The following is a 60,948-nucleotide window of genomic DNA, read 5'->3' on the forward strand; positions in this document are numbered from 1 at the left end:
ACTACTGCATACTCGGAATGAGTATTGCTGATGCTCGACTGAAGAGGTCTCTACAAATATGCGTACAGTCACTGTGAAAATCTGACCGTCGTCTTTAAATTCAGCCGGATTCCAGTATCGACTTACCACGACTGCGAAATGTAAAACTAAAAATTGACAGTATGCTTTTACAGTACTATACTCGCGGCGTGTTGATTGATTCTGTTAGTCTTGCAAAGGTAAATCCGGTTGTTTCCATGATTGGATACCGTCTGAAATTTGTTAAGCTCTTTATATCAGCAATTCAGCATACGAGTATGGACGTAAGAAAAGTAGTTTTGGAGAATTGTGTAGGCAATCTTCTCTAAGATGAACATTTCAGCATCGAACTAACTAGAATACACGTATACAAGAGTTATTACAAGCTCATTCTTGTTGGTTTGTAAATATCTAGCGCATATATAGCGTGTGTTAAAATATTCAGTCGAAAAAGTGGACAAAATGCAATATCATGGCGCACATGAGTTTTTAAAAGTATTTTAAAGGTTACCAGCAGTAGAACAGTACAATAACGCGCGATTTTGGGGGATCAATTTTTCTCACTACTTGAACTTGTACTTGATATTAAAGGCTGTCTCATTTCCTTACTATTCTAGCCATGGGCCCAAAATTACGTTCACAAGCTTACTCGTATCAAGACTGAACACTGCAAAAACTTTCGACTTTACTAATGTTGTCCACTAAAGGTAATTGTGAATAAGTGCATCGACCTACAAGCATGGTACAGTATGTACTACAGTAGGCCGCTGGATTGTCGACTTGTATTTTTCAACAATACTACCGTTAGCAATGAAAACATGAGACTTTATTTGAAGTATCATCTGCCTAGTTTGTAGCCTTCAATACGCCAACATGAATTCAAGGTTCAAAACTTGGAAAGTGATTCTTCATATAAGGAGTCTCGTTTTGATGGCTATAAGTAGTCCGTCTTTCAAGGAGTCAAGTAGAGAAGGTAAATCAATATTTTCAGCGCTATTATTCCAGTGGTTGGGTCTATTGGCGGGGCTACAGTCAATTCTCTTCTTCCCCAGCCTAAAAATGAAGAAAAAACTTGGACATTGAGCAGACTTTTAGTGCAATGGGGAGGCTGATTGCACAGCACGTTTTCTGCTCCATTAACGATGGAGGGAGATTGGGAGGATCGTATTTGGATGTGAGAGACGTTCCGGCCGGATCTTCTACAGTACAGTACAGTACCGTCTACAGTATGTACAGTAATGTACAGTATAGTACAGTACAGTATGTACTGTAGTGTGAAGTGACGTCACGTGTTGGTTGAGACTGCGCACTGCATAGCCTAAAACCGTCCAATTGACTATACTGTACACTGTCCAGTCCAGTCAATAAAGAGACTGCTCGTATACTGACTGGTGATTGACTTTGGTCGCAAGTCGTTGTTCCTCTTTGCCAACTCGTCTTAACCCAATCACCTTCACGTGGATTCTAGAATTGATATAGTGACTTGCAATCATCTTGGTGTTTCTTATTTCGGACAAGCCAATTACAACCTATGCGATAGAAAATGTCTCTTTCCAGGCCCAGAAAAAGGTAACATTTGCCCATGTTGAACTGTATGATTTTGAAAAACTTGGATGGGATTTCTTCAGTTATTCCATTTCACTACAGTAGTTTACAGTACCATGAAACCAAGCGGACTGTACTGTATAGTTTGCTATTTGTACTGTAATAGGCAGTGATGTACAGTGTCGAGTGCAGCGACGGAAATAGGGCATGGCCGTTTTCCACACTCGCATCATGATCGAGTTCAAGTTGTAGTCGTTCTAATCCACTTGCATACATATCATGTACGAGGGAATAGATTCAAGACAATCATTAGGAATCAAAGTATGGATATCGATCGATATGGCTAAGTCAATAATGTGAAAACAAGAGCAAACTCTCCACTAAGAGGATTGTAACTCACATCTGGACAGTGGACACTATGTCAATATGCTTGCATCATGATGATGAAGAAGAAGAAGCTTAGTCTGCCAATGTTATAGTCTCCTCCAAATCATCATTACTTTCCTAAGCATTGAATCTTCAATGGGTGCCAATCATAAAATGATGACTGGGTAATATTAGTTCGGCGATTACAGTACTGTGGATTTCATTTTACACTAAACAGCAATTGAAAAATGGACAGGATTCACTGCTTTCGCTGTCGTTGAACTAGAAACTGTACAATACAACATACTGAAGTTAAATACTCGTATCTTTTGTCATCATGGAGTGCATGAGTTGAAATTGCTGTACTGTATATTGTTCATCAACCAAACTTGACAAGATAGACAGTAGTAGGTACCCTTACGGGATCTCTTGATATTTTCATCTATTAAGGCCTCTGAATAGATCAAGTTTTACCACTACTATAGTCATATCATTCATCTCCTGCTTGATTGCATCATACTAATTAATCTTCTCTCGTAATTCGTATGTCCAATGAGGAAAGTAAATGCTCATTCCGTGACCTGTGTTTTAGCGTTGCACATTAAACATACGCTTACTTTTAATAATTAATTATTTGATACTGTACTTACTGCACTACAGTACAGTATACCTATACAGCATACAACCTTTGCATACTGTATCAAATCCGATGTTGCACAACGGAATGATAAAAAACAGTACCAACTGAAATCTTCAAGTTTTAGATACATACACTTGATCAGCAAACGATCCTATCAATAGGATAGTAGTCGTCGCTAAAGCAAGCATAGCCTTTACTATACCACTAATCATCATGCTGTACAATGTACATAAATGGCCTACAATACTAAAGATCCGTCTGTTTACCAAATGATAGCCAAGTGTACGAAAATCGACAGTATGCTGATGTGCTTGTATCTACAGTACATTCATGACCGATCTACACTATAGTACAGCTTGAATATTATTAATGCACAACGGAGTAGTTATGCTGCATCAACACTAGGATAATGATCTACCGAAGATTGAGGTACTGCAATTTTTTGAATATGAACACAACTGACAGTAGTTTAGGATTACGGTCAATTTTGCAAACATCGAGTCATGATGGAATTTGCTTAACGCTGAACACTGCTTGAATAGTATCTTGCTAACGTATAGTACAAATAAAAAGTAACCAATGCTGATTTGGCGTATTCGTGTGAATAATTTGCTTGTTATATCGTACGTCAACCTACACCTACATTTTACCATGAGCAATATGGAGCAATAATTGGATGAAAAGCATCTAGCATCCATGATCATGTGTCATGGGTAGATATGTAATATCAGAGAGAGAATCGTATTCTGCTTAATCAATACCTATCATGCTCTTTTGCGTTATACTACTAGTGCTATGCTGTACGGTAGAAGGCCGTATACTGCAGCAGCCAATACAGTATAGTGGATGACTTAAACAATTTCACTCATATTGGCTCCTTTTGATCAACTTTAGTGAGATTATAAAAAGAACGTGTTGGATATGCTTCGGAGACGAAGATGATGATTTAGAAGCTGAATGGACTCATCCTTGCAATTGTAAAGGAACTTCTGCATGGGTCCATCAGGCTTGTTTGCAACGTTGGATTGACGAAAAACAAAATGGAGTTGCCGATTTTGCGGTTTCTTGCCCACAATGTGGTATTGAATACATCATCGCTTATCCACAAAGAGGATTTTTAATGAAATTACTTGATGCTGGTGAAAAAGTGACGGATGCTCTTTCACCTTACATTACCGTGACCATATTATTAGGCAGCCTCTATTGGTCTGCTGTATCTTACGGTGCTGTAACAATGGTCCAAGTTTTAGGACATAATGACGGCTGGAATTTGATAGAAAAATCGGATCGACTGCCATTGGTAATTGGACTTCCTGCTATACCACTAATTTTAGTTTTGTATAAAACCGTTGCATGGGAAGACCGATGCTTGCGCTGGATTCGACAAACATCGCATAAATATAGTGTTGCAACACCGGAAGACCGACCACAACGAGTTCCAGCGGAACCTACTCATAGCACAGATTTGTCATCGTTATCAAGGATAATATGTGGAGCATTAGCTTTACCAACTATTGCCGTCACCTGCGGTAACCTATTCTACGGAAATTATTCTCTCTCAAATTGGCAAAAAGCCTTAATGGTAAATGGAGTACAGTCGATGTAATATCATTCAATTTTCTTTTACTATACACTCAGCCACAATATTATAGCATATTCAAGTCATGATTTGATATACCGTACACTTAGTAGATAGAATAATTCCCTTTAATTCTTGCACTCAAACTGACTATAGCAATTGATAGATTGATTGATTTATCTTTTACAGGGTGGTGCAACGTACGTCATTTTACGAGGTGCCGTCAAAATGTATTATAAACAGCAGCAGTATGTTCAGCAGGCTTGTCGAAAGATTTTAAATTATCCAGTTGACTGATAGAGTACGCGTACACTCTAATAAGATGCATAAGGGAAAGGCAAAAAGTGTTTGGGTTATTTATTGGACATTTTGCTAAAATATCAACATTTATCAAAATCGATACAAAGTAGTAAGATTCGGAAATTTTATTGGAGCGAGATATTTCCAACCAAAGGATATTTCTAAAGAGCATACCAACTATTTTTGTATCACCTCTTTATCAAATTGATGATTCTGCGTAAGTAATTTAGATGATATTAAATTTTCTGTATCAATTAAAACGAATCTGCACCTAACTCTGAAATAAGATATACAGTATCTAAAATTGGAGCAGTCAATACATACTCGTATTATCACCAGCTTATGATTTTTGGATGTGTTACATGATGCTAGTTTCTATACGGCGTCAGTGATGCTCTCATATATTTTATATATATATATTTCCATAGTTTGGAACTTACAGTAAATTTCTGTTTTGCAAACCTAACTAAAAGTAATTTTACCACGTTCTTTCTAAATTGACTCACTTTACTTGCCTTGTCGCTGATTTGTTACTACAGAATAGTACAGCATAGTATATTGTAAGATATGCGACAATCACTATGTGATAATAATTTTATTTAAATAATAGAATGATGCATTTCATTATTAATGTAAATTTGATTGATGAATGATCTTGCTATCTTGAAGAAATTAAAATTTCAATTATTGCATCGAATTGACAATATATCCTGAAAATTGAATATACGTATGTAAAGTGCACTTTGCTTTATATCAAATATGAACCGTACTAAATAAAATTTGATACTTGTAGCTGTCGTTTATTATTTTTAAAGATTTTTTTCCATCAGCAATGATCTATTACAGCATTGTTCAATAGACTACTAACAGTTAAAAAGGAGTGCATTGATTTACGCCAGTACGAACGCGGGTTAAAATTTTTTAGCGGTTTAGTCACTATTATTAAAATGTCACAATAATGCTAATAAAATCGAAATCACCTTGTTGTGTAGTGTACTACTTCATCAAAGGCTGCTGATTAATTGACTATGGTACCATTATTTCATAGGCTATAATTCATACGTATATAGATGTAAATTGTTATGATATGATTGCTACTCTACCCTCAATTTATGTACTGCACACACGCCATGTAAAGTTATGGAAATTGATTCAATATAGGCAAGCTATGTTGCTAGGATAGGATTAACAATGTCTTTGCGATGTTATTGAAGTCAGGATAACTGTGGCATTATCTTACTATCAATACTATTACCAATAGCATGTAAGACTTGTTAAATCTCCGACAATGAAATAACTATTGTATTGAATGTCCGAATATTTGCAATACTGCAAGTACCGTTAATTGCTCATTCGAACAATCCATTGGAGGATAAAAGTCAACAAATGCACTGACAGAATAGGCTTGATTAAAGTTAATAGCAATTAATAATCCTTTTTACGTGACTCCATCTTATTTTAATTAATAATTAATAGCCCTTGATGATATTACTCACTTCTACAGTATATTGATCAAGATAATTAATTCAATTGATTATCGCTATCATTTAGTTCGATTTGAACGACAATCTGTGAAATCTTACTCAATAAACCGTCCTAAAATTATTCGAGAAATCATGGCCAAATTAAAATAGTTGCTTTTATTTTTTAATGCAGATATTAGCGATCTTACGTCAATTGCTTTGAAAGATCAGTCATCAATCTATGCATGATCGAATAAATAGTGAAATTAGAAGTGAATTGTATAAAAATGTTAAGTCACCTTTAATAACAAATATTAGTTATCTACTTTAATGTTCTGCATTACGCATAATTATATCCGCAGCGTAGCAACTCCCTTTTCAATGAACGTTTACTATATCGTTTACAGAAAAAAAATTCAGGAATATTGAAAATAATTACAATGTACGAATTTTATTCACATCAATTCAATCTTTATCACGTTTGCACCAGGTTTCCACACTTTAAGTGACATCATTACAGAATAATTTTGACATACTGAATAAATAAAATGCCTTTCATTGGATCTTTTGATGATAAATATGATAACGATATTGTACTTACTTAATACCATGTCAATTTTTTTCGTAGCAGTGAAAAAATGGTACATAAATGGGACAAAACAGCAGAATCTATTCGTATAATAGAATATTCTCTATGAAAGAGAATGCAATCTACAAAATAAGTAGCCTATTTTAGTTTATAAGACGTACTTACAATCTTCTGAGGTATTTTTAACACCGAACTATTTAAATATATAGGTAAGATTGTCAACTTTAACATATGGTAGATAGAGAATTGAAGTTTTAAGATTTGACAACATAACAAATAGCCCTTCTAACTTATATTCCGCATCAATTTTCATTCATGAGCATCTTAGAATGCCTATTATAGTATATTATCACTGCAATCTCAAACATTAGGGATAGAGAGCTATGCTTTCACATTAATTTCATTATTATTATGCATGGTGCCTTATTATTGATTAAATATTTTGATAAAAAAAACCTTCAGGACCTACCATACTCTAGGTTATCGACTGAAAATAGTCAAGTTAATCTTCCAAAAGGAATGGTATTTGGAGGGCAACTTAGGGTACTATGTGCCTTGGTTGCTATTGGTAGAGTATTCTTCTAATGCATTGATTGGGTCTTTGACCGTCTTACGCTGATCATACTCATATCGTATTGACATTGCAATTGAATTCCATCATTACAGCTGCTGCTTACCTTTACTTTAATAGTACTGTATGCAATTCATTATGAATTCGATGAATACAGTAGTTAGTTTAGTTTGCCAACTGATGTATACAGTAGTATTGACAATATCTGTGCTACATCGCTTTGTAAAAGACGGTATCGTGTGATGCTTGGATTTGTCACTCAATTATAGATCATTAAAGTGCCAATTGTTTATTTGGTTGATTGCATATAGGATAAGCCATTGCAGAAAGCAATATACCAGACAATTTTAGTACAGTTCATGTCATTTAAAGTTTTACGCATTGTGCACTAAATTGTTGAATAAATGGCCGTCTTGAATAGGAATACACTGCAGGCAATAATTGCGGTTGTGATTGTTGTCCCAAAATTCTTGTCCAGCACAACGGAAGGCAATAGCAAATTGTACTTGACGAATTTCTTCTTCATCAGGAACATTGAATTCAAAAGCAAAAGTATCCGCATAGCCCCGATTTGAATCCTTTAAGTGATAAGCAGGTAAATCTTGATAGGTACGCCAATCGTTCAATGTATACCGAATCAAAACTACTTTTTCATAAGCAAGATTTTTCACTTTGACCGTAGCGAAGCATTTCAAGCGATCAATAACCACATTTTCTAGCTTAACACAATTTTGGCGTAATTGATCCCAGAAATCGCGCAAATAGATGGGAGTAATAAATGTTGCCTTGAGTTGTTTATGTGAGCTTCCATCAGGCGATAGATTAAAATTGTAACCACCAGTCGGTGTCCGAGGGTTATTTCTATCGTTGGGTGATTGCATGTATGGAGACGATTACAACATCGGCCAGTTCACCTTGTACACCAAGTCACCGACACAAGATAGGAAAAACACATACAGAACAGCGTTAGTCAATTGATGCCAAAGGCAATTAGCTTACCACTGATGCTAACCTCATCCAAATTGGCCTAGATGATTGCACTTTCAACTAATTTTGCATACGCTGTGTTGAGCAATTTCAAGCCAAATCAATGCACCACAAGTCCACAATGGACCAACCTGGTTCTCTTCTTGTACTTGATTTTCCCCTTTCAGTACTTATAACGGATCTGGTACAGTCCGGATCGTAACGGAACGTACTGTTACACTCTATCGGTGACGTCAAGCGCATCAGGAATCCTCTGGTCAGATGGTTCTGGAATCAACCGGAAGATGACGGCGCACGTCTAGTGCAGTACAGTACATAGTACTGTGCACTGTAGAAAGCATCTCGGAACTTCTTTCTTTACCAAGTCAATTGAGTACAGACAGTAGAACACGCTTTTGCCCCTCCAGATTCATCCCCAGTGTAAAGACCTGCTATCAGAGGGCCTATCGAGGATATCGAGTGATATACATTTCATTGAAAATCGACAAAAATTTCAATTTTGGGTTTTTAAAATTTATCGGGAAAAAGTTCTGGGACAACTTGTACTTTATTAGAGTATCACTGAGGGTGTCTCATAAAAAATCGACGACGATTGAAGTGATATGAAAACACAATTTCAACACCAAATTAGACAAATTTGGTATCAGTCTATTGCAAAGAAGACGCTTTATGTAAATATCTAATTTAAATGTACATAAATTGATAAGATGAGCTGAAATTCTGCACACGGATGATTTTACTGTACTGTAGTTCTTTATTATTGAGCTGAACTCCAATCCTTACCATCTATTCAAATAATTTGTTCGGATTTTGCACCTGATGCGCATTGGCAAAAGATCGATTTTGATGATACTGTGCAGTGTACAGTACAGTACAGGCACTTATACTGTACAGTACAGTATATTATGCAGTACTGGATTTAATCAATCAATGATAAATGATATGGGTAAACCCCAGCACAAAGTGCAGGTGCAATCTAGTAATTATTATTATTAATTTTGAACTCCAAGAACATGCAATATGCTAAACAAGTGTACAATACAGCGTCCAGTACTGTACTGTACATTTGTAATTTACTCTTCCTTTTCCAACAAATAATAGGAATTCGTTACTTCATCGACACAATCAATATAGCAGAAGATAGTCAATAAGTTCAAGTATCTGCATTGCAAGGTGCTTTTCATTTTACTCGAGCACTTACTGTACTGTATGGGCTCGCTTCTTAGGTACAGTAAAGTACAGTACAGTACTGTGCTGGACTGTGAATCGACTGCAAAAGACGCATCAAGAAAATACTGTAAATGGCGCCTTTCTGGGGTAATAACGGTCCTACTTTGACCAGCTAGAACTTATTTCACAGCTAATTTTAGCTTCGTATATGAGTTCATGTATCTGCAATGCAAGGTGCTTTTAATTTTACTCGAGCACTTACTGCACTGCACTGTAACCCTAACTGGCTCGCTTCTTACATACAGTACTATAGTACAGTACAGTACAGTACTTGGAATCGACTGTAAAAGACGCATCAAGAAAATACTGTAAATGGCGCCTTTCTGGGGTAATAACGGTCCTACTTTGACCAGCTAGAACTTATTTCACAGCTAATTTTAGCTTCGTATATGAGTTCATGTATCTGCAATGCAAGGTGCTTTTAATTTTACTCGAGCACTTACTGCACTGCACTGTAACCCTAACTGGCTCGCTTCTTACATACAGTACTATAGTACAGTACAGTACAGTACTTGGAATCGACTGTAAAAGACGCATCAAGAAAATACTGTAAATGGCGCCTTTCTGGGGTAATAACGGTCCTACTTTGACCAGCTAGAACTTATTTCACAGCCAATTTTAGCTTAGAATTGAGAATTTGAGACCTTTATCTACCATCTGAGATGCAATTTGGCAATAGATATTTTATACTTTGAGTTCATTTTTATCTCCAAAGGAGTAAAATACAAATAGATCATGATCAGTGTGACCGGTGAAATTCTCGATTTTTGAGTACAGTACTCAGCACTGTAGGAAATCAACCTATAGGATGTATCGCTTAACCTTGCTGGCTGCCCACTTGCTTCTCTATTTCACTGCTACTGCTACTACAAATTATTATTTGAATTTGTGAAGGGTGAAATAGAATTGACTTGCTCAACGATTCCAATCATGCCTTTAACTGCTGATGAAATCATACAAACGCTACAGCTAATACCTCATCAACAAGGGTCGTTCTTCAAGGAAACTTTTCGAGACGACGGCGTCATTGATACTCAAAAAGAAGGATGTCAGAGGAGTATTTCCTCATGCGTTTACATTTTGCACACCAAGGAACGGCCTATGACTCGATTTTTAAGATTACATACTAATGCAATCCATTTCTTTCACTGCGGATCACCACTTTGTATTCTTTGCATCGATGAAAATGGCAAAATGGAAAAACACGTACTTGGAAATGATATCGCTCGTGGCCAGAGGCCGCAAGTATTGGTGAAAGCTGGATACTGGAAGGCCATGTATTTAGAAGAAGGGGACTACGATTATAGTTTCATTAGTGAAACGGTCGCGCCTGGCTTTGATATGAGGGATATGGATTCTGGAACAGCCGATGTCATTCAAAGTCAATTTCCTCATCTGTGGGAAGATATAAAACAGTATTGCTTATAAGATGTCGGTAGAAGAAGAAGAAATACTACAAGTGGCATCAAAATAAATTTATAATTTACACTAATATTTTATTGTACTGTGCACTCTACTGTATAGTGTACATTGCAATATTATTGCCTACTGATCTACTTAATCAGGTACACTAATATCAATCATGATGATAATGCTACACAACGGTAAGAATAACGCAATGCAACTAGAACCGTATCTGACGGACTTAGAGTAGTACAGTTCTCTTCTCTGAAACAGCTCTCTCTCGCGTCTCAGTCTATAAGTAGAAAGACATATTATTACATACATTTGATGCACCTTATACTTTTGCTCTTTCTCATTATGGTGAAACTTCAACTATTAATTATCGATCGCTGTTGTGCAATAAAGTGAATTATTCTAATGTTTCAGCCATGTTTGTACTAACGGTGATATACAGTATATGTACTGGAGTTTCTTTTTTATTTGTACGCGCACATGGAAACTGTATGTATGTTGTCTAGCCTCGAAACCACGAATCAAGGTTATTGTCGACAGTAAATCCCAATTTATTTCATTAAGAACTGCTTTCAGCCTTTCTACTACAAAGTGATACAAGAAAGAGCCGTAGGATTTAATTAAGAAGAGTTCTGTAGTAACGTGGATCAGAGGGGAGGAGGCTGTTACAGAACTTACAGTCTTGCACTGTTACTTTACAGTAGCACCTTCTTGGTGTTTCGTTCTGGTACAATTTTACCATAGATTGAGAACTGCATTTTGGATATCCAATTAACTATGATTCGTCATCAGTAACTAGTTTTATTCTTGTCTGTTGGAATGACTAAGAAACTGGCCTCATTAAAATTTAATTACATAAAATATATATCTTTACCGGAAATTTTAACTTTCTAATTATGCAATCAGTTTTCTAGCTCGCGTATATGCAGGCAGTTGATAAATTCATTCTCTCAGCACCATCACTGTATAAGTACGTAAATTAATTAATTATAGTTGTAATCTTTGATAATAATCACTGGCATGGCCACTGTGATGTATTTCTACTTTCCTAATGACAATGAATCACATACAGCACAATATACACTATAAATGTTCTACTGAATCACTCCAGTGCATATTAAATGAAAATTATATAAACCATCCATCGCTATAAGCTATTCCAATTTTTACTACAAAATGCCGTAAGCCCCTGCCTCTCCGGTTTTCATTTTAGATATTAAATGAATATTATATAAAACTATCCATCGCTATAAGTTATTCCAATTTTTACTACAAAATGCCGTAAACCTCTGCCTCTCCGGTTTTCATTTTAGATACAGCACTTGCATAACAGGAATTGTTTATTAGTACGTGTAGTTAAATCATTCAAAAATGTTTGTCAGATAGCCAAAATAATAATACAAAATAAATATGCCTCTCTGGTTTTCATGTTAGATACAGCACTTAAATAACACGAATTGTTTATTATACGTGTAGTTAAATCATTCAAATATATTTGTCAGATAGCCAAAAATAATAGTACAAAATAAAATACATAATTTAAATAGTACGCAGTTATCTTTACCGACCAATATCGACAATAAATTTTATTGAACGAATGATGAAATAAATACTTTACCATTGAACTTTCCGTATTTAGTAGAGATTATCTTAATAGTGATTCACTACCAATAAGAACACATTACCATCAGCGCTGATCTTAAATGGCTAACTAGCTATATTTAGCAAACTGCTTACGATCAATTGAGGTTCAATACTATCTGCACATAAGTTAAAGTTAACTACTGATAATTTCAATTTTAAATTATAGATACAATAAAATTAACGTTACGGCAATCAAGTAGCAAAAGTGTCCAAATGCGGGATAGCTTTACTGTATGTACAAGGCACTTTGATAGCCATCAAAACTTCATCGTAGCTGGAAGTTCTCAAGATTATAATATTTTTGCTTAATTTAAGAATAAATTTCACAGCAGCTGCTCTCTATGAGTACATCAATCAATATTGTGTTAAAAACACGTAGCCAGATTCACTGCATGGTTACATGAAAAATACAAAATACTACAAAATATTAATGCCAAGTGTTACACTAATTTCATAGTCTCCTATTAGCTATAGTTAGCTAAGATTTCATTTGGTTTAACTTGACATCCGTCTCGTATTAACTGGCATAATATTTTGGCAATATTTTTTGCGTCGTCTATTCCACTATGCAAACGTCCATCATGCGGGATTTTTAATGCTCCTAACATATCTTGCAAAGTTGGAAACCGCTGCCCTGATAATTTATAGAAAGCCTTGAAGGTTCGCTTTAAATTTGTCCAATTTGAAGCCCAATAAGGCATAGGAATTTTATCAACTTTACATTGTATCGTCAAGAATCGAGTTATATCAAAGGGGCTAGAAAATAATTATAAATACCAGTACTTTCAATTGAAAACGCTTACGCATTTATTTCCAGCAGCAAGAAAATGTTGAAATAATGCTGAAAATCGTCATTGTAAAAAATTATTAATAAATAAAGTCCTACCCGTCGGTTACAACCACGAAGGTACTTTCTCCTAAGACATCTTCCAACCATTTTTGAAAATTTTGGAAGACAACTTTAAAGGCATCTGCAGAGTCGATTGTTTTCTAATATTCAAGCAATACAGGCCATGGATAAAAATTTAGTTGTATTATTACGTACACTATATCATCTGTGATCAACAAAGCAATAGCAGAAAATTGCCTGATGGATAAAATATACAATATTGAATGTGAAGTCTTGGCATGATTATGGCTGAAATTGCGGTAGTACTGTACGGTCAAGAGGGTATTGTAGAGCAATAGCCAGCTTAATTTTGTTATCACTATATTAACTATTTATTATGAAGGCTAACTCTCTTCACGCACAGTATAAATGGTTCACTCTTTTGTATGTTGTGCTGTCATTTACTGTAAGTAGCACCTAAAACGACCATTTTTTCATATGGCGTACTGGCTTCGTAACACCTGTTCTAAATGTTTACAGGATTTACAAGCACAGTATATGAGAACTAATGTCGGTATATTTAAATATATAGTAGCAATTTTTCTTCAATTGACAATTAATAAGTAGCAATGCAGGGTTGCACTAGGCCTGATGATGCAATCAGCAATCAGCATAGGCGGAAAACTATCACAGGATTATATGAACTGAGTTATTCTCCCACGAGTACAAAGTATATGAGACTCTAGAGCAGGATCACGTCATCTAACCTGGTCAATTCCAGTCAGTTTTGTACAAAAGCTGCTTAACTTTGGATTCATGACAGGTCTACAATAGAAATGAAATTGGCTTTCCACGGCTAGAGTTCGAGCATTCACCATCAAGGCGGGAAATTCAATTATTTCATGCTTATACTTTCGTGGATTAACTTCCTCGCAAGTTGCTTCGAAATCAATGACACAATAATAATCAGTGCTAAATTTGCTGGATTTGATATTGCTGTTTTTGTAAACTTTTTCTCTCATGACGCCCTTTAGCCTTTGCTTCAATACATTATCTTCGCCGCTGATGTTGGTTAGGCATAGTTCGAAATAGAATAAAGCTTTTTTAATAATTTTTGCAAAAACGGTTTCAATACCTTATATCTTAGATCAGATACAAGCATTCTACAAATTCAAAATACAGATTGCAGCTACTGTGGCAGCTACTGATAGGGATAGAACATTTACAGTGTAATATATAAGTTTACGTACAGTATTTCTATGTATTGATGCGATTATAAGTATTTGCAACATAGCAAATCTTCATACAGAAAGTGATAACGCAGATTTAGAGCTTTTAACCAGATTATTTTTTCATTTATTAGAGTATCCGAAAGTTACAACTGGCTATCCATTGCCTACGATAATCTCTAGTGTTGATATGTAACTAGTGCATTACTTACTTGGTACTAACGTCAAGTTGTTTTAATTTATCAATGATTTGTTGCATAGTCATTTCGTTGACAAGTCCATTTATGCGAGAAAGGGTTCTCTTACTATTAGCTAATTGATCGTCATCATTCTGACTAGTAGTCGGTTCCATCATCAAAGTACGTTCTTATAATGGCATGAAAAGGCATCAATTTGTATGTGTCATCCTCTTGATAACTTTGTTGGCAACTCCACTCACTTAATCGCAGCAGTTCAAGTTGATCCTTGGTGTCTATTCACTTCTATCCGAAGTTCATGCACAATCAGCGCTCCCGGATTTGTCTTGCAGCGGAGGTGTGAAAATCAGTTAATAGTACTGTACTTGTGTAGGCTTCTACCAGAAATCTGAATATTGGCCAAGTGCTGTATCCTAGTCCGTATACTGTACACTAGTACTGATGCAGTATAAAGTAAATTTTACTCAACTAAAAACTTAATCGCAGCAATTTTTAAGTTGATCGTTTGTGATGTCCGTCCAAAGCGAATACCAAGTCAATACTCCTGGATTTGGCTTGCAGCAAGGTCTGTACATCAGCAACTGTAAGTGTCTGTTCCGGTCTACTATACACTACATTAATCCTTGTGCAGAAGAAAGTAAATTTGAATGATTGATTTAGCAACTCAATTAACTTAACCACAGCAATTGCAAGTTGATCCTTGATAATTTCTATCCAAAGTAGATGAATTTCAAATCAATATTATTAAATATTCGTCAAGGTTTACGTCTGAACGTCTGGTTGTCTGAACCTCAGCGGCTGCGTTCTAGCAAAGTTTTTAGGCCAATCTGCGCAGGCTTAAGAATGGATTTGGTAAGTCAATGAACTTGATGGCAGCAAATCGAGTGGATCTGCTGTCATTTCCAAAGTAAATCAACGCCAAATCATGAGTAAAAAGAATTATTTTACAGCCTAACCAACCTTGGAGGATTTGCCTTTTAGCTTTCTTCGACTTGGTAGTCAGTATACTGCTCTGTACCTAGGCCTACAGTAAATGAATATCAAATCAATATTATTAAATATGCGTCAAGGTTTACGTCTGAACGTCTGGTTGTCTGAACCTCAGCGGCTGCGCTCTAGCAAAGTTTTTAGGCCAATCTGCGCAGGCTTAAGAATGGATTTGGCAAGTCAATGAACTTGATGGCAGCAAATCGAGTTGATCTGCTGTCATTTCCAAAGTAAATCAACGCCAAATCATCAGTAAAAAGAATTATTTTACAGCCTAACCAACCTTGGAGGATTTACCTTTTAGTTCACTTCGACTTTGTAGTCAGTATACTGCTCTGCGCTAAGGCCTGCCAGAAGGTATTTGTATAGCATTACAATGGTGTTGCTGTCCACGATGAGATCAATGGACAATTTGTGCATGCAGACTAAGATGACGTCATTTTCTTGCTCAGCCGATTGGAGAAGGGGAGTGCTGTAACACTGCCTAGTAATGCAGTCTAATCCAGTCCAGAAATGATTTCATCAACTGGACGCTAGGCAGGCAAAAACTAACCTTCACCTTCAGCACGGCAATACATACTACAGCTACGCAAACGCTACTTTACACGCCTTCTTTCTATATCAATCTTGTCTCGAATATAAGATTGATACCGCAGTAACCTTTTCACACACCTTGATTTGGATGACGTATGGTTGGAATCATCATCGGCCATCTATTTATTTTTTAAACTTATTGGCGAATAGTTTGGTTAGGACAGTATTGAATTTGATCGGCTTATTGGAGCAACTTTCTCATCCTAGATTGCTGTGCTTTAACCTTGAAATATCGAGGGTTGAAACAGATAACCATGTGGATTGATATCGAGATGTGTTAAGATGGAGTTGGTGTGCGTGTAACCACAACAAATTGCTGAAATTTTGACGTACTGTAAACATCAACTGACGAATGGATGAGGTAAACTGCCATGCCAGTGGCCATGGAGCTAACGTTGTTTGTTATTTGTGTGCATGAAATGGAGGAAACAGCATGATCCTGCTACATCACAGTATAGGATTGATGATTGTAAATATCAGCTAAATTAGAGATTAATTGTACACAAGCTGCGATCATTATCCAATTTTTACATTACCCGATAGGTCAAATAATCGTAATGGATCAATGAGATCGATAGTTAGTGATGAGGGATTATCAGTACTGATAGTCTAGTGTCGTAGTTATTATTGATGGTCGTTGATCGAGGGTATCTTCCTGAACGATCAACATGATGATGTTATGAGTCATTAGGTTATTTTCCCACAATAACATTTTGAAAATTTGGTCACCATTTGCAGGTGTGGTAATACTGCATTAGTAATTGCGATAGTTTAGTTTCAACATTGTACTATGCTGTTCGCTGTTGTTGCTGTTATGATGGATGATAGCGAGTAGAAAACTGTACTCAGTGGACTGTTAGCCTAGCTTTGGATTTTGTTATCAGCCATTGATCCAGGGTATTTCCCTGAACGATCAAGATGGTAACGTGATCCATGCAGGATGTACACATCGTCCTTGATTAATGGGGATACGATCACCTTCTTGGTGCAAAATGCTTTGTTGAATCCATTTAAATTTTATTACAATTTCTCGAAGCGTGGAAATGCGGCATCAATAGTTTATTTTGAATGAAAATTGTATTATACTGTAGTTTACTATCAAGTTTATCATGTAATACTAAATCGTGTCATCAATTTAGTAATTAATCTATTATAATGTACATGTCTGCTGATCAAGGATAATTTTCGACACTAATACTGGATCAGTAGTAGTAATACACTTATAACCCCCCAAAATCACTATAGCAATGTAGTAATATCGCACGTACTGAGCTACTGCGTTGTTAATTATAATCAATGATATTTCCTAAATAACTTTGAAATCGTACAACCATCAATGATTAAATGTGATCGATTGATGCCATATATCATACAGTATCTGCTACTACAATTGACATTTTCACTTCACAGTCCTTCCATACTACTACTATATAATGATATTCTGTAATGGATTATGTTATTGATCTAGGATATTTTCATGAATAACAGTACTGGATCAAGAGTAATAGACCCTACTATAGTGTACTGCCACTTTGTTGATCGACAAAATTTCCAGAAATAAAACTAAATCGATAGTAACACTATATCTCAGCATACCGAACTGTACTGCTGCCTTGTTAATACAGGATATTTTCTTGACTCAATCGATCATTAAATTGTAATTGTTGCATCGTACAACTACTTTACTATTCCGTAATACAGTATTGGCCTAAATTCGTTCATAAATTGAAAGCCAACCAATGTGAATTGATGATCGTTGACAACCTATCTTTTGCGAACGCTCTCTTAACTATAATCATGTATAGATTAATACTGGTACAACGCTAGACAACTTTCACGCTAAATAGTCAAGCGATAATTAAACTTAACCTTTCTCTCCTTCCATTATAGTACAGCAAGGATCGAAAAAGTAATTGAGACGTGTGATATGGCCAACAATCGTGTGATTAATCTTTATATTTCAAATTTACAACAAGCTGCCGCAGTAGGAAATGACACACTTGCTGATAAAATTCTTGCTTGTTTGAGCTCTCTTCATCATATCTCGTGGCAAGTCATCGAAACTTTAGTACAAGCTACGCTCTCCAAATTCTATCATCAATTACCTGATATTTACTTGGCTAAGTTAATCAAAATTGTCCGACAATTGATAGCGAATAATGCACACTTGATGAAGTTAACAGCAAAAGATGACAGCCGAAATGTAGTCTACCAACATGTTAAAGATACTAGTGATAAAATTGGCAAACTATTACTAGACCTGGATGATAATCAATCGGATCTACCCCCTTTATTATTATATGCTGAATTGCAATTGCTTCAATTAGAGATTAACCAATATGGAGGCCACGATCAAAAATCAAGCAATACATTAGCAAAAGATGTTCATCATCTTAATAATGATTGCCGAATGATCCTTACCAATAGAGATGCTCATTTTTTCGATAAGATATGTCAATCATTATGGAATAATCCAATGAAATTAGATAATCTCATGTTTTATGTCATTATTGATAATTTCGCTCATATCATTAAATCGATCGATAATGAAGATTTTAAATCGTTAGTCTATGCTGGTAAGTGTAGCAATTTCAATCATCATACATTTGGCCTGAAATGCTATGCTGATCTTATCGTCAAACAACACAGCGATGAACAAAATTTATTACTACCATTATGTAAATTGATCTATGAATTATTAACACTTATGGCACATATTAAACCTTATGAAAAGGAATTGATTGACTATGTTACTAAACTTCAAGCATTAGCTGGTACAAAATCCATTAATGATATGGTTAAGGCAATATTAGATAGGTCATTTATTGTTAATCGTTCACTAAATTCTACCAGTATGACCGATTTGAATAATATAGATCGGTCTTGTGCTTCGTCGCCGCTACGCTTATTAAACGAAAGTAGTCATACAATTCAACTATTTCCATCGCCTCCACCTTTACTCATTGATCGTCCACAATTAATTACAGCAATATCGAAAGCGTTGCATAATACTGGTCGATGTGCAATTATCCCTCAAGATGTGGCGATACCTTACGGCATTGGTAAGTCAACACTAGCAATTCAATATGCTATGAAGTATAAGCATGACTATAACGTCATTTACTGGCTACAAGCAGACAATGAATTAACATTACAACATGATATGATTGCATTAGCTAAAAGGATTGTTTATTCACATGCTTTCAATGACAAAGCTATCACTAAACTTCGAAATTTATTAAAATCTGATTGTAATTGTATCGAGTTTATCGAAGATTTTAGAAATTGTTGCGTGTCCAAGGTCAAAGCCGATGAAGGTTATGCCTCTATTATCAAATGTTTAATTCAAGATGTTTTAGAAAAGGATATTTGTGGCTCATGGTTATTGATTTACAATCGAGTGAACGATACTGATATGATAGAAAATTACATTCCTAAAACGACTTCTCATGGCCATGCCATAATGGTTTCATGCCGACGAAATTGGAAATCTAACGTACAAGTTGGTATCTTCTCAACTGAACAAGCTGTCGATTTTCTGCAATCATCAATGCAACAAGTTGCTACGTATAGCTGCAATAAAATTGCTGAAAATTTACTTAATGTACCTATTGCGTTAACACTTACAACGGGTTATGTACAAGCCAAGAAGACAACAATGATGGATTATACCAACTCTATTTGTACATCCTTAACTAAATCATGGAATCCAGTAACAAGTATTAAAAAATTATTATTAACTAAAGCTAATAAACGATACGAGACCGTGAAATATATCGTCTTGACAGCTTGGAATTTAAATTTAGATGAGTTTATCCAAGAAGTGCCACAAGCAAGTGAAATTATTGCAGTAGTTGGATATCTATCATTGGAAAATGTTCCAATCCAACTTGTGCAAGATTATTATGAGTCCTATCTACTTGATCAAAATACCCATTGGGATGTTGTTATGATTATAATGCAACAATACAAGTTAGTGACCAGAATTAAAAATAATTGTTGGTCAATCCATCCGTGGTTTCAATTGTTTGTAAGAGAAAAAGCGCATCAAGAAAGCAAAAGTGAAACAATTTTACTACGATTATTGCAATTATTTAATCAAAAATTAAATTTTTATAGCGATAACTATGAAAAGAGTAAAGAAATTAAATCGTTCGCCAAGTATGCCATGAATTGTTTAAAGTATAGTTGCCAATATGATGCTTTAATAGATATAAGGATTGAAGTAGTTGTTAAAATATGTCGTCTATTTTATGAATTTAAAGAGTACAAAAATACAAAAATGTTCATCCATTTAGCTAATACAGCTAAATTGCTAGAATTGAAACAACTCAATAATGCATCCCATCGTAATATTTCAAATAGGTGCTTAATAGGTTATTGCAAACTATGTAGAATTGCTAGCAAGGTTGAATTTATGCTAGGTAACATGAAGGATGCTATTAATATCTTAGCCGCAGCATTAGGAATGATTAGCAAAGATAGTAATGATAACCATGATATCGATGTTCAAAACCTTCAGGTTTACTTATTTTACGACATGGGCGTTATTAACACTTTACTTGAAAATTACGACATTGCAGAAAAGAATTTCCATCAAGCTATGGAAACTGACGATTTGTTTTCAACGACACCGCTACGAGCTGCAGATATTTCTTACCAATTGGGAATTGTATATGGATTGAATAATAAATTTAAGAAGAGTGTTTCTTACCTACGGTATAGTCTCAATCTTGATGAAGAAGAATTTGGACCAATGCATTGTCATGTTGCTATGGATCATTTAGAGCTCGGTCGAAGTATGACTTTACAAGGAAAACTACAGCAAGCCTTAGATCATCATAAACAAGTGTTGCTAATAATTACCCAAGAATGGAAAGCTACTAGTAACTGCATTTTAACTTTAATTGCAGCACATGTTGAAAGCAGTCGAGTTAATAGTATGTTACATCATTATTCTAAATCATTGATACATCTTAAAGAAGCATTGAAGCTAAGTATTGATCACTTTGGTCAACGAAATTTATTTATAGCTTCTATTTATTATCATCTTGGTAAAGTATATAGACAAATGAAAGATTTACAACAATCATTACATGCTTTAGAGCTAGCTCTTGAAATACGAAGCCAAGAATTGGATTACTATAATGTTACAATGGCCGAAACTTATTATCAACTTGGTTTAACAACTTTCGATCTTGGTATGAACGAACAGGCTTTGAATTATCATCAAAAATCACTTGGTATAGCAGAGAATGCACTAAGCGATGATAATTTGTTAATATCGGATTATTGTTTAAAAATTGGTCAATTAATCATTTTAAGGGGAGAATATAAAGAAGCAATTGATATTCTGGAGCGAGCGTTGAGTATTCGACAAAATCATACTAAAGATTCTGATAAATCACACACTGCTGCAATATGTTATGAAATAGGCATAGCATTGAAGGAACAACATCAATATGAAGATGCTATGGATTATTTAAAAAAATCTTGTGATATGGATATATCAAGCCATGATTATTTCGATATAGTGAAAACTTATGAAGCTATTGCCTCAATTAATTCTCTACGACATCAATATAATGACTCAATAAGTTATCACCAAAAAAGCTTACAAATTTCTATTAAGAGATATGGTGACGATAGTCTCAATTTGTGCCCAATTTATGATAATATAGGCCATAATTATGTATGTCTAAATAATTTTTGTAATGCTATGGAAAATTATGAAATTTCACTCCAAATCAAACTAGATTGTCAGGAAGATGATCTCCTTCAAGTTGCGCAAAGCTATTATAATTGTTGGGTAGTCTCACGTAAACAGTTTAAACACGATCAAGCCGTACATTATATTGAAAGCTGTCTTAGATGTCGTTCGAAAGTATTAGATCCAGGTCATACATTATTGGCTTTGACATATCATGATATTGGGTTGACTATGAGAGATTTAAAACGTTACAAACAAGCACTACGATATTTTACGGATGCTTTGGATATATCAATAAATTGTATAGATGGTGATAGATCACAGGTTGCAATGTGTTATCGCGAAATTGGTGCGACTTGGCTCGAACAAGGTTATAATAAAATGGCTTTAGAGTACTTAGAATTAGCTATAAACATTTGGCAAGATGATGCGATTGACGATTATACGTCTAATTATATATTAACGGCAAAATTAATTGGTCAAGTGTACTTAAATATGGCAAAGAAAGCATTATTCCATCGTCAGTATTACCTTGTCACTACAAAGATTGAGTTATGCGAAAGGCAATTAGATAAAGTGCATACCTTTCTTGGTAGTAATCGTCATAAAGAAATAGAATATAGAAAAAGTATGGAAAATGTACTCCTACAATGCCAGTTCCTAAAACGAAAGATTTGGATACAATTTATTCGTGACCTTCTCATATTAGTAATCCTTGTTTACGGTATAAAAGTGATACTATATTTTAGAAATGATTATGTTGCTCATTAAATGCTGTAATTATGCGATCTCAAGGGTTGAATCGATCAAACTAAATCGATTGCGCCTTCTGAATTTAATGAAACATTAATTGTAGACATTAATGCTATAGTATTTAAAGAATAAATACCACGACTAGGGTATTTAAAAATTAATTATTAAATGTACTCTTTTTACAAAACTGAATGTCTACAGTGCTAATTAAATACCTCAAGTATACTATTTGAAGATTTAAACAAATAAGATTAAATGTCAGTTTTTGCCCTCTAGGATTCAACACGATATAACGTTATACACGTATATATAGTAGACTATCGATTTTTTTAGTTATTATTCAAAATTTTGATATGCTATGTTAATTCAAGACGTTTATTATTTTTATGCTCTCATTATTCCTAATTTTCCTTGAGAATTTATGTAGAATAGTTAATCTAGAATTCTGGTGTGATATTATAGTATTTTTTATTCTTTAATTGAATATCCACATATTTTTTAATACTTTATCTTTCTATCAGGCTGAGAATAGTGTTTATAGGAAAAGATTATATAGCGTAAAATAGTTATTCTTTAAGAGAGCGTACAAAGTACGATCAATTTATTGTAGATTTTAGTTTAGGATCTGTTCTGTTTTACCGTAACTGTTTTTATCGGTTTCCGTAATAGTTCCAGACTATTTCAACGAAATCTCAATATCCAAATAGAATATTTTTGTATTACATAAATAAAGTGTTTACAGCATAGCTGGATTACAATTATTTTATACATTGCATTCTTCTAATTTGCATACTGTATCAATTTTGGGGGGTTATTGGTTTTTGTGTGTACTAGCATTCACGAGGGAAGTCTATGAGATTGGAGCTATCATTGATGTTTTAATCATCAGTGCATTGTCTTTGAGTACATTTGCGAATCCATGTAGCCTATTGGTTTCTGATAATTAATTAGCAATGGTAATCTATCTTCCTGTGTAGACCGATTATAGTTGAATACTGCACAATCATTATTACAGTATACTGTATAATCATCTTTACTTTTGATAATGTAAAGCGTAAAGAGACATTGCTACTATAGAGGGATTTTTGATGCTCATTGCAATGCATAAAAACACTTCTATAATGTCTATCTAGATTCATAAAGTATATCAGTAATAAAAAAAAGCCTATAATGGTGGACAGGTAGGCTTGTATGGTATTCTTGTAGACTCTTATACGTATCGTTGATATTTTTTCAATTGTCTAACATACTTTACCTGGAGAACCTATGAATAGTTAAGGTTCCTGGCCATGGCGTGTAGCCTTACTCTCTTAATAGTTACTGTAGTCCTATTAGCTCTAAAGACTGCATCTTGCTAATCCTTGGAGCTAGAGCAGATACTACTAAAAAAATTATAGCATTTATAGGGACGATGTGCCATATCTTATTTTTTTATGTTACTACCAATAATATTTGAATTGAACATGATCTACGGCAAAGCTTCAATATGGCTAAAGTTCCGGGCTATTGCAGACTATTTCCAGTATTTTTGCTAGCTGTAAATGATGCATGTTGGTAGTTGTTAGCATTAAAGTAGGGGCTACTAAAATACAGCAGCATTTGTAAAAAAAAAATAGGCCAGCTAACCATTTTTAACGATCCCTGGCTAGCAAAAGCATCAATGCAATAACAAATAGATTTGTTATACTGCTGATAGTACAGATACTTAAATATGATCAACGGCATACACAGTGCTAGCAGTGGCGATAGACCTAGTCCATGCCCTCTACTTGTTACTCATAGTCCAGTATACAATATTACGACATCCTTTTCGACTACGACCATCCATTTGCAAAGCTGGAGCTGCTAAAGCCTTCTTCTTTTCCCATTAGCATTGCTGTCTGAGAGCTGGCACTTACGATTAAGCCTCTATATCGAATAAGGTAAAGTAGACAAGACCTTAGAACCTTGCTAATCATTTTACTTAGTCATCTACCTAAATAAATCGCTGTTGATATTGTTGCATTTTCATCACTATGACGCAAGCAACTGATTTCTAGATGTGCATATATCGTAGTTTAAGCTTGCACCTTGTCTACTGTTCAATATTGAACAACATCGATGAGGCAAAGCTATCATTTTAAATTAGCCATCTACTGCATAGGAACAAAATATTTATTGGCTGACTTTACCTACATATCCTATGGCTCATTGGTGTAGAATACAGAGTGTGTTGTTTACGATTGTATCTTGTCGATCATTAAGTTGGATAACTTCAAGATCCAATGATGTTGTCATCATTGGACTTGGCTATTTATGTAAACAAATTGTTGATTGCGTTACTTTTCATCAGATTTGGATATTGGGTAGGCTTAGATCTTCATTTTAATCAAATTGTTGATTGGGGGGTTACTTTTCATCAGAATTAGATACTGGCTAGGCTTAGATCTTGATTTAAATCAAGTTGTTGATTGGGTTACTTTCCATCAGAATTAGATCTTCATCTAAATCAAGTTGTTGATTGGGTTACTTGCTATCAGAATTAGATATTGGGAAGGCTTCGATCTTCACCTAAATCAAGTTGTTGATTGGGTTACTTGCTATCAGAATTAGATATTGGGTAGGCTTCGATCTTCATCTAAATCATGTTGTTGATTGCTTTACTTTCCGTCAGAATTAAATATTGGGCAGGCTTACATCTTCATTTCAATCAAGTTGTTGATTGGGTTACTTGCTATCAGAATTAGATATTGGGTAGGCTTAGATCTTCATTTCAATCAAGTTGTTGATTGGGTTACTTTCTACCAGAATTAGATATTGGGAAGCCTTCGATTTTTATTTCAATCAAGCTGTTGATTGGGTTACTTTCTACCAGAATTGGATATTGGATAGGCTTAGGTCTTTATTTCAATCTACTCTACACTCTGTACTTTACACTTAGGTCTTTTTCATCATTATGTTGGATCAGTTCAGCAGCACAAGCTCGGACCGTTTCGTTTGATTTGACCTTCTAAGTAAACAAGTTGTTGTTTTATTCCATCAGGATAGTTTTTACTCTCAGATCATCCTTGAAGTTGGATTGGTACTCTTTATTTTACACTTGTGCCTTCTTTATCATCATGTTGGATGAGTTCATCCACATAAGATCGGATCATGTCGTTTGATTTTGCTTCTATGTAAACAAGTTGTTGTTACTTTATAAACACTTGCATACGGTACATCAAATTGTTAATTTTGATCATCATTCATCTGCGTAGAATAACTGATAGTCTGCATTTTCCACTGGCGAACATGCAAAACTAGGGAAGACGACTTTCTTCAGCGTTTAACTTTGTGATCGATGCTAATATACGGGTATAGATCATCAATAAATTGTCGTTACTTTTCATCAGCATTCGAGCTCTTACGCCGACTTTCTTCACGTAAATATAATGTACAGTAGATAATTATAATTAATCAATTGATTATCGTTACTTTTCATCGTCTTTCGAGCTACTACGCCAATTTTCTTCATGTGTGTATAATGTACGATCGATAATTAATCAATTAATTGTCGTTACTTTTCATCAGCATTTCGAGCTATTACGCCAACTTTCTTCATGTGAGTATACTGTAACGTATAGTAAATAATTAATTAATCAATCAATTGCCGTTACTTTTTATCAGCATTCGAGCTCTTACGTAAATTTATTCATGTAAATATAATGAACAGTAGGATCTTTCTAACTTTCTCGCCAAATAGATACTGTATGAAAACAGATTGAAATAAAGGCACAGATACTCTATTCTTTATTTCCCTGAAAATTGTAAACTCTTTACTGTCCCTTACTTTGTATCAGATCCACCTAAACAGTATAAGAACCTCAATTTTATGTCGTGAAGTTCAATCCAAGAAACAGCATAAGTCTGAACAAGTTATCCATCTGTACTTCTGGCCATTTTATGTATCCATTTATCAAAAATGATTGATTCCCGTAACACTTCTATTAATGGAGGTGCTCTGAACTTTACTACTGCAATTACTTTTTCCTTTTAATAAACTGTATGAACTTTTTTATACCTGTGCTGTACCTCCAATTATTTTTCTTCATTGAATAAACTATCCAAGCATATTTCACGCTAGTACCTCTAATTGTATATTGTTAAAGTAGACTAGATAGATTGGATAATGTTTTCAATGCCCTATGCAGTTTATCCACAAATTCGATTAATCTAATGGTATTTTCATTCGTATTTCACAGTTACTACGATTATTTACATTTGTACCTTGTACGCATATATCATTTAATTACGGAAGCAGTACCAGATCAAGCAATATTATCCATCATCTTTTTACTTAGCCAAAGAGTTGTCTATCGACTATAGACTTGATTAAAAGTATTTGATTCATTTCGTTACCTTTCTATCCATATGTAATTGCTAATTGGCATATATTTTTCCATTTAAATAGAACTTGTGGTGGTCATTTGTTATTCTTGAATACTCTAAACGACTCGACTCGTCATCAATATGAGCCAAATGCATCAGGAACGGCAGAAGGATCTGCCATGGATTATTTCTTTGCCTCCTAAGGTATCATTTTTCACCGGCCGACGTGATTTAATACAACGTATTGACGAACAATTGCATTCTCCCGATGTTATAAATCAAGGGATGGCAGCCCTTGTTGGTATTGGAGGTGTTGGCAAATCTTGCTTAGCTTTACATTATGCCCATAGCAATATTCAGCAGTATAATATTGTCGCATGGCTTAATGCTGAAAATGAAATCTCATTACAAAATGACATGGTCAAGTTAGGCCAACGAATTGTTGATTCTATGTCTGATGGTTCACATCGTATTCCACCAACACTGCATACATTGCAAACGTTAATGGAACAATATCAAAAGACACCAGCAATTCGCCATGATTTAACATCAGATTCCCTTAAACGCCAATCTAGAGATACACAATTATTAGAGCGTATTATTGAAGTTAGCAAAGATGCTTTAGATCAACAATTAATAGGTCCATGGCTGTTAATTTATGATAATGTTCATCGTGTTAAAATGGTTAACAAGTATATTCCAACGATGCGCACTGGCCATATCATCTTAACATCTCGTCATCGTAGCTGGGATGATATGATTGAAATAGATATATTCAATCGGAAAACATCGATTGAATTTTTACATCGAGTGGTAGAACCACATGGTCATTCCCATCAACCGATAGAGAATGATGACGCTTGGGATAATATTGCCGATATCTTGGGTGATTTACCATTAGCACTTGCACAAGCTGCTCAATATATTAGAAGGAAAAAAATTAGCATTACAACTTATGTGGATCAATTTAAAAGTTTATATCAAAATTTATGGCAACAGGAAGCGCCATCGTCATCCTATAAGCAATACTTGAGTGAAAATGATGATCAATGTGTTGTTGTAGAGCACACTGTGGAGACAACATGGCAAATTGCCATCTCACAAGTTAGTTGTATCAATCCTACTGCTTGTGATTTAAGCACGATTGCTGCTTACTTATCACCTAATAATATTAGCCGTGAATTATTAGTTCAATTAGGTGTTCGAATACTCCATGTAACTGAGAACGACGTTGAAATTGCTCTCGATTTATTACATGATTACTGCTTGATGAGTTGGAATGGGAACTGTTATAATATCCATCGTTTGTTACAATTAGTTATACGCCATAAGTATCAAGATTCAGGTGTTGATCAAGTGGTGGTCGAGAAATTATTCCAGTATTATAGCGAAAGGCTTTACTATGATCGTCGTAATATTCAACAAACTCTTGCTAATATTGCTTTAATTGAACATTTTGAAATGGCTCGAAACTACCTCAATGTATATACACTCCATGATGGAAAAGAAGACAATTATCGCCATCGACAATTAGTTAATTCTGTCATTTTAAATGTAAGTCACATTTATTATAATTTAGCTAATATGGTTAGAGCTAAAGACTACGTCGATGAAGTCTTAACCTCGATACCATCATCAACGACAGAAAAATTTATCAATGAAGGTATCCATGAAAACCAGCGGCATCAATTTAGTCGAGCCATTAAATTAAAAGGCAAAATCATTATGGAAATGAATGATTATGATAGCGCTCTTAATAATTTTCATCAAGCACTGGAATTAGAACGACAACATCAAAACACTTTACAAGAAGATATTGGTAAGACATTACAGCTTATCGGTCAAGCCAATTGTCGAATTGGGAAATTTGATATTAGTCGTCAATACTTACAGCAAGCAATTGAATTGCAAAGGCAACATCTAGGTGAAAATCATCTAGATGTAGCTAAAACATATTTATGGCTTGGACGTGTAGCTAGTAAAACTGGTAATCTTACTGAAGCTTTGACGCATGCTAACAAGGCATTAAAAATTAAAAAACAACTACTTGGTGAAAGTAACCTCGATGTAGCTATGATCTACGAGACGATAAGTAATATTTGTCGTGAAAATTATAAATATGATGATGCTTTACGCTACTTTCAGAACGCTATTGAATTTTATAAATTGCACTTGGGTGAGAATGCCCTTAAAGTAGCTGATGGATTGCATTCACTGGGCCGTATTTATCGCCAAGTTAAAGATCTTGATCAAGCCATGTCATGTGATGTTAATGCTTTAAACATTAAACAAAAACAATTAGGTCACGAGCATGTTAGCTTAGCTTATACCTATGATGAACTTGGCTTAGTCTATATGGCGAAAAATGATTACGATAACGCTAAAGATAACCTAATGAAATCATTGCAAATCAAAATAAAACAACTTGGTGAACAACATATGAATGTAGCTTATACACTAGATAAAATTGGTTTATTATATAAAGCCAATGAAAATTATTCCCAAGCCATGGAATCTTTTAATCAATCGTTGGAAATTAAAAAGAAACAACTTGGTGAAAATCATGCTAGTGCTGCATATACATATCATCAAATTGGAATCATCTATAAAGAAAAGGACGATTATATCAATTCGTTAAAGTATCTGCAGTGTGCATTAAAAATTAAAAGAGACAGCTTCGGTGACGATCATGTCCAAACATCTTATACTCTACATGAAATTGGGTTGTTGTATAAAAAATTTGGTGATTCTGATGAAGCAATACGATACTTGCAAAGAGCTCATGATACTAAAGTAAAACAGCTTGGTCAGGATCATATCCGAGCTCTGGATTCAATGGCTGAAATAAACGCTATCCGTGATCAAATAAAAAAAGTTAAAATCACAATAGTTTAAGTATCAAGCAGCCCTATCGTAAATTTTGATTTTATAGTATCTCGCTATGGCCACCTTGTAGTACTAATAGTTATATGGATTCTTTATGAGCCTTTTTACGTCCTATGGTATAAGATAGCTGTAAATCTTTTTACTGCTTCGCGACCCTACATATAATGCTAGTGGTTATGTGGATATTTTTGGAGTCTACATCATATGGTGTCATAAAGCTGTAAACGTTTATCTTCTTCTACTAATAGTAGGATGTGATCTAGATTTTAATACCTAATCATTTATTTTCAATTAGATAGTGTTCAACAAAACCTAAAGCATCAAATTATGTAAGACACTTATTATGATTCTTATATCAAGAGTATTCTACTACTTGAAAGTCAAAATTAGGTAGCGTAATATAACTATTTTGTAATATTTTACTGATAATTATAATTGACGGTGAGTTTAATCAGCTATTCAAAGTTTGGCTTACAAAATCTTATCGAGTACTACTCTGAATTATTTGAGTAGCACTCATGTTGATCCCCTGCTTTCATATTTTTCCTCTTATGATGCTAGTTTAGTCACGAAATAATGAATCATCGGTTATTACTATTCAATATTAAGGTACTCAATTTTACCTCTGACAGTGAAAAACAAAATTTATTGCAAGACATTTGATTTACAGACAGTTAATGCGTATGTAACCTAAATGTTCTGGAATCAATGAGACATTATGTAATGTACGAGTACTTTTTTTGTACTATTGACTACAGGGTTATCTATGATTAGTGATGTGTCTACATTTATAAAATTTAATTTTTTATTCTAGGTATATCGTTATGTTTGTAGTAATTATCTAATCAAGCTACCTTTCCCGTTATATTTTATGTTCAATCTAGCTTGAATCAACCTTTTTTATAATGTATAATACTCCTTTCCAATCTATTGTAACCAAAATTCGAAAATCATGAGTCCATAATAGCCTTTCACAGTCACTATATAAATAAAATTGTTGGACCATCGTATTTTCTTCCAGGCTATACCAGTTTATCTTATCATTAACTGTTACAAAATATGGCTGATTACCATTTTCGTCTAGCCAATAACCTGATAGAAAATAACTTGCTAATATCTCTCTATTATCAAGGCTATCAAATTGTTTTATTATCACAGCCAAAGAGATATTCCAAACCTAATGAAATTAAGTCAATGAATGACAATCAATATTGCACTATGTACAACGTAAATTGAACATAATCTCTAGCCATTAAAATACATGTTTATAACTCAATACATGATTCGATTTCTACATATCTATATTTCAAGTGAAAATAGCTATTAGGAAATGTCAAATGGGTTAAAATGGCATTTTTGCAGATAGCAGTTGTAGTAAAATATCGCAAACTAGAATAGTCATAATAATAGAATAAGATAACCTACCTTAATAATTCCAGTATCACTTCCAGTTAGTAATAATTTGGCATCCGATGAGAAGTCACAACTCATGACGCTATAGCCATGTTGTAAACATTGGTACAACCGTAAACTTGGGTTATACCATATCTGAAAATTATAGTCAAGTTAAGCACTAGTTAAAATAGGCTCGAAATGATCTAATGAAGCAACAAGGATTGCAAAGTAACGATAATTGATCTATATCTAATGTTATACAGTTATTAATTTAATGTAGGATATCTGTCGCTATGAGCGATCTAATAATAACGTAGTGTGCTAATTTATCTATGCAGTACTTCAAACTGAAGTGGGCAGGGTAGAAAAATGTATATAATATGAATATATGTCTAAAGATGTTATATTGAGCTACATAATCAGTTAATAGCATGTAGATTTATACTGCATTTACTAAATTTAAACTTTAGTAATGAATCTGTAACTAATTTAATAAATATTAACTAGTATATAAAGAGATACGAGAGATAAATTTTAAGTTAATTATTCAAAATTGGCTTAAAATTTACGTTTGATTGTGTTCCCTGATCTTATCCCATGCATAATCGTAAGTTTTAGTATTCTCAATGTAGGTGATGTTTAAATAGCAATAGCACACTTTATTGATTTTTTAATAATATCAGGAGGAATCCTTCTATGCAATAGCATTACTAATGCATATGCAGTAATAGCTTCTGCTCATCTAATAATAAAGACAAGGAGTTCTCGGTGACCAACTGAAGGAAATTGACGAATATAAATGCCGACCTAAGCTGTATATTTAATTTAATAGTACTTTATTCAACCGTATACCTTAACAAGGCAATCATGGGATGCTGTAGCAATGAATGATTCATCTTTAGCAACACAGCAAGACCAAATAATGCCTTGATGACCTTGAATCTCAAGTATCATTTCTCCAGTTCGCGGATGCCAAGTCTTGAAGTAAAAATCCAACAAGGAAGTAAAGTGTTTATAAGAGCAGTATGCAGATATCAGTTTTGTATCAAAGAAATACAATCCATAATATGGCATAATATTACTGATAGCAGCTTTTGCATAAAAAGCTAAGTAACATGTTGATTTACCTTAATATAACCATCGTAACTGGCTGATAGAATTCTTTCATCGTGATTTATGAAATTACAAAACGAAATTTTATCCATATGGCCATACAGTTGTGCAAGTAACTGACCATTCTTCGTATCTAGAATCTAATTTGGAGACAGATATTAGACAAATCGAAGATGTGAATTGAAGCCTGTCATACTGTTGATTCAGTAAAGAATTATAAATAGAACTGTCTCTAAATCCATAAAAGAGGTATGAATAAAGTATATCGCCTCAAATTTCTATCACGCCTGCGATTCATCGAAGCTTTGAAATAAGAAATATGTTGATTTAAATGTTGACTGATATTAAATCTTAATAATATATATAATATCGGTAATACAATAAAACCTAACATTTTTATAAAGTAATCCTAATGCACACTGAAATAATGATCAGCCTAATAATCCTAGAATGAACAACACATTAATTTCACTACATCTAGTAGTGAATCATATTTTCGATAAGTGCATATTCAAGAGAGCTAACACTATCAGACTATGATTGAATGGAAGTATGCAATACGAATTGATACGATTTGGAACTTTCCTAACTTGCATTCAATTTATATTTCATATATTGTGATCTGAGCAGATAGTCTTTGTTTTTAACTTAATCCTATCATGGTGCAACCTATGCAAGTAACATAATTTGGATAGAACTAACATAGATTGGGCATTGCGTTATTATTCCGTATAGAGCAATCATCATGGTATCCTCTTTGCTGAATAAAAATTGTCGAATTTCATCTTCATAGTGTTGCACTGACCAGATGATGACATTCAGGTTGCTCGTTGGTAGATACTGATTATGATCATTGGAAGAAAGATTTAGAACAGTATTCGACGCCAAATCATCGTTAGTGTATACTACTGTAGCGGTTGCAAATAACTTAAGTAATACGTTATAAAAAGCTAAGTCTATGTTTTAAAGGTAGCTAGATTCTAAATTACGTAGCTTTAATAGCTCTGTATAGATTAGTTAATTTTAAAATAATTTCAAGCCGTCTTCTGCTGAAGTAATATAACAATAGAAATGTTAATATGCTAATCAAGCTGCTTTACTATAATTTGGCCATTACTGCATCCAATAGCAATCCATCGGCAATCCCTAGACAATTTACAACACGTTACAGAGCCAGTTTCAATTTTAATTCGTTTTTTTAGAGTAGCTTTTAAACCATAGTAAACCTAAGATATGAAAAACACAAAAGGTGATATTTTATGTTGTCGGTTGTCCATATGGATAATTAAGAGCTCTCAAATACGACTATAATTAATTAGTAATGATATTTTGTCGAAAAGAAAATGAGTATACCAGTAAATTGTTTTCTTTATCCATAACATAGAGGAGAGGATTATTATTATCCTCGAATTGGCAATCGTAAATTGGTTTTAATGAGGGATTAACCACGGATGGGATGTTGAAGAAATCCCAAACTTTGAGAGTTTCATCATCTGAACCTGTGACAACTTTACTACCATCGCGAGAGAAAGCTACAGAATTGACGTGATCACAATGTCCAAAGCAAGTTGTAACGAGTTTGGATTGCTGCAAATCCCATATCTAGAATATGAATGAGGTGAGAAATGTTAGCGTAGACATACATGCATCTAGTAATAGCTAATGCGCGACATTTTCGAGAAGGGTTTAAATAATTATATAAACTATATTGTGCTTGATCTTGATTTGTAAACTACTTATTACAGAGATTGCTTAAGCGGTATTATGCAGTGCTCTGCTGCTTAAGATAAGATAGATAAGGAAGTAGATAAGACGAATTAAAGTTAATTGAATAGATAAGAAAATTCTCTGCGTGCTAATTGTATTTTATAGCTACAGAACCAAATGTTTCTCTATTAGATTTTCAATCTTTGGTTTGTTTCTAATTCATGAATATCTCAATAAGCATCTCTTAGTTTTTCTAGGATCTACAGAGTAAGATGAATTAATCCATGAACTACTAAAATTTTTATCGTTATCTATGATGAATCAAATTATGAGTGTATTGTATATGCAGAAAGACTTCTTCCTTTGGTCTGTTATGTCGACATTTTGCTAAATTATACTAGCCTTCTGGGTTTGTATTAGATAGGCAAGCCTAAAATAGGCTTTATCATTAAGAGTGATAATGTAACTCTAACTCAAGCGGATCGCTTGGGCATCTTTGTGGATCTATCTAATAACCCTTTAACTCAGCTACCGTCTAATATGGCTCTTGCTACTCATTTTAAATAAAACATACAAATATATATACAACCTTACGTGACAAAAATCTTTCTCCAGCTAAAATAGCCTATCAATGTTGCCTTACCTGCACATCATTTGCTATGCAAACGGCACAATATCGATCTTGTGATATTTCTAACGAATTGGCCAACTCTGACATTGGGATCTTTTTATGCACCGTTCCGTCTTCAACTTTTATGATATAAAGATAACTCAAACAGGAACATAATATCTGACTATCATCACGTAGGAAATGACATGAAAGTGGACCCCACAATGGCATTTCGGATTGATAAATGATTGATTGATTTACAGAGTAGGTTATTAGATCCCATACCTGACGGAAAATGTCGTGTTTGAAAGTACTCCTGTTAGTATATTTCTGCGAAAACTGAATTGGTGATACTTTTATCGAAGGCTAAAGTACGTAATTAGTGAAGGCGCAATGATGCTAAAAAATTATTTTGGTATTAGAAAACTACCTTTACATATCCATCTTCGCCACATGAGACCAAAAGGCTTCCTGAAGATGAGAAACGACAGTGTTTAATTTTTCCATTATGCCCGTGCATGGTGGCTAGATGGTGGCCAGTTTTAGCTAACCAAATCTGTAAAGGATTATTAAAAGAGTCAGAAAGAAAGTTAGGGTTATTACTGTAATTAATGTCGACCTTTGCCGCTTTATCCCTTTAAGTAGTATTATAAGAAATATTTCTAATGTAATGAAAATAAATACAATGGATTACCATGATAAACGTTGAGCATGAAGCTATCTTTTGGCCAATACAGTCTATATGACACCAATAAACCGGTTCATGATGGTCTATATAATTTATACTTACTGATTGAGAATGAATATCCCAAATCTTATAAAAGAAGACATGAAATTAGCCGTTTAATAAAGCGACCAATGGCATCAAAAGGTAAGTTAATCATGGCAGTGTGCCTCGATAAAGTTTTTGAATTCACAAGTTACAAAATTTTATGCGCTAGCAAGTATTCGTCGCAGTTCACTGCATAGAATAAATAATCTAAGCTACTCTAGCTGTATTAACCAGGAACGAAGTAGATAGACTTAAATCTTTACTGGCATTATTGCATTAGAATATCTAGAACATGTTCTATTTGCCATGACAGACTTTTATGTAATACTAGTAGACATGGAGGGGAAATGTATTAATGCGATGATTGATATCGTCATTTTTAAAGCTTCAATACTGGGAATTTATGGCAAGTTTTATATTATTAGTTTATATACTTTAATTATTACATGGTATGAGTAATCTAAACTACTTAAGTAGCACTAAAAGGAATAAAACAGATAGACATACCGTTCTTACTAGCACTTGTACATCAGAATATCTAAAATATGTTATGTATACCCTGATAACCTTTTATGTTATATTGGTAATCAACGTTATGGAAATGTATTAATCCAATGATTGATATTATCACCTTCAAGGTTAAATATCGGGATATTGTTACAAATTTTATGTTGCTAATCAGTATCTGTTGCATTCATTGTATTGTGTGAATAAATTTAAGCTATTAGAATGCAATAAGAGCGGATTGCTTTTATCTAAGATTCTTATTATGACTTTTGTAGCATATCGAGAATACATGACTTATTTAGTCCTAATAATTGCGGTGGATGTTATTTAATCTTGCTATCAAAGCTGTATTATAGGAATGGAATGATTTTGTTTATGATGCTAGGAACGAGCTAGCATATAGGTTAACTATTGCGGTATATCTATATTTTCAACTCCTGTACATAAGTTTTATCTATAGTATATCTCGTAAAAATTTCTAGATATAAACTATGATATACCGATAAATACTGTACGGTATTTGAGAAGGTCTTCCAACTTGATTTTTTTAGAAATAATGAATGTATTGAATTAGATTAAACTAATTGCTAATAGCAGCTATATTGTAACCTTGACAGTTTCATCTAGTGAACTTGTTATAAGGCTATTTTCATCGGGCGATATCAGCATAGCAGTTATGCTATCAACATGACCATTTAAAGAGGCTTCCAAAGTTGCATTGTCGCAATTCCAAATCTATTAATTCAAGTTGAATTATGTTCGGCATTTAAAAAGTTATCAGGATTCAAACTTGTACTAGATATTGGACTAATCATATATGTAACCTTTATATCACCATTGTCCAGACCAGCTAGAGCATACTGATCGTGGTTGGAAAAGTGGCAAGCTGTTATACTTTGGTTATGAGTCTTGACGGATAATTGCCACGCATTAAGTCGATAGTGATGCTGATTACTGCCAATAATTAGTATACAAATTTCATCTATGAGATAACTACAGAACGTTCTTAACACCAAATCATAATTACCGACTATGAACAAATGTTCATCCAATATACTGTAAATGCGATGCAAATAATAACTAGTTAATGTCCTTCCGCTTCGCTGATAGAGATATCTTAGTTAACCTCCAAATTTTAATGTCATATTATTTAATAGATTAATATATATTTAGAGACAGTATATATATGATATGTATTCTTTATACGGCGATGAATCGAGTAATACTTTTGATGCGAAACTAGTTTAATAAAGTTGTGCTCGTACATTAAAGTATCTATAGCTACTAGCTATAAATGCATTTCTAAAACTACAAATTTTACAAGAATCACATCCCTACGAGAATATAGTAAATGATCATATACCAGGCAGCTTTCTTAGCTAAGATTATCTAATGAGTATGGTACAATATACGTTAAATAAATAGTTTAAGAGCTAGACTTATCTAAACTGATTGCAATGGTTGTGTTTAATGTCAAGGCCGATCAATTTCCCCCTCCTTTAATTCTATTGAAAGAATGCAAAGTCTTTGTACTTACTTTTATGAACTGATTATGATCCTATACTCAAATTATATTATCGATCCAGGCTTGACATAATAAATACTAACCGATCCCTAACGCCTAATTATTTGGCTCATTCTGGCTCAATTGTTAAATAAAACAAATACTACTTACTATATTTCCTACTACTAAATGATCATTTCCTGGGAATAAACTATTCTTTAACTTTGATCCTCAATTACTTCATTGGTCTTGGTATATACTGACTAAATTTAAGATGAATTTTTCTACCTCTAGATTTTAATTTCTAAGTAATAGCGAGCTAGAAACATGAGGTATCAGTAAAAATTTCTCTAACCGAAGCAGTTTCATTCTCTTTTCTGAATTGGCCATAAAATTATCAAGTGTGAACGTTATCAAATTGTTTTATACCCATATTTGTAAATTGGATATTATACGATTGAACAGATTTACGTAAATCTTTCCACTGGATTTAGCTTATTATTCTAAGTCTATATTTCTAAATTATCTATCTATTATAACTTTTAATTGATGAATTTTTCCAAAAAAATCTTACTATTTTAAATAACTTACCACCATTGGAACTGTACTGGATGTTCATTTTGCCGTTGAGCGATCTGAAGAGCTTCATCGACTATTGATGGTTGCTGACATCGATTTAGTATTAATTGGATTATATCTAAGTGCTTATTACCGGTAATAATATCGGTATTCTCTTTTATTAAGTCATAATATTGCTGGATTTGATACCACTCCTACGAATCATAAATAATTATTCCTAAGGAAAATGCTCTAAGTAGATCGTGATTAATAATACATTTATTACAGTTAGAAAAGCTAAGTATCTCATAGATCATTTTCTCGAAAAAGGTAGTTCATTTATCTACATATGATACACTATTTAATTTCTATAGACTTTATTAGTAACATAGATAGAAAAGAATACCAAAGAGATCATTCTATAGAATAATAAAGATTATTTAAAGAAGAAGTTAGATATTTTCATACATCGTTTTGACGAATAAAAGTAATTCATCTTGTAAAGGATACTCTATTCAGTATCTATACTAGTCATTATTATCTATGGGTAGATATGGATACCGAAGAGATCATTTCATAAGATGGTAAAGATTATCTAAGAAAGAGACCAGATATCTCATAGATTATTTTATACAAGAAGGTAATGCATCTTGCTAAACTAGTTATTTCCAAGGAATAAAACTCATTGCGCTAAGTAGATATTGCATCTAACACAATCTTTACTAATAGACTATTTCTATTGATAAAAATAGATATCAAGTAGATATTTTGAAAGAATATTATTATATTCTGAAGTCAGAATCTCCATTCAATAGTAAACCTTTAATATGGTATTATCCAATGATAGGAATAAATATCAACAGATAAATTCGTAAATTTGATTAATTTTGCGAGGTACGATAATCAATTTAGTGTAAATTATTAAAACCAATCCAATAAAATAGGAACAGGAATCAATCGATTATTTTATAAAATAATTCAGTTTGTCTCACCTTATCTTTGAATGTCTTTTGCACTAGCATGTAATCGTTTAATAAATTAGATAATTTATTGTGATCAAGTTTTGATTGGAGCCATAATGGATCAGTTAGTAGCTGACAAACGATGTCCAATCTCTTGGCATGGATTAAATGATGAACAAGATGTGCATAAATATAGCCATCATCATCAAGTAGATGCCACTGGTTGTTGCATAACGCACTGTATCGGTCAATTAATCGATTATGTATAGCGGATAAGTTAGGGTGGGTTTCTTTCAAGTAGAACATTAACAAATTGTGAATAATATAGCTAGAGTAGAGAATAAATGAAGAATAAAGTGAAGTTTAGATATCTTATAGTATTGTGCCGTATTATCATATATACGAGCAACTATGCAATAACTGCACGGAGCATATCGTTTTAAATTATAATCATGACGGTTAGAATGATGATAAGATTTAAATCAATTCTTGTTTGAGTAATATAAACCTTTTATGATTATCATCGCGTTTAAATGTTAAAGCCAACGATTTTGCTACAAATTCTTCCATTTTATCTTCCACTAACTCAATATCTTGATTCCATAATAGATTTAAGACACGACTTGGAATATGAATATCGTTTTCAAACACAGCCAAATCATAGTAATATGATTGTAGATCAGCATCCAAGCTATCGATACTGATTCGAATAGCCTCTTCTAATTGATGGCTATGATGAATAGATTGATAGATTAGACGGAGATGATTTGGAGTTGAATTTGTTAATAGTGAAATATAGTAGTCCCAGCGATGAGGGTTCTTTGAAAGCAACGATGCGAAAATAGATATAGCCAAGGGTAAGCCTTTGCATTTAGAAATTAAACTATTAGCCTGAGATGGCAGTTCTATAGAAGGAATTCCAATCCAAGAAGAAAGAACGGCTTTGGCTTCTGCGATATGAAAGCCTGGCTATCCGTTGTTGTTTAAAATATGCCGCCAGCAATATAAACATGAGAATAAGCTACCATTAATTATCAATTATGTGCACTTTTCATAACTACATATCAACATTTTTCATGACTATTAACAACGTATGTTTTTTTAATGATCAGATGGCGAAATCGAAATTATAGTTTGGAATAATTTGATAGAAATCCAGAAAAGCTCTTGCTTTATATAAATTAGCTTATAGTTATCATCCTGTTAGATGCTGAGCGCCGATATTTATTCCAAACAGGACACGCAGTATAACGACGTTTCTAGTTTAGAAATGAATTTTTAATATAAATCGTGTCCAGCATGAAATACTGTTGACGTAGACTATGATTGCATGCCAAAGTATGGTCAAAGTATAGCTTATTCGTATGAACAAAAGTCTGTATGTTCATTAAAAAATTTAAACAGGAACCGAAACTCTGATAGAGGTAACCTTATAGCAGTGAGCAAGAACTCCAACCAATCCTGGTGAGTTTTTAGAAGTGCAAGTGGTACTACTGGGTGTGTGCATTTATAAGTTAGCTCGAAAGCTCTCTAACTGCGATCGAGATATCTAAATGCGTGAACATTTTCCAAAATTTTACATGTACATGTTAAAAATTATTTGATAAGGTGATAACAATAGCTCAATCATACCTAGTATGTTTTTATAAGTATAAGTACAGTCGCTAGTTACCTACAGTATAATTGCGTAATAGCTGAAAACTCAAATTGCAATAAAGTCATTCAGCAATGAATAAGAGAGATGTCTCATGCAATGTTTACTACATTTTTGTAGGTATGTATTACAATACTATATGCACTTGGCAATAAGCAGGAAGATTCTAACTACTATACGCGTATAAGGACTTATAATAATAAATGAGAAATAACGATATATATGGCATCTACTACATTGTAGTAAGTATAGGTAGAATTGTTCGATTAATCTTGGCGTATTGACTTGCAAAGGTGGTTGCTAATCGCAGAATGTCATATATGATAGTAAACAAACAACCAGTATCAACTTTATATTTATTGATAATACTATTCAAGCTATCAATTAAATTGAATTCTTACCTCAATCTGTAGTATGTTGCAGGGAGAATTAATTCTCTTTGCAGTAGTACTATCTCGTGTTGTTGCTAAGGTACGGCATTTGAGATCTAGGTAACTGATTAATTTACTGTCCCAAATATTATCCAAGATTAAGATCATTCTTGGATGCTGTTCATCTATCAATTAAAATGAAAACGAGGATCATTCTGCTTATGCCAAGTATATGTTAATTAATTATGTATCATAAGGCTATGCAAGGTGATGTGCCATTTCAATTTCAATTTGGTATAAAATTAAAGTAGTATCTATCCTTATAAAACAGTTTAAAGAAATTTGTAGCGTCCACTATAATTGCTTGAAAATTATTACCAGCTAAATAATTAAGACACTAATGATAATATTTTAATCTATGAGTAAATACTATACAATGCTATAGAAACGACCCATAATATAAATAATTTATATCTATGGGTTGATTTAGCCTACATATTAGACGACGAAGGTGATCTCGAACTCCATCTAAGGTATTTGGCAGCCGTGATTGTTTGCAATCTAGCAGCATGCATAAATCTTGCAATCGTGCTAGTAGTTCGTTCGATGATAGCCGACCTAGGTGTTAAATTGATCATTAGATTTGGCTATATGCTGTGAACATAGACATCAAGGTATATCTCTATATCTCCGTCAATATATCAACATTCATGAAAATAACAGCATACTTTAATCCTTAAATTGTCCTAATAATCTTACGATATATAGCAATTAGATTAATGTGGCATAGATCTGATCTCATGCTTATAATTAATTTTCGAGTATCACGCTATCGTTCTTCTATAATTGTTGCTTAATAATTATGAGCGAATTTAAATCTAGATGTAATTGTAAGTTTTTCTTTAAACTATTTCAATAATTTTGTGGTATCCTTATAGCTATTAAAATAGATTAAGCTTTCTTAATTCCAATCTCTTACTTATTTATTATTTGTTTTTGATATTATACTGTTGGTATTTGTAATCTTTGCGTAATAACAGTAATATGTGAGAGTTTAAGCAATGCAATTTTTAATCAATTTTGAGTCGCAAAATGGTAATAGAATCTAATCTTACCTCATTACTAGCAGCAAGGGTATATGAAATATGAAAATTAAATAAGGCATTGGAAATACAAAATTATATCTGTGAAGAATTTTGATCTATTTATTACCAGTAATGGATTAAGATAAATAAGCGTGAACTAGATTGTTCTATTGTAGGTTTTAGAGCTACTGAAAATTCTTTACTAGCTATCACGGCTACTTAAGATTAAAAATCCAGCGTGATAATAAAAATGTAGAAATCTTAGTTAATTAATAAAGCTAGAGCTATCAGAATTTAGTCTACTTTTTTTAGCAGATATTGACCTACTTGAAATCTAAAATCTAAAATGTCTATAGAAGTATTCTGCTGCCTGGTAGTTGCCCTACTTATCCAATTTGGTAGCGTAATAAACACGTAGAAATCTTAGCTAATCTTTAAACTTTAACCATCAGGATCTAGCTTAAGTATATATTATACGATACTAACTGAAATATAAAGTGCAATATGACTATGGAAGTACTATACTGCCCGAAGTTAGCCTATTCATCTATTTTAGTAGTTTAACAAAAGTGCAGGAATCTTAGTTAATCTGTAAAGATTAAGCCATCAGGATCTAGCCTGTGTTTTTATGGATATTGAGCTAATTGAAACTTAAAATTTAGTACGGCTATGGAAGTGTTATACTGCCTTTTAGCTAACCTATTTGTCTAATTTATTAGTATAAGCCATAGCACTTATCCATTTTACTTATTATATCTCTATTTGAAACTTCAATCTGACATGACAGTAAATAAATATAGAGAAATACGTTTGGAATAATTTTAGCCTACTATTAAGTAATACGATTCAAGGTTGATCAAACTAATCATTTTATATTTATTAGAGCCGTCAGAGTCAATCATATTTACTATTACGGCATAGTTATTGCTTATCATTTTTGATACTGCAAAATCTTTGAAAATTAATACTATTTCTGTGCAATGATTGAAATTTTAAATTCATCATGACATAGCTTAGGATTGGCTTAAAATAATTCTATAAACAATTTTACCTAATGTTAGCCAGGTTATACCACCAGGAAAGACTTGCTCTATTAGCTGGCCTTCTCTTACAATTCGGCTAGCCAAAACAGTTTTCCCACACCCTGCCATGCCAACAAGAATAACCCAACCACATTGATCTCTTAATTGGTTTAATTGAGCTCTAATTTGATCTTGCATAGCAATTCGTTGAACAAAGTGAGACGGTAAATCAGGTACACCTCCATGAACTACCAGCTCTTCTATTCAATATAGAATATCGAAGGATTAATCGTGTTTATCCTGTCTACCTTCCAGTAGACAGTGACATTTAATTTGCAGAGTAGAAAAGAATCTTCTCTATACGTTTACCTTTATCATTTCTCGGCATAGATTGAGTGATTGCTGTTGATAGCCCAGAATCGGCATGAGATTGGGAAAATATTCCAGCAAGATGAGGAGTTGTTTGATTGAGGGCATGGCGAAATTGTTCAAATGCATAACTATCGCTATTACTGATGTTATTTAATATTAAATTGTTCTTATCCCAATTAGTCGTTTGCCCTCGCATCTTTTGATATTTCTCTGAAGTCAAGACCCCTCGTGAATATAAAATATCACCCACTCTATCCGCATTCATATCCGTTTTAATTTCTTTCCAATATTTTCGCAATAAGTAGCGATCATTTTCATTGCTTGACATGGTGGTCTATTCAATTCGAATAAACTACTTAGGATGAAAGAATACCTTCTGTTGTATGTTATACCTATCTGGTATTTTGCATGGAAAAACAACTGTTTCATTTAAACTTTGGATGTGGATCAATATATAATCTACTCCATTTATTTACATGTTGTTCTTATTAGCTGATTTTTTTATAGCTTGTGGAACCTCCATGGCATTAGTAAATCTCTGACGTCGAATAATATATAAATAAACAGAGTCTTTTAAATTTTATTGGCTATCCATGTTGCTAGTCTATCTATCAATCATGACAGATATCCATAATATTAAAATACGTAGATTGCATAACACTATAGGTAAATAGAAGAGTGCGTCTTTAGTCATAATCATGTAATAGAAAGAGGTGTTGCTTATTGAATCAAAGTAAGATAGCGTATATATTTTTCGTCCGGCAGATTGCATAGTATCAAAGATGAATATCAGGTGCCTGTTGAACTATTACTATGTATCAGAAATATTTGTCTTGTCATATATAGTTAATATGCATGCTTCTCTATGAATTTGATTGCATAACTTGACAGGTAAAATAAGAGTATCTAATAAATTAATACTGCCGTAAAAAATGAATATCTACTTCGTCAAGTATATCCTATTGAAACGAGTAGGACTAGGTAGCTCTATATGCGTAGGCATGTATATGATAGCCTACTTAATTATTACTATGCATTTGTAGAAGTAGCCTGATTGTATGTCGCTATATATAAATATGAATATTTCTATTAACACTCACCATGCAGCCGAATATGTGCTTAAGTGCTTGATGAGTTAGACTGATACAATCTTCTGGAAGCAATCGAACTATATAATATCATACGTAAATAAGTAGAAAGCTGCCTACTGGTAGGTGGGCAACAGAAAATAGGTATCTCATTCATTAACTGTAGAACATTTGCATTTTATTGAAAGTACTCGAATTGCAGAGATTCGTTGATAAGTTTGAAAGTGTTTATTAATCATAATCGAGGAGTAGCGAAATTGGAGGTCAGTATTTAGTAGCTTTAATCTTCTCGGCGATAGCTTAGCTTGCAAAATAAATCAGCAGTTTTACATCAGTAATGTAAAATTTTCAAGACTATATCAGCAATGGATATCGCGCCTATAATAGGCTTAGTACTGACATATGCTTTGTAGCAATTGAATTAAATCTTCTCTCGCTTAGTATTCCCGTTACATGCTGGATGAAAATAATAAATACGGTAAATTAAATAGCTTTAGGGTAACAGAAGGCTGATTTGATGGTTTTGAAGCTCTCGGTAAATCAGTACCAGCAAATAGCCGAGCAGTGCTAGAATTGCAAATACTCAGGAATGATTCATCTGTCGTTAACGTTACAGCAGATTCTATTTCTAATTCACACTTTATGTTAATTCAACCGTGAAAAATTTGAACAACTTTCACTGTTGCCTAAATTCTTGACGTCTTCTATGTCACTTTTTCTTTATCACTTCTAGTAATGATCTGTCTAGAAATCATATCTAGTAAGATAATCTAGCTACGAATTTTCATTTAAAGTTTTACTTTGTGTAGGATTTATTCTCGTTCATTTGAATGAGAAATTTACTAGCTATCGTAAAATTTTATGAGATACATTTCATAGTGATATTATGGAAACACCTTGAAAAAGTGTAGCATGCATGGTATCTGCCATAATATCTAGAGCTATGATACGATCAATCAATCAAAAGTATTAGTAAATGAGTAATTTTACTTTAGAGTTCATTTTAACCTGTCTTTTTTGGTAATAGATATTAACAATTTTGACCATTCTAGTATGTAATATTTGTTTTTTTATTATTTTATCGGTTTAATCTACTGTCTTCGCAATAGCAGTTGATCAAATATCAATTTCAAATGGATACATCGAAAAATTAGACTCAATGCCTTACCAACTAGCTAGAAGATGAATTTAATCCTATATTGTACTACACTTACTCGCATTAAAATATTCATAGACAAGTTCCTTCGAATTGTCATCCATTTAACAAACTTGCTATTATCAATCATAAACTAATGTTGAAGTAGACTGCGCTAAGATTAAGAAAATACAGTGCATGATCTAAATAACGAGAATCGCCAAGATTGCAAGCTTTAGATCCTATACCGTGGTCTATCTTGCTGATATAAAAGATAGGATTACAGCCAGCGGTAATTTCTAAGCTTATAGGTTATTACGATTCCATATTACCAGCGAACAAGATTCAATGCTGGCCAGGAGAATATCTAATCCTTATAAGGGTGTTCATTCTACAATCGGGAGTTTTTATCGTAGATAAATCAGGACTAGTGCTTGTGTAATTTGTTAAATCTTGTTAAATGGTTCGAGCTATGTGTGGGATTTATAAGATAGGATTATGGATGGCGCAAATTGCTAGACTTGGTAAAGGCTACGACTTGATAGGTTGCTTTTTAATTTCGACGAAAAAATTCTGCATGAGATATAGTTCCATCCTTATCATCATCGTATCGAAGAATATTCTCTTCAATCATTCGATTTAACTCATCCGTTGTTAGATTTCTAGAAAATTTGAAGGAATGCTGCATGCCATGTAAGATTTCCAATCCATCTAATTTATTATCTTTATTGGTATCATGTAATTTAAAATAGTATAGCTTTTCCTTATCTGCAAGTTTTTCTATTTCCTCATCATCCATATCGTCTAAATTTTTTATATCTTCCTTTAAGTGTTCAGGATCCATCATGAATTCTTCCATTTCTTCTAGGGTTGGTTCATTGGATGTCTTCATCGTTGTTGTTAATAATGAACCAATGTAAGCTAAAATAAGACCTGCTAAGATTATTTTCATCGTTATAGATAGTGTGGTTAAGTGAATGAGTTGAGGTAAATCGAATTTTAATTGCAAGTCTTACTATCAATAATATCAAGATCGAGATGAAAAAAAATGTGCTGATTAGTTCAGGTATTATTGCTCTTCCATAAATAGAAGAGTGTTGCAATTAGTCAATGTCGCAACAGAGCTGAATATGAATTCATATGTTGCTGTCGTGTTCCTTAATGATTGGCATGAAAACATCTTGTAATCATAATTGAATTAAGTCATTTCTATTGGCATGATATCCATATTGCTCTATTTAGATGAGATCTTGAAGAAAGTTACTAAAAACTGGATATTTGAATTGGAGCATGACTGAGAGAGTTTAATAAATCAATGGATGACCCTTTTTCTTTTTATTTCAGACATCTTTTATAAGTTTTCTTTCCAAATTTGCCTCTCACCTGGAATTATTACATAATGTGGGGGATATTACAATTTTGGATTATAATGATAGATTGATTCAGAATGCTTTAACAATCTGTTACAGTAATGGATGATAAACTTCGATTCTATATTTGACTGTATAGCGATAGAAATTGCGTCATTGAATCTATATCATGTTATGTTGGGCAGTTTATGTGTATTTATCAGGAGGAAGAGGTGGCAATAAAGCAATACTAGCACTCATACATTCTTACGGAACACTAAGAAAATGTATATAATTAAATAACTACAGTTTTACCATTGGGATATTTTTGTGGTTTAACTCGTAACATTAACATATAATATAGGCTGTTAAGATAGTACTATTGATTACTTTGCGAAATTTCCCGCTATGATCAAATCCATATACGGGCACATATACGTATAAAGAGATTTTAATGAAGTAACTTCAGCATTCTCGAATTTATATGCAGTGCTAGAATTTCATGTCAAATGACAACTACCCACTAAACTTACTCACACAGTTAGGAATACGAGTATATGTAGCTTTACTTTAATTTGTACGTATGCCATAATCGTTGCTGTACATAGAGTAGTCAATATACGTATATGGAATTGGTCTGTGTCTTAGTTGGATAACGTGATGATTTTTGTCGAAACATTTTATAGTTATTGTCAAGACAAGGGGTTGGTATGCTACTTATTGCTGAATATTAGTAGCTTATAAACGTCAATGAAATCAATCTCTAGCTTGATTGTACCTTGGCTTGTCAGCAAGTCTTAGTACTTCCTGTTTCAATTGTTGTCATGTCGCAATTAGACATTCTTTGCATCTTTATTGTATGTTGAATACATATGAGTACAGACAGTAGCCTGAGGAAATAGAGAAGACCGTTCCTTAAATCAACGATAAATGTTTTAGCCAAGTTGTCCTTTTGTTGAAATAGAAATGACTGCAGCCATGTCTAAAATTATCCATCGGAATACCTCCTCCTGCTAGGTGTCGTTTACGATACTGTAATTAGAGAAAAAATAAAAATATTTTACAGAAATTACCACAGCTACTTTCTGAGCTAAATGAATACTAAACGGACTACTTGGCGATTTAAGCATATAAATTTACTAGGTACTTATATCTAATATTAAACGTGATTACTAGTATTAAGCTAGCCATTTACTCTATGGTTGGCCATCAGGATAAGAGCTACTTTACCTGCATCAAATAGATACTCTCTGTTTTAATTGCCGTGAGGGAGTAATTAAACATATTTCACATCTTTATTGTGAATTCATTAAGCAAGCGTCTGAGCGGAAATATATAGAAGTGGAAAGGTTTTTCTCCTGCAATTAGTTGTAACTACTTTGGTTCAAGTGATCGATTGAAAATACGCGCTGGTAAAAGCTATCAGTCTCACTACTATGAAAATGAATATATGTGCACTGTTTGTATTCGCAATATTAATTGCAGGATCTCTTACTATAAGATGACAACAATATATGCTATTTGGAAAGATGCGGTAAGTGAAGTTATTAATTATAAGGTCTATTAAAACCGAAACAACAAAGTTTGAGTGCGTATATATATAAAAAAAGAGGGGATACAGTAAGACATAAATTGATTTGAATATATTCCCAATTAAATTAAACAAATTGAGTGTAATTCACTTTCATCTCTAATCTTACATAGTCTTGTTCAACTGCACATTACAGTCGATAATTAATACATAAAGTAACAGAAAATTACTTAATTGCCGTTAGCGGCCTTAATGCAGACTGTAGAATGCGAAAATGTGCAAATTGTTTGGATGATTTTACTTCATGTATAAATGAACGCAGCTAAATTGATCCCAAGTAATTGTTAAATAATGCGAAATATTGGTTACAATTGTAAATATGAATGTTTTTTCGTTATAAAAGGATTAATAATTTTTAACCAAGTCTTTCAATCTATAAATACTTATTATAATAGAGGTCATAACGTAAAAATATCTTTAATTTTTTAGTGGAATTAATAATCGAAACAATATCATTCCAATCTATTCGTCGCAAAGGTACTTCAAGATGACTAACCCTAACGTCGGATAATTCTCTAGATACGATATATCGAGAAATTTCTTTGCTCGATCGAAAACCTTACTCTCTCAATCTTTGATAAGATCAACACCAAACACGATGGAAGTATCTAAATTACAGCTAATCTTATCTAATCAATACTATTCTATTTATAATTTGGAAAAAGTAATTCTTGGGATCTATAACGTTATTTTAATATTGTAGATAAAATGAAATGAAAATCATGAATCGAGATATAATCTTAAAATGAGGTTTGTAATGCATTTTAAATGATGAATCGTCAATTTAAAGACTTTACAACATTTATTGAATGCGAAATGTAAATAAAACAAAGTTGAACTCTCTATGTATCACGTATGAAAAAGTGGCCAGACACTAAAAGTGTAATCAAATAGAACACGCGAAGGTTGGCTGCCTAACCTTAGAACTCATATTGTAAATCATAAAATCATTCAAATACTCGTAATTTTTAATGATATTTGCGATGATCATATCCTTTTAAGGGGTAGTTGAAGTATAGAGAGATTTTAAAAAGAAGATATTATTCATACGCGTGTCTTCACTGAGGCTTTACGAAATCCAATAATTAATTATCTTACTGTTTCAAATACGGTATAACTTTTGTTTTCGTCAATAGTAAGAAGAGATTTGTATGAGAAATTTTACTACAATAACTCTTATGCCAATAAATTGCTATAGGGCATTAAGGACTTAGACTGTATTGCAAAGAATATAATAGATATTGGGATTACAATAATAGTCAATATAATTTAAACTTTGTAAAATCTACAAGTTTCTTATACTGGAATTATAGTTGACCGGATCGGGCTAGATTTCTTTTATCGGCAACAATAGAATGAATTCGTAAATAGAGATTAGTCCCAAAGTAGATTTAACGGCTTTCGTTTTATTAGTTTATATCAATAAATACTCGCATTTTATGAAATAAATATGGTGAAAAATACAGATAGAATGAATAAATAAATTACGTGTTAATAATTCTAAATGCCTGACTAGTTGCTAACTAGGAACGGAAATAGGTTTACTTTAAGTACCGGTATATATTACAAAAATGAGAATGATATCGAGCTGTGATATTTATACTCTCTAATCCGCTGATTATAGTCATTTCCAATAATCGAAGTACAAATTATATTTCAAATGCCGCTCATTACTTCTAACGTACTCCATTAACGGAATTATATACAATCATATCAATTAGAATACATGAATTGCAGAGAAATGGCAAAGATGTCATCTCGTAGGATAAATACGCGGCTAAAAATGTTATGAAATTATGAGTCAGTCGATGATAATTTTGCTCGTTATAGTCTATCTACAATGCTAAATAAGGACTTTAGCAGTACTGTATCATCTGTTGCTAATAGTTTTCATTACTGAAAGTGAACTACTGTATGACAGTAATATATTTGGTTCTGTATACTATTTAGATTTTTCATTCTATAATATTACAGAAGTCTCCATGCGTTCTTGTATAAATATTTAACATAGACATTCAATGGTGCTATTAGGATTTATAAACATAATTGTTATATAGAAACATCTTTAAATAGCAGATTTAAGGCGATGAAATTTGAGGATTGTGATTGCTGCATAATCGATAGATCAAGTCCATTATTCACTCATAGTCAACATAGGATAAAAGATAAATTGCAATAGAAAATGGAATACCATTAACGTTGTATTATCCTGATATATACTTTGCTTCTTTAATCCTTCAGAATTAATAGATATTAATTCAAGGACTGGTGTATCGCCGCCTAAATTGCTCTTTAAGATACCTTTAAAATCGGCTAGCATACCTTGACGTAATTGATAGATTTGTGTAGCAAAATCATGCTCAGCTTCTAAAAGGACATCTAATTCATTACCGCGTTGTGGTATTGGCATTTTAGTACGAATTTGAAATTTATAATGATCATTATTATGTAGATGACAACCATCTTGACGCCTTAAACGACATATTGGATCATCAGGATTATCACAGGCTGTATACTTTTTACCGAAAACACAAGTTAACCATTGATGTATTAACCAGGGTAAACTACTAAACATATCTTGAAATTTATTATCAATATCGACGACTTCAATTGTGTCTATTTCACCCGACCAGGTAACAATTTGATCAGCTAATTGGCGACATTGTACTTGAACACGAGCTTGATTACTTGAATGCCAAGCTGGTGGACCGCAATGGGCAACATATTGCGACCATGATATTCTACTATCTTTATTCGATGATGGAATATTAGAAATAATAAAAAATAACAATACTAGCCCTAACATCAAGTAAAAGAGACTTTTCTTGCTCATTGTTAACTTGTTATGATGACTAGAATTAGCTTTTGCATCTCCTTGTGACAGATTCGATTGATTATCATCATCATCAAGAACTAAACCTTGATCGACCAGTGTCTTAGGTACTGCAGCTGTTGCAACAACACGAAATAATCGATCTACAATACCACAACGAAATAATAATCGGATAATCATACCAAATACCATACCAAGTAATGTAAATGCAGCCAACCAACCGACAGAACCACGTAATAATCCCGACCAAGTAGAATAACGAAATAGCTCAATCATCAATTGCCACCATGCAATAAATGTTAAGTGAGGTATTAATATTTGGTGGGTACCTTGCCATTTATGTCGACTAGCCATAGTCACCATGAGACCAGGAAAGATTAAGTGAACACAAGATGCTAAGCTAAAATTTAAATGCAGCCCACCAATAATTTCAGTTGATAGAAAATTACTTGCAAATAAGGTCAATAACCAACGAAAAGGCAACCATGTTGGTATGCTATCACTGTGAGCTAAAAATGCCGATAAAATACGCATGATAACAGCCATGATGGCAATATCATTTTGTGATGATAACAAAGCAAATCCAGTCACAACGACACACATTGACATGAGTGCTAATTCTGGACATGGTAGCCATGATTTATTAGACAGTGCAAAAAACATTAAAGTACTGAAAAGAACGTTAAAAAAGATTAAATAAGGACGAAGGATAAATACTTGGTCTTGATCTTGTCGGTTAGTATCACTTGTTAGTGTATTGGATTTTATTTGCTTTTGTTGAAATAATTTAGTCCAAATTTGACCGTTTGCTATCATCTTACGTTGTTTAAATATCATTAAAGTACAAATTACCAAGACCATAAAGCCAATGAGGAAAAATAAAGGTGGTAATACTGTAAATAATAAAGCTGATGTACAATTGGTATAAATGAAGAGTAATACTAAAGTTTGTAATTGTTCGGTGGGTAAAAGCGATTGGAAAAATTCTTCACTATGTTGCGAGGCTTTGCCAACAATGAAGTCTTCTGCAGCAAGAAGAGTTCGTTTAGGATAATCAACCAGTATCTAAATAATTATAACATTTACTTTAATATACTGCTATATAGTAGTTTAAATGTGGATGGTCTTTAATTGCCCTGTTTAGTAACTGTTTATCTGTCGTCGTCATTGAGAACTAACAAATCTAATAGTCGTCGTCGTTTTTACCTGGTATTTTCTTAGCTCTATGCGTTTAAAGCGATGTAGAATAGTCTAACCTTAATGTTATGCATTGTAATGTGCTACTATCCCAGCTTATAATTGCTTTCACTTTATGATACTTAATCTAGCTGAATTGGCATATCAAGCAATATTCTAATTCAGAGTACAGCACTGTCAATAACGAGGTATATCTGCTTGATGGAATTACAATTGATATAATTTCTACTTTTTAATGATCTATGCTGTTTATTTTGAATCTTGATTATGCTTTACGATACACGTATAAATATCTAGTGGAGCATTATTGACTACTTGTAAGGTTAGCTATTGCTGCAGCATATCTGCATTTGCCAATTTGTTCACAACTTGCAACCCAAAGTGCATATGTAAAATATTAGCATTTATACTAAATCGAAGCTCTATTACTGCATAAAGCTGCATTTTGTACAATAACTGATTTCTTTCCTACGTTAACTGAAGTATGGGGTAGATATCATCTGTTGATGGAGATCTCTGTTACTAAATGGATTATCCATGAGAAATCTATTCTTTAAAGCCTAGCAATAGCGATTTCAAAGTAAAGTATCCTTTAAGAGAACTATTCATCAGAAAATTGCTTTTAATAGCCTAGCAATAGCTCTCAAAGTAAAGTATCCTTCATTTTTAGGACTGCAAGTATAGAGCTCAAAGTTAGCATAGCTGCAACTTTGAAGTGTTTATCGTCTACTGATGGAGATTTCTGCTATCAAGTAGACTGTCAATGGAAAAATTGCCTGACAGAGAAAGAATATACCTTTTTGGATGTCATTTTGATCCTTTCTAATGGTGGTAACTTGGCAATTTCTTCCCAATCTTCATCAAACATACCTTCATCTTTGTTATCGGACATGATTTCTTCCATTTTTTCCGATTCACTTTCCTTGGTCATAGCTTTTCGCTGAACTTCTTCCTCAATCGGTAATTTTTCTTTATTGTGGTTGTTTGTAGCTTGATCAAGAAAGACTTCTTCATCTTTTGCTTCTTCTGGAGTAGATGGTGTCGATACAGTACTTACTGACGAGACCATTTTCTTATTCTGTTGAACATCTTGTATTAATTTGTGCAACGTTGTGGCTCCTTGGACCGGTTTCGGTGTCGAATTAGATTGAAGTTTTTTATTGCCAACTAAGAAGGAATCATTTTCATCTTCTTTGGATTGGACATAACGTTCCAAGGCTTTTCCCATAGCACTTTGCCAGCGTATAGAAGCTTTTCGTCGTACGTGTATTTTATGATTTTCATCTTCATAATCTTGTAACATTTCAGCTGCTTGTTGATTACCAGAATCAGAGCTTAGCTTTAACCATTGTAAAGCTTCTTTACGATTCCTTTTAACACCAAATCCTTCAAAGTAAAAATTGGATATTTGCAATTGTGCATCAGCATCGCCATCTCTTGCTTTCTGTAATTCCTCTTTAAATAGCTGTTTGCTTGTTTTCCTATCCTGTTTACCATCAATAGGATTATCTCCTGGCGTAGCAGGAACTTTAGGCTGGAAGATATTCTTTAACATCTCGCCCGACGTTGCATTGGATGGATGATTTTGATCTTGTTGACTATCTTTAGCTTGTCGGACAAATTGACTTAAAATACCACTCTTGTTGACAGCTTGACCTTGTGATTGATTTTCTTCAAGTTTTTTACCAAAGGCTTGCAATACTATGGAAGCCATTTTAGGTGATGCTAGTTGCTTGTCTGTAGCAGCAGACAAATCTTCGTCATGCTGATTTATATTTTCATCGTTGAATACATGATTATCCGTTGTGGATGAGTCTGCTTTATCCTCTGCTTTATTCTTGGTCGTAGCTTGGTGATGTTCTTCCTTACCGCTGTCATGACTAGTTTGTTGTTGGATTTTAGAAGTTGTATTAGCTTGAATAAATTGGCCTAATAGAGAAGCATATTGAGTCGATTTCTGGCTATCATCTTGTGGATGAACTGGGCTTGAATCAGTTGGTATTTCATGATTTTCTAATACTTGGATTGGTGTATCTTGAGCTTCTTCTTGATGATCTGTCCATTCTGCCGGCTGACTAGCATTTTTAATTTTCAGATACATTTTAGCAATAGCCATGCGTGATTTTTTCTCACGATTGGTAGATATAACACACCAAATGACATCGGCTTTATTTTGCCTTGTAATACCAATCCTATCGCGTTGGCATTGCGCTAATAATGATGTTGCTTCGTTATTGCTTTGCTCTGATGATTTAATCAACCAATGGACACCTTGGATAGGATCTTTCTCAACATGAATACCTTGCAAATAGCATTTACCTACAGCTAATTGTGCATGTTGTTGGCCATCTTGAGCATGATGGAAACATTCATCGTAAGAAAAGGATTCATCATGAATATGGTAATGTTTCTTTTCATGACTGCGTTTTTTCTTGGTCGATGGTGTTTTACTTGGATTACTTTTCCCCTCTATAAGCGTCATTGGATCGTTGTCTTCTTCCTTGTTCTTTTCTTCGTCTAGGTTATCACCATGATCTGTAACATTATCCTTTCCACCTTGATTGGGTAAGAGTTCGTTCTCCGTAACTTCTTCAATGGCAGTTATAGTTTTACTTTGATCCAATTTTAATTCTGTTTGATCATCATCATCATCGTCATGATCATCGAGGTCAGAAATACAATCAAAGCTATCCAAAATCTCTCTTGTCATCCGTTTAGAACGGTAATTGATATCACTATTTTCCTCGTTTTTCTCTACTGATGTATTGGATTCTTTCGATTGACGACGGCTGGAAGCATATTGCTTGCGCCTTAATTTAGGAGAAATTTCTGGTGACGTAGCTTGGGGAGTTACGCCTGTACTTAAGGATTCGCTACTTGCATGAATAGGATTCCAATTTAATTTATTATTCTCATTTAGATTAATAATATGTTTAAGTTTACCCTTTAATACAGTTAAGCGGCGCCTTGCTGCTTCCCTTGATAAAGGATTCTTAATTACATTAGTGTTGGCATTGCTATTACTGGCCCTATTAGCATCGTCTCGATGATCATCGATTGGGTTGGATGTTTCACCATCATCACCATCATCATTATTATCGTGATTCTCTTGATCAACTCGTTCATCAAGTTTAGAATTAGTAGCGGTTAAATCTATTGCTGGATGATCTAGTGGTATTGTCCTAGTGGCGATAGAGTCGGTTTCACTTTTACTTTGATTGGATGATGGTAGCATGGAGCCATCGATGCTTTGGATATCTGTTGTTGGTTGCTGGATTGCAGGATCATTTTCTGAGCTTGCATCACTTGTATAACTACTTCTATCCTCTGATGTACTATTTCCATCGTTACCTTGTGAAACAACGGTTAAATAACGTTGGGAATCATCTTGGATTTCTTCTTCATATTCTTCATCGATATAATCTTCATCCGAGTTATAATCTTCATCATCTTCCTCATCGGTTACCTCTTCAGTAAAAACAAGATATCGACTTGAACGATCAAGAACAGAATTGTTGATGGATTGATGACCGATTTCTTCATTATTTCCATCATTAGCAACATCGAAAGAAGCAAATGTTAAAAATGAACTTGTCTCACGATATATTTTACGCTTGATTTCTTGTTCATGTTGAGATGAAGGATGGTCTATGTCATCAGGATGATCACTGGTGGGTATACTTTGATTAAGATTTAATTCATTTTCTGTAGTATTTTCAGCAATCGATTCTACTGGAAGCTTAATAATGCGCCGATGAACTGATTTTTTCCTTCCTCGCTTAATTAAATTAGTGTTGAGTTTATTGCTCTCGTCATGATTGCCTTTACTGATGACACCTCGAAGGCGAGTTTTTAAATCAGGAAAACGTTTACGAAGAAATACCTTGCTCGAGCTCTCCATGGTAGGTTCTACAGCTGCCGAGCTGGAATCAATATTCTGATTTGCAAAGGTATCTTGATGTACAGTAAGTGGTGTTTGCATTTCCTCAGAGGTTTGATTTGGCTTGATATTTTCTGTCGTAGGGCTACCTTTCTCTTCAGTAGCTGTTGTCTCAATTGGAAATGAAGTCGAGTTCGATCTCTTGATGGAGTCGATTTGTGGTTGATGAGGATCCTTATTATTGGCATGGACTTCTTCATTTCTTGCATAGCTATTACCCGTTGTGCTTGCACTACTATTACGCCTTCGTTTCATGGCGAGAGAGGATGAATTTGCGCTGGATGCTATGCTATTATCGCGTGATATTGAATCTTTCTTCTCCTTGGAATAATGAAGCCTTTTTTTCATCTTTAATTTATCTAATACAAAACTACCTCGACGGTGGTTTACGGTAGCAACCTCAGCAAAGAGTTCATTATCATCGATAATTTGGAAGCCACTTTCTGTTGGTTTACGTCTGATGGCTTTATGTTCATCTTGGCCTACAGCTTGGCTATCTGCTTCATCTTCTTGTTTTTCATCATTGGTAGTCTGTGATTCTTTATCTTTATCGTCAGTATGGATAAGCTGAGAACGATTATCCATAAAGACTTCATCGGGTTGTTGAATATTGGCTACGGAGTTTTCATCCTCTTCTGTACCTGGTTGATGACTATCAGATGTTGAGTTTTCGTCTTCTTTTGCAGCTGGTTGTTGAACAGCAGACATTGAATTGGCATCATTTTCTGTAACCGATTGATGAATATTGGTTATCAAGTTGTTTTCTGCAGCAAGCTGATGAATATTCGACTTTGAATTTGTATCGTCTTCTCCATCTTCTGATTTTTTACTATTATTTGCAACGGAAGAAGATACTGAAGAGGATTGGATATTCTCTTCTTGAGCGGATAAACGATTAGCAGATTCCTTTTCAACTGTTGCAGGTAATTGCTTGGAATTATTGACATCTTGCCCATTTTCCTGATCGTTCGATGGCGTTAAAAATGTATTAAAGCTCCAAATGGAGCTTGGATTGGTTTCTACGCTATGGAATGGACGTAATTTTTCTAAATCATACAAGGTCAAGATGGGCGTATGATTGGGCTCGTCCTTTTCCTCTTCAACACCATGGTAGCTATTGGACTGCTTGGTTTCTGCAGAAAGCCTTCGTTCCTGGTGATCGGCATCTTGATCATCTCCTGTTTGATGTGTTTCCATGCCACTATCAACGCTTGTACACTCCGCTAAACTTTCTGTAATTGAAGTTTGACTTTGGCGTGCTGATGTAGTTTTAGTATCGGCATCTTTATCCTTATTTTCTTCCTTTATTTCTTGATTACCAGCTCGACCAGAGATTAAATCAACGCATATAAAATCTTCTGATTCAAATTCCACCGTATCTTGACGTTTATTGGATAGTTTCTTGATAGAATCTAAATTTTTCTTCATGGATTTTCCACGCGATCCGGCTACTTTACTTTTAATACTTGATTTAACTCTTCCTTGATAGAATGATCTTAACAAATTTCCATCGGGTGTATTAACATCTTGGCCGTTTAATGGCATCTGTTGGCTCTCTGTTGTTAATGTATTATCAGTTTCCTGTCTATCTTTCTCACTATTGGAATATGGATCATTCTCATCTTGAGATTCTACATTTTCACAGTTACTGCTATTATCAGATAGTTGTGAACTTTTAGCCTTTTGAATATCGGTCATGTTGTCATGATCTCCAATGGTATGAGAATGACCTATCGAGGCTTCCTGTTCTTGGTTCTCGTCATGATTTTCTTCATGGCTCACGTTCTGACTTTTGCCATGATTCTCGTCGTGATTCTCGTCATGATTCTCGTCTGATTGCTTGGATTGTACCAAATTGGAGGTTGGATTGATATCATACTGACTTTCATGATAGGAGTTCAATTTCTCCGAGTTATATCCTTGATGAATACCGTCTTCATGTCTAATTTGCTGGCTAGACAGGCTGGTTTCTTTCTTATATTCTTCCTGTTGATTGACTGCCAACTGATTAAATCCTTTCTGGCTCTCATTTTCAATCTCTTTATTCGGTTGAGGAATACCATCATCTTGGCTAGGATGAATTAGACTTGGAGCAGTTACTGGTGAAGCAGATGTTTCATCTTCCAATTCGAAAGGATTTCCAGGTTTATGATCTTGAACTTCGTTTGGATTACTATCATTACTGTCGGAATGGTAAGAATGCGTGATTGAAATATTAGAGCCAAGGATAATTTGATTATGAAGAGAACTTGATGCTAGACTTCGGCGAAATTTTAGCTTATCTAAATTGGTAAAAGATCGACCTCGGTGTGGAATAGTTGGGCGTTCAATATGGCTTAAATCATTGGCGCTATTGGAAAGTTTTTCAGCTTGGATATCGAGCGATTGTTCCGACAAGCTTGATGTAGAGCCAGCAGCACTTCCTGATTGGCCATGGTAAGAGTGCTGATGCAATGTACTATTCCATTCTAGGCTGTTAGTAGATGGATTTCGTGAAGAATTTCGAGACGAGCGAGGTGTTGTATCCACATTCATTGAGCTACGACTTAATTGTTTCTTGCTTTGTCGCCATTTACTCACTACCGATGAAACTTTATATGCTACACGAGACTGCATTTTATTAGGAGAGGATTGATATTCGCTATTATCAGCTAAGCTTGCTTCATCATTATCGTCGCTACCAAATGCTACATATAAGAAATCGTCTAAATCGTCGGTTTCTAGCAAACTAGTTGCACCTTGATTGAAATTTTGGATGCTTTTTTCATCTTGATCATCTGCAGAGTTGGCTTGGGTATCTTCTTCATCCTCTTCTATAAGAAATGGATTACCCGGGATACTAATACTGTCATCATCGTCATCGTCATCGTCATCGAGCCCTTCAAATGGATTTCTCGGTGGTAGATCTGCAAATGGATTTTCCGATGGTTCATTTTGTGCACTATTCAGATCATCGCTATCATGCCTTTGGCCATTCTGTTGTCCAGGACTAAGAAATGGATTACCACGATTTGGACTAATGGAGTTATTTTCTACATGATTATTTTCAAACGGATTCTGCGATTGCTGACTATCGACCGTTGGCTGAGAATCTTTTCCATCATCAGCAGGGATATTGCTCTGACTATTATCGATCGTGAATTGCATTCCATTTGGACTTGGACTATTATTTCGTGCTAATTTATAAGCATCAGCAATTTCTTTCAATGATAATACTTCACCCGATGGGGCACCTCTAGTTATCTCTTTCTGATTGATGGTGGTAGTCGATGCTAAAGCAATATCATCATCATCTGCAATTTTCTTGGCATGCTTTAATCGATGTAATAGTTTCCTTTCTTGGCTTTTTTGCTTCTTTATACGATCGCTAGTATTAACACACCAAATAACTTTAGCTCGATTTTCTGAAGTTATACCTACAATAAAAATAGAATTAAATGAGCCATTGAAGAATCTATCTACTTATTGAAGAGGCTATGCTGAGTCCGACTAGCTCAAAATAGATTCATTAAGGTAAATGACCTTTATTTCTTCGCAAACATTCTGATAAGATGAATGTTGCATCTTTATTGCATTCTTCTGATGCTTTAATAAGCCACTCTACGCCGGTAACTAGATTTTTCTTGACATACTTTCCTGATAGGTAGAATTTACCCATAGTTAACTGAGCGTCGACATCTCTGTCAAGAGCCTGATAGAGAACCTGTTTATAATAGGATTTGGATTGTTCGCCAAAATCAAACTGTATGCTGCTATCTTGGTTTTCGCCATCAGAATTTTCACTTTTCTTGGCTTCTTCATCAGCTTGTTTAGAATCAACTTCATCCTGCTGATCATTGCCTTGGTTGTCTTTTTTGACGATAATTTTTTGACGCCATTTCTTGACGGCAGCTTTCGATTTTGCTACTCTTTGTGCCGCTTTCATGATTTGTTACGTTTGGCTGTAGATATGGGGAGAAAAAATTTACGTATAAGATTAGTTTAAGGAAAGTTCTGCTTTATACAAGTATGTTATAGATACTATTGTCGCCAATGATGATAAATTAGTTATTACTATGCATAATTTCTCAATATGAAGTATAACTAAGCGTTAGATTGTAGATGATTAGCCGTATTTTATATACATTTTATGCTGCTTTAAGTTTAAATTTATTATATTAAGGTTTCGAGATGTAAGGAGTAAATAATATATTTATCATTTGAAATTAATTTTTGCTTTGCATATTATAGACAATTATCGTCACCGATTATGATCAACTAGCTTTATGATCATACTAATGTATAGGGTTGACCAATATATAGC

General features: G+C 33.8%; 9 protein-coding genes across 9 annotated transcripts; 4 read left to right on the forward strand and 5 right to left on the reverse strand.

Annotated features, from left to right (window-relative positions):
* Window positions 1–2,978: 2,978 nt before the first annotated feature.
* Window positions 2,979–4,445, forward strand: TRIADDRAFT_58535 (uncharacterized protein; the record flags this gene model as incomplete). The annotated part of the gene is made up of 3 exons (XM_002114533.1): window positions 2,979–2,998; window positions 3,464–4,151; window positions 4,338–4,445. The coding sequence occupies 3 exons, from the start codon at window positions 2,979–2,981 to the stop codon at window positions 4,443–4,445; spliced, it is 816 nt and encodes a 271-aa protein (XP_002114569.1).
* A 3,000-nt stretch (window positions 4,446–7,445) lies between these two features.
* Window positions 7,446–7,952, reverse strand: TRIADDRAFT_58536 (uncharacterized protein; the record flags this gene model as incomplete). The annotated part of the gene is made up of 1 exon (XM_002114704.1): window positions 7,446–7,952. The coding sequence occupies one exon, from the start codon at window positions 7,950–7,952 to the stop codon at window positions 7,446–7,448; it is 507 nt and encodes a 168-aa protein (XP_002114740.1).
* A 2,266-nt stretch (window positions 7,953–10,218) lies between these two features.
* TRIADDRAFT_58537 (uncharacterized protein) lies at window positions 10,219–10,716 on the forward strand (the record flags this gene model as incomplete). Its single annotated transcript, XM_002114534.1, has 1 exon — window positions 10,219–10,716. One exon carries the CDS (start codon window positions 10,219–10,221, stop codon window positions 10,714–10,716), a length of 498 nt encoding a protein of 165 aa, XP_002114570.1.
* Window positions 10,717–12,812: 2,096 nt separating this feature from the next.
* On the reverse strand, window positions 12,813–14,758 carry TRIADDRAFT_28382 (uncharacterized protein; the record flags this gene model as incomplete). Its single annotated transcript, XM_002114705.1, has 4 exons — window positions 12,813–13,104; window positions 13,235–13,338; window positions 13,945–14,239; window positions 14,619–14,758. The coding sequence occupies 4 exons, from the start codon at window positions 14,756–14,758 to the stop codon at window positions 12,813–12,815; spliced, it is 831 nt and encodes a 276-aa protein (XP_002114741.1).
* A 355-nt stretch (window positions 14,759–15,113) lies between these two features.
* On the forward strand, window positions 15,114–22,665 carry TRIADDRAFT_58539 (uncharacterized protein; the record flags this gene model as incomplete). Its single annotated transcript, XM_002114535.1, has 4 exons — window positions 15,114–15,168; window positions 15,364–15,455; window positions 16,923–16,927; window positions 18,075–22,665. The coding sequence occupies 4 exons, from the start codon at window positions 15,114–15,116 to the stop codon at window positions 22,663–22,665; spliced, it is 4,743 nt and encodes a 1,580-aa protein (XP_002114571.1).
* Window positions 22,666–27,135: 4,470 nt separating this feature from the next.
* On the forward strand, window positions 27,136–29,889 carry TRIADDRAFT_58540 (uncharacterized protein; the record flags this gene model as incomplete). Its single annotated transcript, XM_002114536.1, has 1 exon — window positions 27,136–29,889. One exon carries the CDS (start codon window positions 27,136–27,138, stop codon window positions 29,887–29,889), a length of 2,754 nt encoding a protein of 917 aa, XP_002114572.1.
* An 871-nt stretch (window positions 29,890–30,760) lies between these two features.
* On the reverse strand, window positions 30,761–43,840 carry TRIADDRAFT_58541 (uncharacterized protein; the record flags this gene model as incomplete). Its single annotated transcript, XM_002114706.1, has 16 exons — window positions 30,761–31,057; window positions 31,306–31,428; window positions 32,128–32,253; window positions 32,403–32,528; window positions 33,489–33,614; window positions 33,742–33,990; window positions 34,739–34,990; window positions 35,136–35,261; window positions 35,496–35,519; window positions 36,594–36,719; window positions 38,097–38,261; window positions 39,039–39,336; window positions 39,517–39,977; window positions 41,064–41,218; window positions 43,170–43,400; window positions 43,510–43,840. The coding sequence occupies 16 exons, from the start codon at window positions 43,838–43,840 to the stop codon at window positions 30,761–30,763; spliced, it is 3,216 nt and encodes a 1,071-aa protein (XP_002114742.1).
* A 2,448-nt stretch (window positions 43,841–46,288) lies between these two features.
* Window positions 46,289–46,687, reverse strand: TRIADDRAFT_58542 (uncharacterized protein; the record flags this gene model as incomplete). Its single annotated transcript, XM_002114707.1, has 1 exon — window positions 46,289–46,687. One exon carries the CDS (start codon window positions 46,685–46,687, stop codon window positions 46,289–46,291), a length of 399 nt encoding a protein of 132 aa, XP_002114743.1.
* A 4,122-nt stretch (window positions 46,688–50,809) lies between these two features.
* TRIADDRAFT_58543 (uncharacterized protein) lies at window positions 50,810–60,570 on the reverse strand (the record flags this gene model as incomplete). The annotated part of the gene is made up of 4 exons (XM_002114708.1): window positions 50,810–52,573; window positions 53,502–59,458; window positions 59,651–60,061; window positions 60,168–60,570. 4 exons carry the CDS (start codon window positions 60,568–60,570, stop codon window positions 50,810–50,812), a joined length of 8,535 nt encoding a protein of 2,844 aa, XP_002114744.1.
* Window positions 60,571–60,948: the final 378 nt, after the last annotated feature.

This window comes from Trichoplax adhaerens, genomic scaffold (genome assembly GCF_000150275.1).
Source record: "Trichoplax adhaerens TRIADscaffold_8 genomic scaffold, whole genome shotgun sequence".
Classification (NCBI taxonomy): domain Eukaryota; kingdom Metazoa; phylum Placozoa; class Uniplacotomia; order Trichoplacea; family Trichoplacidae; genus Trichoplax; species Trichoplax adhaerens.